At 43.0% G+C, this 63,820-nt stretch overlaps 2 protein-coding genes across 3 annotated transcripts; one reads left to right on the top strand and one right to left on the bottom strand.

Annotated features, from left to right (window-relative positions):
- Nucleotides 1–8,800: 8,800 nt before the first annotated feature.
- On the top strand, nt 8,801–14,837 carry RFXAP (regulatory factor X associated protein). Its single transcript, XM_052671033.1, is given in 4 exon segments — nt 8,801–8,834; nt 8,837–9,432; nt 11,599–11,706; nt 13,333–14,837. Coding segments are annotated over 4 exon segments (849 nt in total). The 3' UTR covers nt 13,444–14,837.
- Nucleotides 14,838–20,214: 5,377 nt separating this feature from the next.
- On the bottom strand, nt 20,215–60,102 carry SMAD9 (SMAD family member 9). Of its 2 annotated transcripts, none has more exons than XM_052671027.1 (8): nt 60,018–60,102; nt 50,312–50,407; nt 44,880–45,502; nt 38,447–38,704; nt 35,621–35,731; nt 33,979–34,200; nt 29,340–29,596; nt 20,215–24,773 (listed from the first exon to the last, which is right to left on the bottom strand). In XM_052671027.1, the coding sequence occupies exons 3-8, from the start codon at nt 45,289–45,291 to the stop codon at nt 24,630–24,632; spliced, it is 1,404 nt and encodes a 467-aa protein (XP_052526987.1). In that variant the 5' UTR covers nt 45,292–45,502; nt 50,312–50,407; nt 60,018–60,102; the 3' UTR covers nt 20,215–24,629. The 2 variants fall into 2 exon arrangements, with proteins under 2 accessions (XP_052526987.1, XP_052526986.1); XM_052671026.1 differs by having other exon boundaries at nt 35,594–35,731.
- Between the last annotated feature and the right edge of the window lie 3,718 nt (nt 60,103–63,820).

Consider the following 63,820-nt stretch of genomic DNA (forward strand, 5'->3'; position numbering starts at 1 on the left):
AGAGAGTGAAGCAAACAATCATGCAGTGCTCTGATTGCTCATTAACAGCTCAATTTTGAGCTGTCCAAGAGCTGATCTTGGATTTTGAGCCAACTTGATCCAGATGGAAGTCTGGGCCCTGATTTAAAAGCAGGTAGACTCAAATGGACTTTCCAATAGTCTGTTAATTCTGGAGGTTTGTAGGCAAGCATTCAGAACCAAATTAGAAATGTTTTTGTCAGGATGAAAGGCAGAAAATAGCTGTATGCACAAAGAGAGCAAATTTGATAAGAAAATGTTATTCCTGTTCCTGAATATGTAAGTCATTTAATCCTAGAATGGCCTGGGTTGAAAAGGACCACAATGATCATCTAGTTTCAACCCCCTGTTATGTGCAGGGTCACCAACCAGCAGACCAGGCTGCCCAGAGCCACATCCAGCCTGGCTTTGAATGCCTCCAGGGATGGGGCATCCACAGCCTCCTGGGCAACCTGTTCAGAAGAAATAATTTCTTAGGCACAGATTACTTATGTTCTGAAGCCATGCTTCAGTTCTGTAGAGTGCTAATTCTTTCTTTCTCCCCTGAAAAAAATGAAATCTTTTAGTTTGAATTTTATCATTTTAAAGTCCCTATCTATGAATTTCTTTTGTACATGTACATTTCACAAGCATTTCAAAGAGAATGGAAGTAAGTTCTTGTGCAACATAAAACTGTTTAAAAGCCAAGAGTATGGCTGTTTTTCTTATCATTGTCTGCAAATCAGAAGAGTGGGCTAGCAAAGCATGTATATCAGGAACATACAAACCTTATGAACTGATTGTTATTAACATGTAATTTTATAAATCAGGGCATTTTGTCTTTCCTGTGTCAAGAACACTCTACACTTTTGTCATTCTCTGTCTTCAAAAGCGGGTACTTTCTCCTACACTGCAGTAAAACAAACAAACAAACAAACAAAAAACCAAAAAACAAGAATTGTTATGCTCTTGCTCTTTGAGAATAGTGACTTAAACAGAATAAATCCAAGCAAAAAAAAAAATTCAACTTCTTATTGAAAAACAAAGCAGCAGAACTTCTGTGACTGTGTAGAAGAATTTGCAAAGTTGCTATTTCACAGCTTCAACAAAGTGACAAAAAGCTGTGTAAAAATAACTCTTGTTCAAGTGAAGAACTTTCTGTGAATGGGTTAGAACCATCCATGAAGGGGACTCTGAAGTGTGAAATAAATCTTTCAGAAAGCAAGAACTTGTATGTGAGAAATGTGTGGCACTAAGCCAAAATTAGAAATTATAAATTTTGCTGCAAAGATAACTTTGCCAGAAGAAATGCATCTTCCAACTATGCGGAATGACATGTAAAATCTTATTAAGAGAACTATTCAGGAAATATTCCATGGCTTGATTAAAGTGTGAAAAGACTCCTCAGAACAAAACTTGAGTGAGTAACTCTAAGGTGAGAATGATTCCAAGATGTGACTCTTTTAGATCATAAAACAATATCAGTATGAATGTAAAAAAAAAATGTTATTAACATCACCAAACGTTATAGAAAGAAAAGATGCTGAAATTCAGATACAGATACGTGTTTCTTACACTTGTCAGTTGCAGATGTTAGCAATGGACAGTGCAGCTGATCAGATGTATCTTCTGCCAGTAGAGGATTGCTTCCCTTATCTAGAGCTTTGCTTCCCTCTAGTTTTAACTTTCTTAATAAGTGAGGCTCTCCCTGTTTGTACTGGAAGATAATGTTTCACACTGTAAAAATGGAGCATATTGTATTTATTTGTTCTTATTTTTGTTCAAGTATCCCATTATTTATGTTTACTGCTTCATTAAGCAGAGTGACTATGCATACATTTACTACTGTAATTTTCTTCTCAGTTATCCACTCTTTCTTGGCTACACAGAGATTTTCCTGCATGTCATTAAACGATTTAGATTGAGAGGGAGGTGTTCAAGAGCTATTCAGATGTTGTACTGAGGGCCATGGTTTGGTGGGGAAGTATTGGTAGCCGGATGATTGGACTGGATGATCTCAGAGGTCTTTTCCAACCTTGGTGATTCTGTGATTCTGTGATTCTAAATAGAATTAGCAGATACTGACTTCTACCAAAATAATACCTGCTTTAAATCCTATGGATATGAAAACATTCAGGGATGCTGATTCTGAAGGGCAGGAAAGTATGCAGAATGAAACTGATTTGCTTGTGTGCTAAAAGCAATAATCTGCCATCCATTCACAGCAAGCGGAACTCATCTAGACTAATAAAATGGCCTCTAAATCAGGTCTGCCTCAGCAACTGAAAACATTATCAGCGAAATACTGCTCTGCAATTTAGAAATGTTACAGTAATTAAAGCTGTTGAGCTCATAGGGTCTAATAGATTTCTGTAAGAGATTCAAGGCATACCCTAAATCATGGCTGTTCAAACTTTTGGCTTGCCTGGGCCTCATTGACCATAGAGGAATTGCCTTGGGCTGCATATAAAATATATATAACATAGTTAATGTATAGAAGCAACAAAACTTATTTGTTAATAAACATTTTTTATTACAGCAGTAAAAAAGAAAGCAACAACAACATAAAACCAGTAGGAAATTTTTTGTGAATCTAATGTACGAGTGCCTGGTTTGATGGAAATGGTTGCAATTCTTAGCAAGTTCTCAAGGTGGTTATCAGAGATTTTTTTGGATGAAATTCTGCTCTTCGTCTACTTCAATCTTGAAAATATTTGTTCACAAATGTATGTACTGCCAAAAATGATGTCACGGATAAGGTGTGATTGTGAAGAGGATGAGAGCCAATGCTCAAAACACGTAAAACTATTTGCTATACCTTGAGTTAGCACTGCACTGTGCCCTTGCCAGCAAATCGAGACAAGTGATCTTTCCCCTCTGCTCAGCACTGGTGAGGCCACACCTGGAGTGCTGTGTCCAGTTCTAGGTTCCCATGTATAAGAGAGACTTGGACACACTGGAGAGAGCCCAGTGGACAGCTACCATGATCAGGTCCTGGAGAGCCTCTCCTGTGAAGAAAGGCTGAGAGAGCTGGGACTGTTCACCTGGAGAAGAGAAGGCCCAGGAGGATCTCATCAATGTCCATAAATGACCAAATGGAGGGTGCCAAGAGGAAGGAGCCAGGCTCTGTTAGTGATGCCCAGTAGCAAGACCAGAGGCCATGGGTACAAACTGGAGAACATGATGGTCTCTCTGAATACCAGGAGCACTTCTGTGCTGAGTGGATGATGGAGCTCTGGCACAGGCTGCCCAAAGGCTGTGGGAGCTCCTTCTTGGGGATCTTCCAAAGCCAACTGGACGTGGCTCTGGGCTCTGGATGTCCCTGCTGGAGCAGGGGTCTAGCCACATGTTCTCCAGAAGTCCCTGACAATATCAACCATCTTGTGATTCTGTGATAGATAAGCTGGTTAATTTACGTTTCATTAAAAGTAAATAAATGAAAGGGGAGACTTGATTTCAGCAGACTTATTTATCTGCTGTCATGAGAGAAAGGTAAAGACAGAAAATGAGAAGGGTGTGGGGAAAGAAATCCATTTCTGATGGCCATTTTATATCAGCCACACATGCATTACAACCACTATATATCTATAATTCAAACCAAATTTCTGTTCACACAGTTGGGGTCATTTATTTATTTCAATCATTTGCAAAGATAAATTAATGTATAATTCAGAAAGACAGATACGCTTCTGGCTTTCTACTATTGTTGGGAAACAAACAGTTGAATAGTGTCAAAAGAAATATTTACAGCATTTGATAAAATTGAAATTAAACTTTTGTAGACTTACTCGAAAACCAAGTTTTAACAAACCGACAATCGCAGCAACATTTATTTTGCTACTGATAGAAAGATTTAGAAGTCATCGCTGCCTCAGAATTAGTATCAGCGAACATATTGATCGCTCTGCACCTTGCCTTCCTTTGAGGGAATATCTGTTTTGAAGTTGCTGAGGCTTTTGTGTCTTTCCATGACTGTACCACTGTGCAATATAACTGGAATCCAAGAGCAGGTGGCAGGAATAAATGGGGGGATTGCTAAGCACTAAGAGGTACAATAAAGAAAGAAGATCTCTGTTACCTATATACTTCCATTTTGATGATCAAATGAAGTGCTTCTAAAGAGATGTGCTTTAAAAATAATTACTTCTCAGATTTCTCCACCAGTCCTCATTCCCCTGTATGTTTCAAGTACCTTTCAAAGCTGTTTTAAAAATCCAAGTGCTCCCCTTGACTTGACCTTTTCATTTTATAACCGAGCAATAAGGTTACAAGATAATTTGCATTTAGATTATATTTTATTTGTAGGGCCATCACACCACTGGATGCATGAATTTCATAGTCCCTCTTCTCACTGAAGTTCTTAATGTAGCCTGTGCTCTTCAAGATAAAGGCAAATGCACTTCAGTGTAAAATATGCAGCAATTGAGTGAACAGTATTCATACCACCACTCACACGAAAATGGAGACATGACTTCCCAAATTTGAAAGTTTTACTGCAGCTAAACTCCTTAGTACTATTTTGGCCTGTAAACGGGACAGCTCAGGCTCTCCAGTCACTGAAAACTTGGTATGTTGACACCTTGTATTTTTTAAATAGGTGGTCAATTGTTGCAATAAATCTTACTTGTTGCCAGTCCGATTGTCATTGGTTTCAGGCAGCACTGGCTTCCTCAAAAACTAGATTTGTTGATTATTCTCCTAAATTTTATGATTTTTTTTTAATTTATTTTTATTTTTAATACATGTAGTTTCCTGAGACAATTAAAGACTGTGTATTTAGAACTGGCAGAGGGAGCTACAGCATTAAAATGAACTATTACACAGATGAAACAGAGACAGCAAAAATTTGGCATCTCCTCTTAACCGTACGTGTGAAGGCAAAAACATGATGCAGCTGCTCCTGGTTGGCCAGCAGTGATGTATAAAACAGTTATAAAATTTGTAAAACATGACCTTCCTTCCTCAAGAGCTAAAGAATACTTTGCTTCATCTGTTTTCCATCACAATGTTTCTCTCACTCAGAAAACCAGGCAGGGAAAAAAAGGAAAAAAAAAAACAAAAAACAACCCACACCACTGCAGTTTTTTAAGAAGGGCTTAATTTGTTAGTGGTTCCAAATTTATTTTCTGTTTATGTTTCTATGCCCTCAAGCAAGCCAAGGACAAGGTCCTGTAGTAATGAGAATTGGTTAATACCTTATATAGTAGTTCAATAACACGCTTCCTAAATATCAAATCAATTCACTAATTAATTAACCCCCTCGGTATTTTTGTAAGGCACTGTTAGTTTTCTGATTTATTTTTTCCCTCAGATGAGGAAAATGAGAACTTGGGAATGGAAACGTGCTTCTAGAAACACTCTCCAATGAGATCCCCAGGTGTTACTGGGGTGTCTGAGGCAGAATCCAGCTCATTCAAAAAGACAGGGCTTTTCTAGAAGAGCATTTGCACGGAAACCTTTGCACTGGAAATGGTTTTCTCCTTTAGCCTCGAGCTGTTTAAATCTGCTGGTCTTACTGGCCTGAGCCAAAATCTAGCTGTCTCAGTGGGGTTTGAAAAAAGCAGTGGCACTTTTTTCTTGAATATCATCGGTATCAGCCTCCAACTTCTCATTTGCATTTTAATTATTGTGTGGATGTGTGAAGTGAGTGTGGGTGGAGAAAAATGCTTTTATTTTGGATTCATTATTACTTTTGAATTTATTTTAATTCATGTCAGGGATACTTAGAATTTTAAGTAGGCATTCTTTCAAGCTGTATTCAAACTCAAAAGAATAAACAAAAACGACTTCAATTGAGCTACAATGCATAAAAAAAAAAAAAAAAGAAATAAACAAACCCTCAAAATATTTACTGATACCCTCTATTCTGAGCTCACCATCTAAAGAGATAAAAGGCAGAATGTTACAGCTGTATGTTATAGTTACATGCTTAACTACTAGTGCAGATATAAGGCTGAGAGTCACAAAGAAGGTGTTGTGAGGAGTGGCTGTGGCAGAAACGAAAGGCGCTGTGAAGCAGGTGTGGGGGAAGTGTCTCCATTGACAAAAAGAAATAGTCTTCAATATTAGTTTAAACAGTAGAGCAGGGAGCCATCTTGCTAATTGTAAAGGTGATTGACAGGTCAAAGGAGATGAGGATAGAGTACTCAGTTCATTGTAATTTGAGTCATTAGCTGTTTTGACAGATGAGGGAGAAGTGTCTTAGGCATGGTCAAGGTTGAAAGTGAATGGCTACAACTGTAAATGGCATAATCATTTGTCTTAATGACAGCTGTGGCAATTACCAAAGAACAAATGGGATCATGGGATAAGCATGATTTCTTTAATATGAGATGAACTTCTGTGTACAATGAGTAAGACTACAAGTCATGGAGAGAAAAAAAAAATGAAGGGGGAGTAAATAGCAGATGATCACTGAGATGAAAGTCAGTGGGACTTGTCTGTGGAAGTTAGGAAAATTCAGCACCTGTAGCACAGAAAGATGGCAGAGAAGGAAAATGAAAGGTTGACAAAATAATTACTTTTTTTTTTTTTTTTTTTTTTGATAGATTTAATTCAATTTCACTCCAGGAAAAAAAAGAAAAAAGAAAAAAAGAAAAAAAGAAGACAGGACTGAGGAGTTAAAAGGTGGCTGAAATAAATGATACACGGTTTATTTACATTCCATAAGTAATGTAAATTCCATAGAATAGGCTTAAGTTGGAAAAGACCTTAAAAATCATTGAGCTCCAACCCCCTGCCATGGGCAGTGCCACCCAGCAGCTCAGAGTGCCCAGGGCCCCATCCAACCTGGCTTTGAATGCCTCCAGGCTTCTCTGGGCAGTTGTGCCTCATGGCCCTCTGAGTAAAGAATTTCTTACTAACATCTAAATTAATTTCTCCCTCTTTTAGTTTAAAGCCGTTCCCCTTTGTCCTGTCACTATCAGATCATGTAAGAGTCAGTACCTGACTGCCTGGAAGCTCCAAGAACTGCAGGGCTGCAATGAGGTCTCCCAGGCACCTTCTCCAAGCTAAACAAATCCAATTCCCTCAGCCTTTCTTCATAGGAGAGGTGCTCCAGCTGTCCAATCATACTAAAGTAGTTTACTTAGAAAATATTTGTAAAGGTACAAATTGGGTGAACATGGTCTCAGCTGCTCAGATGAGTCTTGTAATAGCTAAACGCGTCCACAAGTAATGCTGAAGCGAGCTAAAGTGATAATCCATGCCCAAACCAATGACAGGATAAGAAAGCTGGAAGTTGCAAGTAGTAGAATGGTGGCCATTCTACCCCATTTTCATGATGCCCTGTCATCTGAAATCTGGGAAGAAGACTCTCTAACTCATATGTGGTGTTAGAAAACAGCATTCCTCTATTCCTCATGACATGTACCAGGTGACCTGACAAGCAAGCATGCCTTTCCAGAGTTCAGGTTCTATATTTAAACCGTTAAGATGTACAGATGCAGTACACTGGCATACATATTCATTCTTTTTCATGGTCTCATAGATACATGCTAATGTTCTTTTGGGCATGCTCAGTGATATCTAGGGTGATCAAGCGCCCACCTACTTCTTCTCCCTTTTCACCATCAGCTTCATCACTGAAGCCTTTGACCCACTTCCATCCACTTTTCCCCAGTCTGGAAGATTCCCACTGCTTATTAGGCCATGGTGAGCTACTTTTTAAACACTGTATGCGAAACTGAAGGAAAATGTCCTTGCACGTTTTAAGGAAAAAGATAGAAATACACTATCGTGACACCAGTGCTTCTCATGAGGCAAAATCATTGAGTCAGAAGATAAAAGTATTCTATTATGTCCCTTGTGCAAAATTATTGAGGAAAAACAAGACTGTTCATCCCCTAAAGGTGAAGTGGAAAGTTTTAGACTATCATGGATTCATTTTGCTAATGTACTGGTTCTTAAACTAACACACTAATCCCTATTGCCAAACAAAGCAACCTATATAAGCCCCATCTGGAGTACTGCATCCAGGTCTGGGGCCCAAAACACAGAAAAGATGTGAAGCTGTTGGAGAGGGTCCAGAGGAGAGCTGCAAAGATGATCAGAGGGCTGGAGCATCTCCCCTAAGAAGACAGGCTGAGGGAACTGGGCTTGTTTAGCCTAGAGAAGGCTGTGGGGACTCCACACTGCAGCCTCCCAGTAGGGATTGTAAAAAGGAGGGGAATCAATCTTTCACTTGGGTGATAGGACACAGGGGAATGGTTTTAAGCTCAAGGAGGGAAGGTTTAGATTGGACGTCGAGGAGAAGTTTTTCACAGAGAGAGTGGTGAGGTGCTGGAACGGGCTGCCCAAAGAGGTTGTGGCTGCCCCATCCCTGGAGGTGTTCAAGGCCAGGTTGGATGGGGCCCTGGGCAGCCTGGCGTAGTATTAAATTTGGAAGTTGTTGGCCCTGCCTGTGGCAGGGGGGTTGGAGCTTCACGATCATTGGGGTCCCTTCCAACCTAAGCCACTCCATGATTCTGTGATTCATAAGGAGGCAAAGTGGCAACACAGCAACATCTTTCAGTACCCCTCTCCCGCTGGCAGTGGCCAGCGAGCAGGGCTACAAGCAGTCAAGGGACGGTGCACATGCAGTTCCTCATCAGGACACCCATTTCCACACGCATGCTAGCGAGGCCTGCAGCAAGACAAGGAACTGATAAGCCCAGAGCACACCAACTGCTGCGATAGCGCGGAGAGGCGGTTCTTCACCCTAGAGCAGCAAGATAATACTCCAGGACACTGCCCAGAAGCCCTGCCAGCCAGGAGCCTTTCCACTGGCGAACAAGATGGCGCCACGCAGGCGGCCCCGGCGTGCATGCGCGGAGAGCGCGGGACTGCGGCGCCTGCGCGCCAGGGCAGCTGCGGGCTGAGGCGCCGTCGGGCGCGGCGGGCTCGCTGACCGGCGTCCTGCGGGCCAGCCCCGCCGCCGCTCCCCCGTCCTCCGCCTCCTCGTCCGCCTCCTCCTCCTCCTCGCCGCCGCAGCTGGCGCTGCTCGTGATGCAGCCGTGCGGCGGCGAGGAGGAGGCGGCGGCGGCGGCGGGAGGCGGAGTGCTGCCGGGCGCCGATGCGCCGCTGCCGCCGTCCGCCACGGGCGGCCTGATGCTGTTCTACGAGCTGGGCCCCGGCGACGGCGAGGCCGAAGCGGGGGAGGAGGAGACGGCGGCGGCGGGCGGCGAGAGCACGGCCAGCCCCGAGGAGCTGGAGGAGGAGGAGCAGGCGGCGGCCTCCAGCGGCGAGGCGGCGGCGGCGGGCGGCGGCTGCAAGAGCTGCACGTACCAGGGCTGCAGTGAGACCACCACGCAGGTGGCGAAGCAGCGCAAGCCGTGGATGTGCAAGCGGCACCGCAACAAGATGTACAAGGACAAGTACAAGCGCAAGAAGAGCGACCAGGCCTTGGGCGGCGGCGGGGCCGCGGCGGCCAACGCGGGGGGCGGCCCCAGGGCTGAGGTGAGGCGGGGGGCCTCTGGAAAAGCGGCACAGCCAGCGCTGCCTGCTTTGTGCCTCGTCCGCAGTGTTTGTTTTGCAGCGGGAACTCGTGTGCTTCTGTCTGCTTCCCCTTTGCCGTTCTGTGAAGCGTCTCCAGCTCCCAAGTTGCTACTCAGCCTGCGAGGCAGGAGGTTCCAGGGAGGCATCTTTGCAGCCTTAAGGAGACCTAATGAGCGGGAGGGGAAATTAAGTTTTTACGTGGGTACTTAGCGATAAGACACGGGCAGACAACTTTAAGCTAAAGAGTGGGAGAGTTAAGTTGGATGTCAACCCTTCACTGATAGGGTGGTAAAGTGCTGGCACAGCTGCCCAGAGAGGCTGTGGGTGCCCCATCCCTGGAGGTGTTCACTGCTGGGTTGGGTTGCACATTGGGCAGCCTGATCTAGTGCTCAATTTAGTAGCTGGCAACCCTGCCTACCGCACAGGGGTTGGAACGTGATGAACTTTGAGTTTGCTTCCAACCCAAGCCATTCTGTGATTCTACTTCTTAGTTGAGAAGAAAAAACAACTGTTGCATGCAGTTACCAGGATGCAGGTGAATTCTGGGTTTTCATACTGGTACAACTTTATTACTCCTTTCCTAATGATTCAGCATGATCAGGCCACAAAGTGGCAATACAAATGCTTCCTGTAACTCAGGTGGCAATGTGGGAGAGGTATACAATTTGAGCTTAACCCACATGTAACAGTGGGTTAAGGTTTTTTGGTCTGTGGTATACAGTAGTGATTGCTGCACGTTGGGAAACAGAGGGCCTGTTTCTCCCAAGTTGGTTGGAATGTAACAATTTCAAGGCCTGAACCTGTAGAAGGAAGCAGGATAGCAGAACTTCTTATAAGGACATGTGGTCGAGACAAGGGGAAATGGCTTTAAATTGGGAGAGGGTAGATTTAGACTAGATATTAGGAAGAAATTCTTTGCTGTGAGGATGTTAAGACAGTGGAACAGGTTGCCCAGTGAGGCTGTGGATGCCCCCTCCCTGGAAGCATTCAAGGCCAGGCTGGATGGGACTTTGAGCAACCTGGTCTGGGGGGGGTGTCCATGCTATGGGGTTGGAACTAGATGATCTTAAAGGTCCCTTCCAACTCAAACCATTCTATGATTTTGTGTTAGTGCTAAACTTGGTGCACTGTTTTGTTGCACTGGTAGTATATTTTTTTGGATTTAACAAGCACCTCTGGAATCAGATTCTTAATAGAGGTTTTAATTCTCACCTTTGTGGACAGGATTGAAGTGAAAGACAGTTGGGTTAGATGATTGTTTTGTTCTGAACTTAAGCTTTTCAGGTAGAAAGGAAGTATTGACAGAGATTTGTAAGGATGAGGAGGGTGTTGGACAGGAGGAGAGAAGTAATAGAAAGCCAAAAAAGATATCCTAAGTTGTGAATGTGATCTGCTTAAGGTTAACATGACTGAAATTTTCCAAAGCATGAATATTTTCTCTGTAGAACGTCATAGAATGTCTTCATAGAATGTAGCTCTAATTTGTAAGTGGTGGTTGTAGAAGGAACAGGATAAAATGCAAATGAAAAGTATGTAAATTTTATTGTTTCTTGCATGTGGCTTTGACAGGTCCATGCTAGTATACTGAAGTATGTTTTGTTTTGCTATTAAAAAAACTGTCACTTCCACCCAACTGCAAATGCTAAACGTAATTCACTTACACAAACGACTGAAGTGTTGTGAATAATTTCACTTACAAGAAACACAATCAAATTCAGGACATGAACTAACCATAGTAACTTAGGATCATAGAATCCCCAAGGTTGGAAGGTAGATCTTCAAGATCATCCAGTCCACCTGCCTGCCTATCAACAGTATTTCCCTCTAAACCATGTCCCTCAGTACAACATGAAATGTTTTTAAGTACCTAACTTGGTTTGTTTTGAAGTTTAGAAGACTAACTCATCTGTATTGCTGGAGCATTCTCTGTGGCTGATAGAACAGTGAAGATAATGTGGAAAGGAAAAGAGATCAGATGTTGAATAAATACAGTTGCGTTCTGTTGCTGTTTTCCTCTGCAGATCAATAAGATGAGCAGATTCTTTACTCTTAAGATTCTTCAGCAGTAAAAAGTAAATGTATGATACCAGACTCACTTCTCTATTTTGTTTTGTCTTTAATGCTCAGGATTGTGTTGAAGGTTCAGTTTCTGCCTCAAAACAGAGAACAGGCTCCCTTGGAGATCGCCCAGCAAGACCAACTCTTTTAGAACAAGTACTGAATAAAAAGAGACTGGTAAGTTGTGTTGTCTTAGAGGAACTCAGATACACAAAGGTGGTGTAGCACTGTTTCGCTGTCACCGTTTGGGAAGGATAAAGTCAGTTCAGTGATGCACGTGCATATTTTCAGATTTGAAATATGTTGCAGTTCAGGTGTCTGACTGTGCTGCTGCATGAAATGCAAAGGTTACTGAATTTATTGATTGTTGGTTTGGTAACTGAAGTTGAGGGGTTTTTTGTTGTACTAAGTAGGTTTTAATTGGTTAACCCACCTTTTCTGTAAAGTTTCAGATAAACTTGAAGAGTCCCTACACTGTTCTGCAAACTCTGCTGTTGTGAGTTTGGTAGGCTTAGTGTATCATAAAATTGAATACTGTTTGTTGGTAGAACAAACTGAGCATACTGTATTGCTGTATTACACGTAGAGTGCACGCATGGCATAGGTTATGTTTTGAAACACTTGTGTTGTTTCTGTAAGTCTTCTTAAAGAATTGCCCCTAATGAAGGGGAATAACTCAGTACTTAACTATTGTTTGGGCTTTGTTATTGCAGTTCTTTCTACTTCATTGGTTTTCTTACAGTCTCCTTCCAGAAGCTAGTAGAACGGTCTGCCTGCTCTCTGCTAGCAGTGCAAAGCAGTTTTAGAATTCCTGCAGCCCTTGTTCAGAAACTTTAAAGAAACATCAGAGAAATCTTAAGTATACAGACTAATTTTCTCCATCGGTAGCGGGTGTTTGGTGTCACACACTACTGGTGTTTTGCACCAGAGGCTGCAGCAGTCAGGGTAGTAGAATGGGGAAGAATTCATTGAAATGCTGTAAAACAGCACTACCCTGTGCAGTGAAGTAACTTGAAAAAACTAACAAGCTATGGAGAAGCAGGCTGCACATCTGTTAGGTGAGACAATTGTTGTTAGTAGTCTTACCTATTCGGTGCACTTGGAGGTTTAAGTTGTCTGAAGAATTGTTGTTTTCAGCTGTAGCCTCTGCAGAATCGCTTTGTAATAGCATAAAGTTCTCTGCCCTTACCTGGAAACTTCTGGTCCCTTTAACTGTAAATCTGAGTTGCAGGGTCGCAGTACCTGATGCAGTGAGATGTCCATCACGTTCAATGAACAGCCAGCCTAGGGGATTAATTTGACTGAAAAATAACCCTTTTCCTGCTTTATATTTTGGATCACTTCCAAACTTGATTTGCCATTTGGCCTTACAAACACTTGTGTTGCCACCTTGCAGGAATGAGAATGAACAGTGTTCATTGGTTGGAAGGCAGGCTGTAACTGTTTGGAAAGGGTTGAGCAGTGCTCTTTGCAAGTATCCATCTGCAGCTTTAGGCTTGTTCCTCTCTTTCCACTTGTTTCAGCAAATTTCTGTTCGTTCACTGTAAGCTGGCTTACAGGGAGTTCATTCTTAAAATCTCATGTCCAGTGATAATCGGCATCACGATTAGCAGTGGAATTTCTTCAGTTGTATTCATTTAACCAGCTCCTATTTGCCTTTCCCATTCTAGGTTAGAAGGTAAGATGCAAACAGTTTTAGATACTCTCATCTTCTGACTTTTTTGTGTTTTGTAATTCATCACAAAGGTTGATATTTCAATTCTCTGATTCCTTTAAAGTCAAGTCTGCTTTCTTGCCTTGCAGTCCCTGCTCAGAAGTCCAGAAGTAGTGCAGTTTCTACAGAAACAACAGCAGCTGTTAAGTCAGCAGGCTTTGGAACAACGGCAGCAGCAGTTTCAAGGAGCACCTGGGTAATGAGAACAGATCATCACCTGCAGATGAGTCTGGTACTGAAGGAGAAATAGGATGTATATTTTCTTCAAATATAAAAAATGTAAATGTTTAAAGGAAAAGTAAAGCTGCTGTCATGTATTTTACTTGGTTCTTGTTTGCACTTTGACGTTTTGAGCTGCTTGGGTGTCTGCAAACTTGTGAGCAAATTTGGAGGAGTATTTTTTGATTCTTTTTAAAACTTGGTTTGATTTTTCTTTTTAATGGAAACTTGTTTGTATCAGTAATGTTCAGCTGTACACCCTTTTCCTACCAAAGTCTTCCACTAAATTAACATTTTTCTATATGAAGATTTACTGTTAAACAAGTCACTCTTTGATGACAATCATTGAAGGAAATCAGTTACTTTCTATGGAAGTTGTGAAATAAAGTCCAATTTGAGCCAGTCCTGTGGCATGACTTAACAGCAATTCCTCAGGGATATGAGAAGCTTATATCCAGTATAATCTTGCACTAAAGGCTAAAGACAACATGCCATCAAGAAGTCAACCAGTGGCTCAGAAAAGCGTAAATCAGGTGATCCTCCTGCTTTGTATTCATTATATGCAAGTTGAGTAGGTTTGAAATGCTTCACTGTCTGTGCAAAGCATGTAAAGGAATGTGTGTTCAAAATCTCCAAATAGGAGAAACAGAAAAGTGCTTTGGAGAAGAGTCAGAGATGCAGTGTATGCAGTGGAGAGTTGGACCTTGTTTTGTGAAGTTATTTTGGAGGACCAACTTGTAACACATCCTCATTTGTGAGCAAGTTAAAGCTTTTAACTCAAATGCTTAAGGTTTTTAACAGCAAATGCCTCCAAAATGTCAGATGGGATTGTGCATTTGTTGTCCTTTCTCTTCCAAAAAAGTATAGTTAAATTATGGTAGTAAGACAACCGATAGCTAATCAGCTCAAGTGCTGGACTTCTCAGGTTTTCAGCCAATCTTGCAGTTGATTTGGTAAGAATCCTAACACCTTATTTAAATAGTGAATCCCAAGTTTTGTATTAACCCTTATTTCCTAGTTGAAGCTATCTGAGTGGTGGAGGTGCTTATTGAAGTACATCTTTGATACTGCAGCAGTTTGATCCGCTGAATGATACCTGTTCAGGAGTGTTTGTCAGTCTTATGGGTTTTTATAAGCTGTGCTTTTTGTATGTATAAAAACTGTTCAGTAGGGATTTTTGTATTCAGCATTGTGTAAGTCGTTCTCTAAAAAAAGAGATCCAAAAATTTTGTACTAGCAGTTCTGGACCAATAAGTGTTTGAGTAAATCTATGTGTTTTATTTCTTTTGTTTGTTGTTGTTTGGTTACATTTGTATGTTGCTTTGTGTTTATTTTCTGTATTAAAATGGCTAGCTCTGGCTAGGTGATGTGAAAACTGTTGTGTTCTCACTCTAAGGTTATTTTAGCATGTTTGTGAAAATGTATAATTTCAGCCCATTACAAGGAAGCACTTGTTTTGTTGTTCTAGATGGTCATCTTAGGAAAGCATGTAGGCCAACAGCTCTGTCTGGACGCTTCTGAAAAATGAAGTAGTCCCAGGTACCCAACTTGGCCTCTGCCAGTTTCACTGATAGTTATTTTTCCTCTGCTGCTCTCCCATTTCTGGTTTTATCACATTATTTGCCATTATTAAATTCTCAAGGAATTTGTTTCAATTATTTCTCAAGAAAGATACGATGTAAAAGGTGCTCTAAGAGCATTTGCTTTTACTGGATGAACAAGAGTGATTGTAATGAAATGATTTCAGAAATTTTAGCTGGTGGCGTCCCTCTGTGTCTATTTAAAACCAATTAATTCTTCATTATGTTACATTCATTGTACCATATATATTATATTTTTGGAGGCACCACACTTTCAACTTTAAAAATATTGCTGCATATAGTCTTGTAGTAGTTGGAGTCCTTACTTGTGACTTTTTTTTTTTTCATTGCAATTGTATCTGTATTCTTTTTAATCGTGGATTTTTTTACTTTCTTCTATGCTTTTCTCTGCATTTCTTAGGAACTAATACTTGGAAAAAAGTGCTCAAGTTTCCTCTTCACTAACAGAAGGAGAAAAACACCCTCTGTTTTATGTAATACGCTTGCCTCTGCAGATAGGAAGATGTGCTGTACCACCAGTAGAAGCCTTTTTCTGAAGAAAGGAGCATTCTTCTTGCATCTAAACCAACCCAGTATTAATAATCTAATGAGGAGGGCCATTTAAGATGTAGTTCAGGTTGTGGGTTTTTTCTCATTTTTGCATATTTATAAGTTTGTCAAACATGGGATCTTTTGGAATGAAAGGTATAAGCCACTTTAAAACCTATAGTAGAATTAGGTAGTTGGACCTGGAGTGGCCTCCTCACCCACTTGGGTTTTGAACACTTCCAGGAATTTTTGCAGCTTCTGTCAGTGGTGTTCAAGCACCTTCAGAGCTTTTTAAAACCACACGTGGACATGTCACTCATATCACTACTCAGTTTAGCACCGTTTATCCAGTCCATATATAAGCAGTTTGACTAGGTTATTCCAGGGTGTCATTTCAAAGACCTTGCAGAAGTCAAGATGCACACTGCTTGTTCCCTCTCTTGCTTGCAGAGAGAGGTGTTGCATTGTGGATGGCAGACAGCTGGTCTGCTGTCATTCACCTGTGTATAATTGCTGTTCACTCACAGTGCTGTCACATATGGGCTTGGAAATAGCTTTGAGGAGAATCTGCCCTTTTCAGGAAATGATGTGAGACAGCAGCTTGTAGTTTCCTGGATTCTTCTTTCCCTTCTTGAAGATGAGTGTAATCTTCCTTTGTCTTACGGTAACAAACCTCCCCCGATCACTGTGACCTTTCTGAAATGATAAGAGTGAGGCCATGCAGTGATACTGGCCAGCTCTGCAGCATCCTTGGTGGCATTTCATCTGGTCTCATGGATTTGTGCATGTCCTGAATAGTATAAGCATTCCTAGACTGTTTTCTCTTATGGATTCTGCTTCACGTACACTGCTATGGGGCTTGCAGACCAGGGAGTGTAGAGGACAAGCTTTACCAGGAAAAACCAAGAGACAAAAAGAACCAAGTAAGTATTTCAGCCTCTTCTACATCCTTTGCCTGTAGGTGTACTGCCCACTGAGCAGTGGACCTGTGTTTTCACTGAGAACAGAAGTGTGAAGTGGAAAACAACCACAAAAGGAAAGCTGAATCTATATTACTATAGGGACAAGTAGCTTTCTAGGATGAAATTTGTTTTTAGATGATTGTTTTGTTTTGATAACTGTAGATGAGATATCTGATGTTGATTTCACAGCAATTACTTATGTCAGTTTCTCATGGAAAAAATTTTCACGTGCCTGCCTTAAACTTTGAAGTGCACATGCATCTGAAAATCAGAATGTAATGCAGTGCCTGAATGTCTTAACAATAGTAAGCTACGTAGGCCTATTTTGCAAATGCTTGTAGAGCCCAGCTACCTTTTATCTGGTGTAGTGCAGTTATTTAGTATAGCGTAGATGTGCACTGTTCAATTTGATTTTATTAGGTTTCAGATAGAAGGTAAGTTATAAATGAAGGTGGCAGTAAATCTGGTTGAAACAGCCATGCCTGGACAAGCTTTTGTTAATCATGTACCACTGAAACAAGCAGTTCAAATGTCAGCTTCTCCACTTTCACCCAACTTTGGTATCTTTCTGAAAACCAGCTAAACACATTTTGTTGAGTGCAATGATACCTTATATCTGTTCTTCTCACAGAATCGCAGCCAAATTGGAAGGGACCTAAGAGATCATCGAGTCCAACCCCCTGCCAAAGCAGGTACCCTGCAATAGGTCACACAGGTGGTTGCCCAGGCAGGTCTTGACTCTCTCCATAGGAGAGTCCACAACCTCCCTGAACAACCTGTTCCAGTGCTCTGTCACCTTTAACATAAAGAAGTTCTTCTACATGTTAATGCAGATCTTCCAGTGTTCAAGTCTTAGGCTGTTACTCCTTGTCCTATTGATACACACCATGAAGAACCTGCATCACTTATTTGCCTCCCGCCTCCTTTGAGATATTAATAAGCGTTTATCAGATCCCCTCTCAAGCCAAATGAGGTCTAACAAAGTGCTTACACTTCTGTTTTCCCCCTTAATATTTTGTTTGGGCAGGGGCCATGGACATTTGCAGTTCCTAGTTTTATGGCAGGCTTACGTTACCTACTTGGCAGCTGAATTCAGTATGCCTTGGGGCACGGCCTGTCCTGCTGCAGCCTGGCAGGTAAGAACCTGCTAATAGTTTCTGTCCTCATGTTCAGCCCATAGTTGAGATACAACACTCATAACAGACAGATGGACACACACGCACACACGCTCAAAAAGATAATGCATTTACCAGCTTTCACATAGCACTTACCCGAGTGTGAGCATGGCTATCTTGAAGCTGGTGTGCTTGCTTAAATGGTGGGAGAGGGTAGAAAAGGGGCACAGGATGATATTCAACTCTGAAAGCGTGGGTAATGGCAGAACAAAGCGAAATGGCTTTAAGTTGAGGGAGGAAAGATTTAGTTTGGATGTCAGGGGGAAGTTCTTTACAGAGAGAGTGGTGAGGTGCTGGAACAGGCTGCCCACAGAGGCTGTGGATGCCCCGTCCCTGGAGGTGTTCAAGGTCAGATTGGATGGGGCCTTGTGCAGCCTGGTCTAGCATTAAACGTGGAGGTTGGTGGCCCTGCAGGTGGCTGGAAGGTTGGAGCTTCATGATCTTTGAGGTCCGTTCCAACCCTGGCCATTCTGTATGCTTTAAAACAGTGTTTAATAAGGTAGTTATCTCAAAATAAATGCAACTTGCTGAAGAGAGATGTGCATCTCAGCAATCCTGTATTTCTAATGGTCTGTGATAGCAGTGCCTTGCAAGCTGGTGTAGACATCAAATGTGCTGGTAGCTGGGCTGTCCCGTTTGGGCAGTGTCAGATGGGATTTTCAGGTGTGTGACCCAGCAGTGTCAACACAATTTCGAGACCATTTTCTGTTCATGTTTCTGCTATTGTAGGACATAAATAATGAATTTTAGGAAAATTAAAACCTGACTTGTATAGCAAAGAACATTTGCCTACATTTTTCCTTCAACCTGCACAACTGCAAATCTGTCTGATCAGGTCGCCTCTTCTCAAAATAAGCTGGACCACCCTCCTGAATCTTCAAATCTACCACAGCAGAGCTAACGAGGGATGCATGTACTTTATACCAGGCAGATTTTACGCCATTAGCATTTTCAGTCCATTTATGTATTAGCATCCCATTTTGCTGGGGCATCCCACTGATCCTCAAGATCCATAAGTCTTGTATGAATAAAGGCTTCCTAAAAGCTTCAGTTTCCAAAGTCACTGGTTGTCAGGTGGGGACTACAGGTTTCCAGAGCCAATCGCTTTCAAATAAGAAAATAGGAAGGAACAAGACAGAGTTCTTAAATCAGAAATAACTTTATTAACAGTAAAACACAAGACGTGAATAATCCCTTTTACAATAGAATAGTTCCAGCCAAAGAAAATGGAGTGTGTTGAGAAGTGTGCTGTTCAAACATCAGGCTAAATACGTTGACTTCAGGATGCCTCAAATCAAACGCACCAGGAGGAATGCTGGAGAACATCCACTTGATTAGCAGTGGTGGTATTTGTGTGTCAGGGCATGGGGCTGATAGAGGACACTGAGCTGCCCCAATGCCTTGGGCTCCTGAAACTAAGCACGTCTCTGAGATATTTTGTTCACAAGAGGCAAGAGTCCAAGTAGCTTTATTTACACAGTGATCCACTGTGTTCTTACAGAATCTCACTAACTGTGAATGCTACTTACTTTCTTCTAGGTGGTGAAGTTTTGCCTCAACTGTGATGGAAAAGAGAGGGCAGAATAGAAGTGGTACCATTAAATCTTTATGTATTTCACAGTTCTTTTCTGCACCAGGCTGTGATAGCTAGTACTTCACACAAAAAACCCCACACTTCACTCAAATCCACCATTACAACCCCTTGGCTGCATACATTCCTGCAGGATTATGGCTCTATCAATCCATACCAAGGCCTGTTTTTTCGCTTTCTTGTCTAACTTCTCAGCACAACTTAAATCACAGAGGTGATTCTGAAATGACAGATTAAACTGCTAACACTGAGTTGTCTGAAGAAACATGCTGTGATATGCTTAGCTTGTACTTATAAAGTATTATAAATAATCAAAAATTGAACTCCAATTGCTTGAATAAGTAAAAAAAAATATCTAGAGGTGCCTTCTCTCTGCTTGCCATTATGTTTGTTCTCTTGCTGTCTTGTTTGCAAAGCATCTCTTGGACATAACTGTGAATCAGTAAGATGTAACACACCTCAGCATCAAATGATCACTTTGAAACAGACGATGTGCTTGCTGCAGTGGAAGTGCAATGGGTCAGACTACCAATTTTTCTTCTAGCCTTTCTTTGCTGATGAGGTCTGTATTTAAAATGACTAACTGGTTGGTCTATTTCTTTCTATGCTATTCATATGCAATATTATTTGAAGATTAACACGGACTATAAAATAGCAGCATTCATGGATAATAAAAACACTATGACTGAAGATCTAAAAACTGTTCACAATTAGCTGCAAATGTTCACATTGGCTATACTGGAAGAGTAGTTGACTGGAGGACATAGTGGTTATGTTTGTCTTTCAGAAGAGACATGACCTGCCTCATTACCTGTCATAGAATCATAGAATGGCCTGGGTTGAAAAGGACCTCAAAGATCATCTGGTTTCAATCTGCCACGGGCAAGGTCACCAGCTCTGGTGCAAGTGGAGGTGTGCTCTTGGTTGGACTTACGCCTTACTTCCCTAGCAGGTAAGTGTGGCACCGGCATGGTGATGCAACATGAAGCATACCTGAGCAAGCTGAGGTGAAACAGGCAACAGGATTCTGGTCACTCCTGGCCGCTCTTGGAGCTCCCGTGAGTAGGTGATGGTCACAAACTAAAGGCTGCATCTTATGCTGGTGCATATTATGTGCAATACTAGAGAGACACTGAGCAATTTCTCTCCACTGAGCAAAGACTAAATGCCCACTCAGGCTTTCAGCACCAGAGAAGTCGATAAAGAGCCATGTACTTGAGACCCCTTCAAAGTCTACTAAGGCCTATCAAGTTCCTTGATAGTTTGCATCCAGCCAAGGAGCTGACATGTCTGCCTGAGCAGCCTCTGCATATCCAGTGGTTTGTGCAGTACTGCTGAGACTTTGACTTGCAGCACTTATCAGCCAGGGATGCGTGCCAGAAGCAAGGATGAAGGATTAGACAAAGCTGTAGTCACAAATGCCTGATTTGCTCCATTTTAAGAGCTATGTGATGGGATGATGTTTACAATGAGAGATGTATCCAGTGCTGGTTTTATACTCATGAAACATTAATATCTAACAACTCTGTCCTGCACTGAACTCTTGCAGAAATAGCTGAGGGTAAATAAACATGCTTCATCCTGACACTGTCTCCACTAACAGAGAACTCCTGCCTGTGACAACCAGTTACCACTGAACGTCTGCACAGAGACACAGAACGATGTAAACCAGAAGGGATCTCTGGGACACCCACTCTGACACCCTGCTCAAGGCAGAGACCTCTCCAAGGAGGCTGCTCAGGCTGTGGGAAGGCTTAACACGGTGCTTGCTGGCTGAGTTCTCTGTATGGGGGGACCTGAAGGGAGGCAAAGCCTATGCTGCACTTCTGAGTGCTCCAGCCATCGTATTGATTGTCTGTTGCAGTGCAACTCTTGGGCACAAGGAGAGCAGCAGTGCCATTGGAATGGCAGCATAAGACCTTCAGGCAGCATAAGACCTGCGTCAGTCCCCTCTGGATGTGAACGGCACATTAACATTGGTGCTGCAGATGAACTGGCAGCAATTAGGCAGTCTCTTCTCAACTACTTAATAAGAAAACAAGAGGTCTGAGTACCATGATGGATGTTCTTTATGCCACAGCCTGACCAAACTCCCATCGCTGCCTGCTGATGCATAGTACTTCTCCACAGAAACCTTCAACGGGGTTTGACGTTGATGACTCAAAAGACATTTAAAAAAATCTTCCTTCAGCTAAGCAGTCTCCCTGTAAGTGGTTTTAAATCCCTCAGGAAGTCCATGTGAAAAGCTTGGGTATTAATGAATGCCTTTAAAGGCTATAAATTGAATACACAGGGTGAAGGGTTCATGAGGATCTTGAAGCACAAAAGATCTCCTTCCAAAATGGGGAGGCATTACAGTGAAATACAAAGGTACCTTGCTGTAAATTATGAGAAACCTGAATTTGTAATTCGCATACTAGAGAAGACTCTGAGGGTCTTTCAGCAATAAGTTAAATGATTTGTCTCATCTTACTGTAGGCATTTAAGTAGGTGAGAAGTGCACTCCAGAAATGCCTGCTTCTTTCCTTTAGGAGGAAGGGCACATGAAGGTGACAGCCTTTAATAAGATGCACACATGGACTGCATAGAGTCCAAAGGGCTACCTGTGTGAGGACTGCTGCGAGAACAGAAATACAGGAAAGGAAAAGCTGTTCTGAATTTACCAACTTGCATTTAAAAAACAAAGACACTCACTGAGGAGGCATCATTACCAGGCTGTAAGGCCACCTCCCCACGGGCTCACCTCACCTCCTTCTGGATGCACCCAGTGCAGCAGTCCGTCTCTGACCATGTGTTCCCCTTACACACAGCTGGCAGGCAGAAGAATGCTCAGGGTGCAGTGTATCTGATCCACCTGAAAGACCTCATGATGAGATGAATGATGCCTCAGAAAGAACGCTTCTCTTCACTGTCTGCACTTCTTCCTCTGCAGCATCAGCAGGAAACTGGGTTCTGGAACTGCCCAAGAGCAGTGCACCTTTAGCACAGCCACCTTTGCTCTCTGGGAGAGAAAAGACAATGCTGGTGATGTCCAACGGGCTTCTCTTTGTGTGAGAAGGGGAGCAGGTTTCAGCTTAAGAGGCAAAGAAGAATTTAGGACGAAGAGCAGTGCTAGATCCTGGACAGAGGAGCTGATTTCTCTGTCGTTTGCTGCTAAATAAAGGGATTAGCAATTTGAAAAGCACAACTGGGGAAAGGGCACAATGGACACCCTGAAAACAATGGTACCAACAGCTAAATATAGTGACACTGGAGAGCAAGGGAGCTGAGAACGTCTGGTTCCAAACCCATCTTTCTTCAGTCTGCTAAGCAGTAAATGGCATGTCTGAAATTTGGGTGGGACCTTTGTACTGGAATCACTGCCACAGGTCATGCTTTTCCTACTCCACACTAATGATGTTAATGGCAAATGGTGACAGAATACAGTTCTTCATATGTATGAACTTCCTATAAACCTGCAATTCTGCTTGAACTTAACAACCATCTGTCCTCCTGTGCCCTGCCAATGCTGGAGGCAGCTGATGGTGTGCTTAAAGGAAGTAACTCCTCTGTTTTATGCATTCTTCTGCTCTGTTCAGAACTGCCACCTCGTAGCAGGCATTATATAGCATCTAAAAGACACAGAAAGTACTTCCAGTGAATATTACTTGGTTTGCCTATGTAATGTACCTGAAGATTTCACGCATTCTCTTGTAATTAAGCAGTAACTTGTGTAGCACCAGATACTGTGTGAGAAGAAAAGAAATATTATGTAGAACATATTTTTCTCAGTGTAATTCTAGTGTGTGAGATTTGAGAAGTTACCATTCTTGTTGACCTTCAATGCAAAGCAGTTTTCAGGGGCCTGTTATGCTCGCAGGGAAATAATCCTTTACCCTTTCAGCAAGGTAAAGGGGATCATCAAAATGCAGCACTGTTTCCCATGGCTCACCAGATAAGAACAGCACTTGGAAAGGCTGGCTCTGGGGATGACAGTATGGACCATAATTCCTCCTGCTTACAGGTCCACGGACAAGGAACTGTTAAAGCTTTACACATAGACACACTCTTCTCTTGCTTATGGCTTATGCTGCCTCACCATCCTGTGCAGGCAAGGCCACAACACCACGAATGCTGAAGCCTCTATCCAAGATGAGAAACCATCCATGGTATTAACAAAATGCCAGGAGCCCCTCTGCCAAACCAGGGCACTGCAGTCAGATCGAGGACTGGCACAGAGCAGGGCACAGCCTGGCTGCCTCTCACCTCCTCCTCACTGTATCTTGTGAGCATGGGCCTTCCCGTTCCCAATGCAGACTGTCCTGAGCTCCATGATGATATCATTTCTCAGTTCTTCAATGCACACTTCATTTCCTTTTCCTGAATCACAGTTCAAGTCCCTTTTAGACGTACCCTTGGTATCAGCACAGTAGTCTAACTACAGATAGTCCTAACTTCAAAACAAACAACATCAATACTGTATAATGGATAGGATTCAGTCTACATGCCAGACACATATGTAAGTATGTACGTACTTTGCAAAAAAAGCACTGGAAGTTAATTAGATTTTAAACTTCTAGGCATATACTTCAAATTTTCTTTTTTTTCTTAGGAGCTTGTTGCTTTTCAGTGCAGCAGTACCATAAACTACTGTGTTAAGTGTATTGGGCTGCTCAGATGTGTCCAGAATGCTCTGACAAGGCACCAGAGCCAAAAGCATCCCAAGGGCTCTCTCCTCCTGCCAAACCCAGGGGTCTCAGCTCCTCACAGGATCTGTGGTCCCACAGTGCTTTGCAGTACGGAGACAGACTGGAATTGCTGTTTAATCCTTCAGTTCACTGGAGAAAAGTCTTCTCTATGCTTAAGTCCTGTGCACCACTTAAAGTCCTCTCTCAGATCTGAAGTTAGGATGTAAAATGAATACAAATGGTGCCAATATCTGACTTTTGTTGCCTGCAGAAGGGTGAATTTCACCTACTAGGAACAGCAACAGCCAGGTTTCTGAATCCATGTGAAAGTGCTGAGAATTCTCACCGTTTACTGGCTTGGTTGGGGAATGAAGGTGCTCACAGGAACTGCTTGACACTTTTGCAGGATCTTGGCTTATTTTGAGAACAGATATGCTACACCTGAATTCCTATACTTATTGTACTGGCATCAGAATAACTAGAAACCACAAAACGTAGCATGAAAAAAAAAATAGGAGAGTAGACTATGTATAGATATATTTACATCTGCATACATCTACATATAGAAGCTTCTGTTCACTGGAAATCCTATAAGCCACTGCCTGCAATAGCATCCATCCTAAGGGAATTCTAGAGATGATTCTTAAGAGACGGAAGAGATGGGGTTATGAGGTGAGCCCATCTGTGTCAGAACCTTATCCAGCCATTGCAATGGTCCATGCAGGTGGATCTCAATCCAGCAGGGTGTGCTTGTAACATCTTGGCGATGATACTCTGCTCCCCAGCCCTACAAAAACACCAGAGGACCAAAAAGTGAGTCTTTAAAAAAAGTGCATCAGTAAATCATAAATTCAATGCCACTGGTCTAGGATAGCTACAGGTAGTCCACCACCCAGCCCACCAAGATTTAATGCTTTGTCCCAGGGATAATTTTCTCTAAAAAATTAGCTCCTTTGAAAGTATATTACTATCATAGTTAACAGGAACTCTGTACTATTGAATTAAAAATGCTTCTCCACACTTCCAGCTGGCGAGGAATGGGCTGTTTCTGAGTCTGGCTGCCTGCAAACAGCCCACAGGGAATGGTCCCCGCTGTTTGCATGCTGAAGACGTGCCCGGGAAAGTCTGCCAGGCTGTTTTCTGCACAGACAAAAAGCAGACCAGGCCCTGTCATAACACTTCAGCAGGACTGGTAGTGTTCCTGGGCACTGCTTCATTCATCGTGAGAGAACCCTGCACATCTGAGACTCTAGAAGTTGTATGTATTTCTCAAAGTCTTTGGAAACTTCCAGCAAGGTTCCCTTATCCTCATTACTTTTAACTTAATTAATGCATAGACATTTTCCATAGGTTTTCTATCCTTGAACACCTTCTCTTTTCCTAACAGAATTCTTGCCTGTCTGCCACAGGAAATCCTGCAGTAATTTCTCCAGATTTTTCTGGAAGATAAGGGACATGGAGCTCCTGTCAGAAGATGAGCACGTGGTGTAGGCAAGGAGAAAACAGAAGCAGGAGTGCCTCGATTCAAATGGGCACAGTGTCTGCTTGTTAAGCAGGCAGCCAGTCTGCCAAGGTTTGATACATTGATTTTAGCCACCGATGTGAATTCCTAGAACAGTGTGACGGGGTTAACAATGTGCCATTGGACTTGATCAGGTGCTTTTACGAGCATAGAAATACAGAAAAGAAATGATAACATTCAGCATCCAACCCCAGAGAGTTACCTCTTGCCTCTTTCCAGCCCAAATGTAGAAGCTTTGAATTGTGATGCATATGCACAGTACCATTCTCTATGGTTTCACAGCATTGCAAAGGAGAGCCCAAAGTCTTACAGCCAACTGGCTGCATCATTAATAAATGCTGAATTCTTCAAAGTACTGGGGCTGCTAGAAGCCAGTCCTCTAGAAAACCAACCAGAAAACTAGGACCAACACCAATTAGATGCTGCAAGTGGCCTAGATAAAATCCATTTGTACTTAATGAAGAAGAGGCAGAGAACAGATGAAGATGTGAACCTAATGAAGCCCAAAGAGTGCTTTTAATCGGGAAGCATTTTTCTGGCCTTCAGAACATTTATCAGGCTAGAAGGCGCTTGTGTTCGCAGGCACCTCAGATAAGCATTCTGGAAATGTTCGTATAAAATGCTACTCTTCAAGTGCTGTCATGCTTCTGACTTGATTAAGAGTCTTAATTACTCAGCTGCATTGAAGATACATGACCTAAGGATAAGAGTCAGAGGAGATGTTGCACATCCCCTGATTAGCAGGATGGAAAACCTATATAGGAACAGTAATTACAGGTTGCAAACACAACCTGTCTGATTTTGAGAGTTTGGCAGTCTGTGTAAGTGACTGGGCATCTCCCTCTGCTGGCAGCTCTCAAACACTTCCAGCCTCCTTCCTACTGCCTGTGCTGCCTTCCTTGACTGGGACTGGGGCTGTCAGAGGGTAAAATGCCCTGGGGAAGGACTCCCCTGTCATCCCACAGATCACACAGCCTCCTGGAGTGTAGGACAGCCCCAGGGCCAGAATGAACTCAGAGGTGGAGCTTTTCTAAGGATGGAATAAAATAAGAACCACTCGCAAACCTGTGGTGTTATCTTGCACAGAGGATGGGAAGAGAAGCCCAGGGCTCACATAAGGAGTCCAGAAATGAGCTTTTCACAGGGAAATGAGCTGGGGAATCCTGCTGCTCCTGCTACACCTTCCCAACCTTGTGCAGGTGACAGCTCTCTCCAGCCTGGGTAACTAGTGATAGGACAAATTCCTTTAAGATTGTGCCAGAGCAGTTTAGGTAAGATATTAGGAAAATTTTCTCCTCAGAATGAGTGGTGAGGTATTGGAACAGGCTGCCCATAGATGTGGTGGAGCCACCATCCCTGGACATGTTCAGAACTGTGTAGATGTGGCACTGAGGGACGTTGTTTAGTGGCTATGGTGGTGATGGGTTGATGGTTGGCATAGATGATCTTAGTGTTCTTTTTCAACCTCAATGATTCCATTCTATTCTGTGATTCTGTGGTTTTACCCTCTGGCCAGCTCCAGCTCCAGCCTTATGTGGAGGAGTAGGACCAAGCCTGCTGGGTCATACCCTCAGCTCCAGAACTTGGAACAATGTGGGAGGGAGGACACTGGGTTCAGTTCTCAGTTTAGTGGAGAACTCTGATCCTCTGTTTTGTGCATCAGGTGTCTCCTCAGTGGAGAAGGGACAACAGCTGACCTTGTTTTGTTGGGTTTATCAGCAGCGTTGTGTGGATGGCAATTATTACCTGCTCTCCCTGGTGATCCCTGCACATGTGCCTGAGAGTCGAGCTCCTCTCAGCTGCTATAAGGGCATGCTAGGGGTATCACAGAGGAGAGGAGCTTCACTTCCCTTTTTCTCATGTCCTGCCTCCAGAGAGTGGCTCAGTCCTTGCAAGCTTCTCATGATCTGGTGCATACCCAGCCCTCCCTCCCAGCTCAAGCATTGGTTGTGTAGGAGTTTGAGACCAGCAATCTGACAGACAACGTGCTCCTCTGCCCACTGCATACCCCTGCCCAACAGTATTTATGACCCAGAACTAAATACACCAAGACTCACACACTTGGGATATAAATCATTTGAGAAGAATGAGTACAGGAAAGAGTTTTTGTGGGCCAGGAAGAGTCTAGTTGACATTTGCATAATCATGTTCCAAAGGTCATGGGAAAAGGTTCAAAATAACTCTGTACGCTGGTCTTCTGGTGCCTGAGGCACTATAGTGGCTGCTGTTGTTTCAACAAAGCAAGGTGATAATATAGCAGCAATATTATTTAGTGCATCAATGCCACCACTTTTTGCTGCCATGCTGGGCTTGGAGGCAGATAACACATCAAAGAGACTGCCCCTGAGTTGCTGAGATAATGAAAATATTGCATAACTGGCTATACTGCCTTAATAAACAACATGCCCATTCATGTCTTCCATTAAAGAAAAGGCTGCTTGTTGGGTTTCTTGCTTTCTTTTTTCCCGTAATGCTTGCGTGTGAACAAGATACCAGTTCCTTCCCAAGAACAAAGCAACACCATGGTCACAGGTATGGAGATCATGGTTTGGACTCTAGGGAAAAGTTACAGGGCATTCTTAATGCTCTCACAGTTATGCAGATGGGTCCCTAGGGACGGCTGGAAAGAATCAGAACCAGAAAGCTGTGTGGGACTCAACTCATGTGCTTTTCAGAATATGGAGGAACTGAACTGAACTATGGAAGAACAGAACTGGGCTAGAGCCTCAAGTAATTTTGTTATATCTTAGATGTGAATTCAATTGGCTTGACTCACTCATTTGTTTGGAACCAAATCTGCATGATGAAAGGACACACTCAAGCCATTTCTTTTGGTGTCTAATAGGACCAACTTGCTTCTAATGGTGCACCTTTCCTAGTTTGCAGGCTGAACATTGATGTCAGCTCTTCCCAGCAGCACTATAGGAAGTCACAGTCTAGTATGTCTGTAGTCTTGAAGCATTCACTATTCTCTGAAGTTTAAGTGCTACAACAGACACCGAAGTAAATCCTGAATACTAAAAAGGGTCAATAAATATTCTAGTAAGAAGGCCATTTGGAAGATTCAAGAAACTTCCACAAAGACCAATATATTGCACACAGAGCAATCACATTGCAAAGTTCAGATTTCAAAGACATGGAAACTGCAAAGGCTTTGGTTGCCTACTATCTCTTCTAATCAGGGGAAGATCAGTTGTTCTTTTGGGCATTGTATTCTGCTCACAAGAAGATCTTCTGTTTGTGTGACTGCCAGTGTGAATGCCATCAGGAATTAAGATAATCTCGAGGCAGGGATCAGACAGGTGGCAAACAATGACTATTCCCAACAAGCTCAGTGGGAAGACCTAGTATTTCTTGACTGACCATGTATATACGAGTTTATAGTAATGGTGACTGTAAATTTGACTAGAGACATAAAGACCTTTTTTTTTTTTCAGATGTGTGGCTCGATCAAACTCTATTGCAAAACAGTAACAGTAAGAGAGGTCACAACTGCCTAAGTGCTTTGTTTACACACTGCTAAGCTCACTGCTAAGCTGAACTCCTTATGCAGTCAGTGGGGCTTCAGTCTCTGCTTGGTTTTTGTATGAATCTGTAAGATACTTTATTTCTAGAGTCCATGAAGTTCTTAGGTTGATCACAGAATCTACTGATTTTTAGTACCTATAAGTTTAAGGCAATACTGGAGAACAAGAATTCTGGATTGCGATTTGCAGTTTGGGTGCATATCTCTACTTGGGAAGGATTTGATATGGTCTAGTTTTGCACTAAAGCTAGCAAGTGCTGGCATTCTCCTTTTCATAAAGGCAAGAGAAAACAAAGAATCCTTACTTTAACAAAGCTCATTCGAATCGTACACATCTTCGTCAGCTCATACACTACTTCAAAACCATGATTGACTGATTGGGCAAGCAACTGGGCAAAGAGCTGGTTGTTGAAGATCTTGAGGCTGCAGCCACTGGGGATCTTGCAGACAGTGGCTGGGTGGAAACCATGCTGATAGTTACAATTGCGGCTCTGCACGAAAATACTGCTGTCACTGACACATTCAGCATACACTTCTCCACCAACATAATAAAGATGAACACCTAGAAAAAGAAAACAAGACAGGTATTATTTCTCCATTGTTTACAACATGTTTTATTTCAGTAACTTGGTTTGGTACTCTGAATTCTTTAACTATTTAATTGGTGTGGGCATATAAACCCACATCACTCCAGGAACTTAGTGCCATATAAAAGACAGAAAACTTTGTCTACATCCCTATATCTGTACAAGGGACCCATCAGCATTAAAAGGAAATTATCAAAAACAATATCTCAAGGTATGAGTACAGGAATAAAATTCTTTATCTCCCTATTAGGACTGGATTACTTCTTTAATTCAGTAGCATGGTACTTTATGACACACACATGCACATACACACACACACACAAATGTCAAACATATGCCAGCCATGTTAAAGTGTGGATCAAATCTGTTAAAGAACTGACAAATCTGTTACACATTACACATCCAAATCTATTGTGCTCTATCACCATTGAGCACACACACGCTGACCAAGACCCATTTCATTGCATGCTACGCTCTACTACAAGGTCTTGCCACATGCTGTTCAAACACACATGGTGTGTACTTCAAGTCATACAGAACCACGTGTTTACATTTGCACGACCCTGACTTACTCACCAAATCCTTCTTGTTAAATGCAAACTTTATCAGGAAAACAATTGATCTGGTGAACTTCTTAGTGTCCAAGTGACTTACAAACATTAACTTTCAAACTTTCACCACATCTTGGAAAAAGGAAGATGGAAGCACTTCCATCCATTCAAGGACTCTTATCCACCCAGATGTCTGCTTGTGTGAATATATATGTGAACTGGTGTAAGCATTTTTTTCTTATCTGGTAGATGAGAGGCAGTGTGACCAGTCGATTCACTCCGTCCACCGCAGGCTGCAGGCTCACAGCCAACTCAAAATGATGGAAGTCTGAGCTGGTGCAGTAAAGGCTCGCTCTTCCCCTGCTCTTACTATTTCTTCCCACACCTGCCTTCAAGCTGCAGCAGTGTCTGGGGACCAGGCAGTCACCCAGATCAGGGAACTGAACCCAGTGAAAACTAATAAACTTAAAAACAAAGAGAACAAAACAACAACAAAGATCTATTTGCAATGAGATCTTCTTCAGTGCCAGCATGGCAATAGGGAACTAGACTGCTTAAATGTGAGCAAGAAACCACACCCTGAAAGGGACCGAGTCACCCTGTGAAGATACCTAGACGTTCAACCTTCCCATGGCTAGATTAGGGAAGATTAACCTCTCCCATGAGCAAGAGAGGTGGAAGAACCCTGTTCTTTCTTCTCATAAAAACCACCACTAAATAAAAATAAAATTCTCCTTTCTGTTCCCAGAGATGGCATTCACACCTTTACATACAAATGCACATGTTCACAGAGTCTAAGTGTAATGTCTGCAAAGCCAGTGATAACTATGCTTTATTAATTCAGTTGTAATTCGTTTTATTCCTGTTGTCTTTTGTACAAAAATGACTGGTTACATATTCCCAGTCTCTGTTCCTGATTCTGTGGTCATGACAGCAAGGGACAGCAGCACATCCTTAAAAGAAAAACAGCCTCTGAACAGGAGTGGGAAAGACTGGGGGAAAAGCAGGTTGAGTGGGAAAAGGATCTGGGAAAAATATGCTCTCCCAGACACTTCCAGTGTGACTCAGACAAGAACCTCAGTCTGTCTTCAAGCCATCACTTGAATTCTACCTCTATGTACCCATGAGATCTCATATTAAATGTGAGGGGGTGTGGCTCACAGCACAAGCTGGTACTTCACTGAGAACACAGGTGAGACCACAGCTCCATTAGACCGACCAGTCAGCAGCTTCAGATGCACACAGAGATGCATCTGCTATGATTTGACCAATGTTTTCTTTCCATCCCGTGGAAGGGGAATGAAAAGGAAGGACACTGATAGTAAAATCACAAAGGTTTTGGCTAACACTGATGGAGACCAGGTAAATTCCTGAAATAGACTGAGAAGGAAGACAGGAAAGGAAGGGAAGAATGAGGACACATGTTCACCTCCTTCTGAATCTTCAGGTGTGATGACTGCTTTAGAGTGACTGCACTTCTGGGTGCTAAAGTGCGAAGCTTTAAGGGCTACATTTTCACACTGAATAACTAACTTTCAAAAAACAAAAACAAAACAAAACAAAAAAAACCAAACCCAATGCTTTCAAAGGCATTACCAAAACTGCATACTACAATAACAAAAACACCAAAGTCATTCTGAAAGTGGCTCTGATTTTCTTTTTCCTTGTGGATTCTTAAAAAAGCAATAAATACAGCAGTAATGAAATGTTAGTGAACATTTCCATTCTTCTGCTATTCACTCACTGGAGACAAGCACCTTGAAGAAGCCAACCAGCTGAATGCATATTTGTAAAAGACCAAATCCAAGGCCTATATGTTTTAGCAGGATTTCACTGCCCTCTGCAGAAACTGGAGACTCAGCAGGTTCCAAGCATCCAATTCTTTTTGACTCTCTGATCAGTAGTCTCCTTTTTGTCCTTGAAGTCTTACTGCTGAAACAGATCCAATTGCTAGTAGATGTTGCATTGTGTTCTGGATTGTTTTTAGCTTTGATGTGGTATTTCCAGGAAACCGTTTCACGCTGATACACTAGATGACAATTCAATCGCATATCCTTATCCTACTGAGCTAATCTTGTTTACTCACTCCTTTTTCTCCCTTGTTAACATGTGACAATTGTATCAATTTCAGCAGCTTTCATCTGTCCAGTGTGCCTTTGAACTACACACTCTTGGAGTTGCTCTGTGCTCTTCTGCAGGCCCATACTGGTGCTACTTCTATTCCACTTAAACATGTTTTCTTGAGATTTGCATAAACAGAGAAGAGTATTAACATTGAGGATCTCAGGTATACTAAGCTCCTCTCTAGGCAACCTGCTCCCTTCCCTTGGGCAGATTCCTAGTGTAAGACTTAAAAGAACTTTTAATCAATGAAGACGCATCTTCAGATTTGAAAGGATGAAGACTAGCATAAGCATTTACCTCATATTCTTCCTGTTCTGTCTCTTTGTATTTTGGGGCAGAAATTCACAGGATGTAAGATCCTCAAATAACAGCTTTGACTGGGATTTTTTGTTGTTCTTCTTTTAGGGCCGGGCTCAGCTTTGATCTATACCCCTTTGGCAGCTTATGCTGATTATGCTGATTGAGAAGCTTTGCCTTGTTTTCTGAGTAAGTTAAATCTAGATGTACAACTCATTTCCACTGCTCACATCAATTTACTGGAGTAGCATCACACCACCTTCACACTTTTGTAACACAGGTACTTTTTTTCCTTCTGGGGAAAAGTGTGAGAGCTGAGTACATCTCTCAGCCTTCAGATTCACTGTTGTTTGTAAAAACTATGTCACATTTGTCTCAGACCTTCCTCATACTCAGTCATTTAACACTAAGCTATCAAGAGTCAATTAAAGTATTGCTCTAGGCCCAGGAAATGAGGTGAGATTGACAAGATAATAGGAGTGAAACAATTAAGAGTTAATTAGCCCAGTAGGGAATCCATTCCCAGGATGCTACTGGTAAGAGGCTGGTCTGGCAAGATAATGAGTCTAGACTGGATATAATAGAGGAGGCAAAGCTTCAACTGCACAGCGAAGTGACCAGTGCAGGGCTTCTGTCTCACTGCCACAAACACTAATAAATTCTGGGAGAATATCAAGCCCTATCCTACTCTCGCAAGCTGGGATGGAGTGAGTGTGGCCATGTGTATCCAGGTATGGTCTCATCCTACTTGTCACCAATAGCAGACGATCTTGTGTGCACAGGACATGCACGCACCAGAAGTGAAGCATACAAGGAGAACTGCTGGAGGCAGAACCCAAGACTTCGAGTTACCAGTGAGAAGTTGACATGGCAGGGAATCAGATTGGACTGATTTCCTTACGTTGCTAGGGGAAAAAAATCTATAAAGGCAACTCTTGTACAGTTTTTCAACTAAATAACTCAACTGCTAAGTGTTTCATCCATCTCCCTTTGTTATTTGGTGGTAGAAGAACCAGCCCTGAGGCACCAGCAATTATCCTTTTAGTGGCATTTCAATGGCAATATTCCCAGTTGCTAGAAGCTCTAATAAATAAAATGAAAATACATACTGCTAAATTAGAACTTACAACTATAAACAACATTTTTCTCTTTGCCGGCCAAGTAAATAGCTTTTGTAAGTAGATACTCTGCTGATTGTTATTCAGTCAGAAAAGAATCAACTCCCTCTGCTTCAGAAATAATCTCAGCTTTGGTTTTAAGAAAAGTATATCAGACAAATCAGCCAGAATTGTTAACGGCTTGAATTGTTAACGGCCAGAATTGTTAACCATTGTACGGTTCTCCTGAGCTCTGAATATTCCCAAGGAGAAGGAATTTGCTCTTACCTTTTCCTATGTGTCTCCTGGTGTTTTCAATGGTAGAATTGCGGTTTACATTTGAGAGCAGTCCCAGGCAGAACCTGTTTTTGTTATTTGAGGGATCTGTAAATCCATCTATAAGGATACTTCGAGAGGAAGCCTGGAAAGTCTCTCCTACCCTGTTGTTGAGTTCATAGTAGGCAACAGAGCACCAGTGTTGTGGTTCCTCATAGCAAACAGGCCGAAAATCTGTAGGAAACAAAATTAATTAGCTGCTGGGGTCTTAGTAGTATTCTTTCAGACAATCATTCTCTGTCTCTTTTCCTCCCTTCTGTCCCTCCCACGCCCCAGCTCTTCATCTAAACAGTCGTTAATGTCAGACAATCTCAAAAGCAGCTTCCGCTTCTTAATGTTATGACCAAAATGTGCAAAAGCTGGTACACCAGTTTAACTATGAGTCTTTGAGAAGTCCCACTTGTTCTCAAAAAAGCGGTAACCCTAACGCATTAAATTAAGCACATGCTAACATTCCTTGCTGAACTGAGGCCCAATCTCTACACTGAGAGTAGTAGGGGATACATCCGCTCTGCACACCAGCAGGAGCTAGGGATGACAGGTGGGCTCAAAGTAAATCAAAACTGAGACAAGTCTTAAGTCTAGTATCAAATGCTGGAGTTCAGAAGTAACCCATCTATTTCTCCCCTCCACCTTTCTTTCTTTGCACGCTTTGAGGCTTTCCACTTCCGTGTGGGTCTGTAAGTAGAAATCTCATCTCATTTCTTTCGGATCTACCTCTACCCAGGTTTTCTAACACAGAGACAGCAAAGGACTTAAAAACATGAAAGAATCTCTGAACACTCACTTGTTCTACAGGAATTATTGGGAAACTTTATTCTGCTTGCCTACCACAGGCATATGAGACCTCCTGCCTCAGAGCACCTTTGCCCATAACCTCTAGTAAACTTCTAACCAAGATTCACAACGGCTGTGATCAGGGAAGGTAAATTATGCTAAGGAGATTAAAGTCTCAACAATTTATTTAAAAATATTGGTGTCTGATGGCTAGTAATTACCTAGCCATTCTGTGCACTCATCTGTTGTTAACACTACCTCAACTTCCTTCTCCTCTAGTTCTGATACAGACATGTTCCTCAGTGTTTCAGAAAGTTGTACTTCACTAGAATGTCTTTTTATATTCCAGCCAGCCGGTAATGTAACATTAATACAATGAAGGTAATAAGAAAGTTTCCAAACATAAGACTTTAAAGTACATGAAACTTAGAACCGATGGTGATAAAGAAATCAGTTTTGATTTAGATAGTGTTCTTTTGTGTTGTATTACTCCCCATCCTTGATTTTATATCTTTATCTTTTCAAAGTAGATAACAGTGTTTGCTTTCAGTAACAACTTTCTAACTGCAGTAGTTCATGGTTTCAAGAAGAATCTAATCTCTTTCACTTCACATGTAAGTCACTGGATTCTTAGATCTTCCTATTCTCCTAGCTAATGGATGGATTTAATACACAGCCTAACCCTCAAAGCTGTCTGAAACCTACTATAACAGATCACTGAACATTGTTGTTTGAATAATGCTTTACTACTTAGCAATTTTTCTTGGAAAAAGAGTAGAAAGTTATTTACTTTCGGTTTCTCCATCGGCAGATTTACCTCCATTGGGCAAAGACAGTACTAGTTGGCTTTCAGCTATTGCATCCATTGACCGCCCATTGTGGCTTCCTGGAGTTTCTCTTGCGTGGTAGGGTGGGGGTGGAGTTTCCACTATTAGAGAGAAGGAAAGAAAAAAAAAAGAATATAGGACATCTAAATCAATACCTTGGTAAATTCTGCCCAGCCTTTCCTACTGAATACATACCACTTCTTCAGATTTGTTTAGCTACAGAAGGGTTTGAAACAAAGCACAAATCTGAATCTCATCTCTTCCCAGCCTCCAGAGGAAGACCATCACATGTTCAGGAAGAACGGTAAGGAAGGGCAGTCACGTTGGATTCTGTACACGTGATGGAAGGAGGGACAGACAGAGGATGGCCTCAGGCTCAGACCACCATCATGCCAAGTTTTCTGATAATAAGAGCTGTTATACTAAGAAAGCAAAGCTGTTTGATCCTTCAATTCCAGGCTTCTCTCCTAAATGTTAAAATCCTTGCAGAAGATGATTTAACAGCAGCAAATAACTTTAATTTCCTCTCAAGGAGAAAGTTCTCTTTCTTCACAGACTATAAAGAAAGCGTATGGAAAGTCTTTGATTTTAAAGTGAGACTTGGCAAAACTTCCTTCAGATTTGTCCTTTTAACTTCTGTCCTAGCTATATGACATCCTATCATATAGCAATGAATGAAGAAGTACCAACCCACAATGTGCCTAGCTCCTGGTTTGTTTCCTTCATGGCATAGTAAGATAGAAATGGAAGGTGGTTCTCTGCAGTGAAGATTCTCAAGAACAGGAGGCTTTACAAAGCCAAAGAAAAAGTGACTTTGGTTTTACATTAGAAAATGTCAGTGTTAAACATTCAGTGTTAAACACTGAAAGTATGTAGTGACCAGAAACTCATGTGTAAGTTACAGTGATAACTGAACCTGTAAAGCTATGGGTGTCTTTAAAGAGTTTATCCCAGTTTCAGGCTGAAGTTTCCACTTGTGTATGGGCTGTTGGCTGACCCTCGAGACAACACAGATTCACCCAGAGTGGATGAAGGTGGCCTGTCTCATAACATAACCACTGAACCTTCCAAGTACACATTGCACAGGAATGTTATTAATTTAACTTAATTTACTATTAATTTACTATTTAAGTAGTATCCATGATATAGGAATCTCATACACTACACAATATCCCTAACATATATAGGGCATAACCCTCCCACAGAAATGCAGCATGTTAAAGTAATAAAAAATAAAGAAACAATGGAAGATGATAATATTAAGTTACAGGAAGGAAATAATGAGGTTGTACAAGTATTTCTGCTGTCTATTATAAGCATTCCATATGCTCGCTTTATACACAATGCATCTTAGCAGTTTTAGACAAATACTTTAAGATGAAATGAATCTTGTTCTAGGAGTGCTTATTTTTCTCTACTGACTACAGAGCAGAGAACAAATAAACAATTGCATCAGATGTAGAAATTTGCATTGCTGACATCTGTTTGGTCTTATCAATCCCACTCAAGGTTCTTGATACAATCCTAGTTTGCTTTAGATAGTTGTTCAACCCTGATTGTTACACAGGCAAATTATGTTTATCAGCATTCCCTCTGCTGTGATATAATGAAGTTCCAGCTCAGCCACTTACATTTTAAGTAGCTTTGCAAGGTCCCAAGTTCAGTTAAGTTACACGAGTCAGAGTCATTATATACTTTGCAATGGTCTTGATTTACCTGTCAGGACCAGCTCCACTAAATCAAGCTTGGTTACAGAGAGGTGAAATAAAGAAATGGGAGAAGACAAACAAGTCCTACTGCTTGTGAATTTGGATGTTGCTAAGTATGATCTGAACTACAGATCTAGAGAAGAAATGAACAATTAATTGAATGTACAAGGAAGGGAAAATGTGTTGAAAGTATCCGGCTTAAAAGGAAGTTCAAATACTATAAATACCTTGTAAAACTAAACATCTTTCTTGTACTTAAAATCACAATACCATATCATTAAATGTATGAATTCAAATACTTTGTAATTCATATATTAAAACATTAATCTACAAGATTCTGACCTGAATTCATCCTTCTGAACAAGCTGAGTTCACTGAAACTATTTCAGAACGACAACAAAGTGCAGAAGTGAAACTGAACCATGCTTTGATATTAAAGCTAGCTCTCAGCTGTGTTGTATGATACCTTTTTGGTACATTCAAATTTTCAGTAATTAGAGCAGTACCAGGTAAGGAGTTCAAAACAAATGATCTGAATGACTTAACCCTGCTGAGTTTAGAACTGTGGAACAGATGAAACATGTTCCAAATTCATGGGAATTTGCCTATTGGCTTAACCAAGTTTTGGACCAAATTATTAAACATCTTAACATCCTGAAGTTTATAGTCTATGGGATCATCGTGTATTAAAAAATATTTCTGTGTACCAATTTCCCCATTTTATTCTGTCTCTCCCATGGAGTTTATAAAGGTCCCATCCTCACCACCTCTGTTAAAGCTGCCTAACTTATGTGGGCAGCCCTGGGCAGAAGGTGTCTTGGCAAACCTAATTCTTTCCTGAACTTATCCATTGTAGTAATCATGAAAATGAATTCACGCATTCTAGGAGTGGAATGGTTACAGATCTTAGCTCCTTGATTTGCCATCAGAAGAACTGAGAGACAATACTAAGAGACAGTCCCAAGAAATGCCATTCCAAATCCATTCTGTCCAACATTTCAATTTATAGCTACAGCCTGGGGGGGAGCACAGAAAATTGGCTCATGATCCCAGGCCCTAGCAAGAATTTGACTGCCTCATTCAGAATTTCTGAAAGCTCATTCTTACCCGTGAGCTGATAAGGACTTCCTGGTCCAGAAGAGCTTCCTGGTGAGTTGGGGTAGCTGATGCTGTTAGGTGACTGGGAGAACATGTGGCTGGGTGATGGTGGAAAAGGGGTACATGGAGGATGCTGGAAAGAATCAGGATAGGTGGCATTGTGAGGCATCAGTGGCTCACTGTGCAGAGAAGTATTTCGAAACTTGGCAAGAAGGCTGAGGTGAGGGTTAAACTCGCTGTGTCTTGGAACAAGTACAGGAGGTAGGACTGAAAATAAAAACAAGAACAGAAAAAATCTGTTCAGAATTATACTCTTGAAAGTGTATCTCTTTGTCAGTAAAAAAGAGATATATTCCTTGCTACCTGTATCATTCTGTATATACAAGCCATTTAATAGCAACAAATCTGTCCAAAAACAAGAATCAAAACCTGGTATTCGACCATTTTCCAAGATTTGCAAACAGTTTCCACATTTGCATGTGCAAAATAAGGTGTCATTCCTAACGTAAGCAAGGTACCATAAAATTCACATGTACAGCATGTGCACAGTCTCCTTACAGAAATACAAATGGCATATTTCTCCTTCTCAAAATTCTCTCTCTCTTCCTTCCTGAAATAATTACTATATCAGGGGTTTGCTAAATATTATCATCAGATTTTTCCAAAATCAAAGCCAAGTTTAATAACAATTAACAGTGCTCAGCAATGCAATGCATTATTTTACCACCAGATTGGCAAACAGAAGCACAGACCAGAAGCTAAACACTATATTTAAAAGGTTTTCAGGTACTTGAAAATGCTGCCAGCCAGACAGTGGGATCTTTAAAAGGAAATATAAATGGCAATTGAAATATCGCAGCAATATTAATCTAGTTCTTGCAATATAGTTGTTAGAAAAGATCTAGCATGAAGAGACAAATGTAAATGGTTGATAGTTAACACAAGAAAAATGCAAGAAAACTGAAATTCAAATTCATCCATGCAAAAACTGGTCTAATAGAAGAAATAATCTCTCCTCATCCAGCTTCTTCACTTACCTCTTTTACTGTCAGTGTTGTAACAGTATGACTGCTCTGAGAAACCCAAAGTTGACCCAAGTGGTTTTGAATTTTGAATTCTGACTTACCAAGAACAAGAGCACAAGTGGAGTCAAGGAACTTCAGCAAACAGGACTATCTGAGTTACCTATAAAGCTGTTGCCCTGAGACTGGAACACAAAGAGGTTTGCTAAATATTTCTGCATATGGGAGTTCAATTTTAGGCTTTGACTGGGTCCCCCTGTAGTTGATGAAGGGGAATAGCACCTACAAGGTCCAATTCATGTACTCCAAGAGTTCCCTTAGTCACTAGCTCACTTAGCACCTAATTGTCTTTGCTAAGTCCTTAAACACAGGCATGGGAAATGAGCCCCCAAGATTCATTCGGGGGATTGCTAAGCCACAAAGGAAGATAAGGAGGCAATCTGCTTTATTGTGACAAGGATGAATTTTCCGAACAACTGGAACAATACAGTGGGCTTGTATTGATTGACCTGGTGTCTAGAGTTCCTTGGCCTAAAACCTAGCAGCAAGTAATCCTTCAGTCTCTCCTTACTAGCTTACAGAAACAAATAGCGACGTGCACTTTTAGCTATAAATGCTGACACAAATATATTGTTTGAACGTGTTTTAACAGATTGTTTAGGCCCAAAAGCTCTGTCAAGGTAAGGCTAATTCTTTTTAGGTAGGTTAGCTAGCACCTTTTAATTACAGTGAGCTCTCATTTATACAGTGTAATGAAAGAGTGGAATAATTGTTACAAAGCAAATAATACAGAAATAATGCAAAGCGTGTGCATGAGAAGGAACGTGTTCCTTAGAGATCAGTGTACCACACTATTGGCTGAGCTGGGGCACAGGAAACAGAAAGGCCCATGCTAGTACCACCAACACCTGTCCAGCTCCTTGTGGCACCATGCTGCTGCAGGGCTAAGCCATGCTCCTGCCCCACCACTGGCACACACCATTTGGGAATCTGCCAGTCACCAATGAACTGCCACTATCTGCACGATGATGCTTTTTTGCCACCCTGTAATGCCCTTTGGTGAGAAAGCTATTTCTGCTTCTTTACTAATCCCTAGTGTTCTGGAGGACTCATTCAGAAAATACAGGCATTGACATCTCAGCCTGTTACCCCTTCATAGACATTGGAGAGAAAAAGACTCCTTCAGCATTCGGTTTTGTTGCTCTATACAGGAACAAGGCACCACCACCACTGCAGATGCGGTTTTGGTCAGCTAAATCCCTCCCAACACATGATCCTGAAAGCAGCTCCAGGCTGTGAGCTGCTGTTTCTGGAGTTTCCCCTTGCTGCTCCATGGAACTGGGGTGATGCTTGCCAGGTTCACTGCTGCCTGGCCAGCTCTGACCAGTAGCTGTGGATAACTCTGGAGATCCCTTTGCACCCAGCAGTGGTGCTGAGTAATGCTGTGCAGGGCCGGGGGACAGGTACCTCACTGCAGGCCCCACTACTGGGAAAGCAATTTAGTCCAGCCCTGTGAGAACTCAGCATGACTCCTTTTCTAAATGAAAGCTGAGAACTGAGATGTGTCAACAGCACTTGCCAGGGAAAGCCTCTGACTTGCCCTGCGTGAGTCAGCAAGAGGAATTTTCTAGCCTTGCAAGGCCTTGAACTCATTCCCAGTTCTGACCAGGCTATTCTTTTAATTTCTACTCTGCTGCACAGTTTTTGCCACCTCGGTCTATCTTTCCACTGGCTGCCTAGAGAGCTAAAGCCTCTGTGGTGGTGACGAATACAGAGATTTCTTTCTTTGTGGCTGAAAAAATCCCCTAAGGGCTTGGTTCTTTTTCTTTTGGTAGCAGATGCTGTTCTCCAAGGCTCAACAATCTTGAAGGAACTGTGACCAGAGGCATGAAACTGACTGACTGAGTACACCCGGTCTTCACAATTGACCTGCACTGTCACTGCTCTGTGCGATCTTTTCCTTTTACCTTCCATTCTCATCAAGGGCCAGGAGGGATCCCTTCTGTGTAACCCTAAATGCTGATCTTTGTTCAATTGAAGCCAAATACAGTCAGTGATGTACCAAATCCTGCCGCTGCCTTTCCTGTTCTGTTCTCTCCTGTTCTCTTTAGCTGTAATTCTTGCTAGAAACTTCGTTGTCCCCATGGGCACTGAGCCTGTGACTTCAGATGCTAGCAAGTAAACTACCTGCTTCATCCTTTAATTCCAGGTGCAACATCTGCACTGCTGTTTGTGACACATCAGCTCATTTTCGCAGAGTCTCCTGTCTTTGGAAGCCTACTCTCTGGTAAGATCCACCTGTTCTCCATGCCCATTCACAGCCGTCAAACACGTGGCCAACAGTAAGATAATCAGATGGTCTTCCAGTTGGGAAGATACCAGATCACGGTCCTACTCAGGCTTGTAAAGCAATTAGTCAAAATTTAATGTTCACTTAGGCTTCTGCTCCCTGCAGCAACACTGCATATTATAACATCCATATGTGAATGAAGTCATATAAAGTAATGAGATAAATGTTTAGGCAGTTTTTTCTAGAACTGCGGATTCCCCTGAAAATCAAACATTTAGACTTCTGACAAGCTCTTCAATGGGGAAGCAGAGCCTATCCATTTTATCTATCTTCTTTATGCTAGATGACCTAACTCCTAGCTGTGCTGTGAAGTTGCAGAAATAGAGGAAATAATTGTGGTTTGTTGTTTTACTGGGTTTTTTTGTTTGTTTGTTTCTTGTTTTGTTTTATTTTTCTAAATGGCACTAGTTGCTCAGCAGACCTGCAAAGAGGAGCTCCACTGGGGACACTTGCAGTAACAAGGAATGCTACACACAATCCAGGCTGTGCTGGTTAGCACAGACTATGATGTGCCTGGCAAGCATGAAGACACAGGCTGCACTCTGATAACAGAGGCCTAGGAATCTGCTAAGTCACTACAGAAAGGGCAAGTCCCTTCCATCTTTGACATACTCATGCTGAATAAAAGTTAATGGATATGGCCACAGAGTGGTTGATTCAGTGAGACAGATTAGAATAATGAAAGTTAGCCCCAAAAGGATGGACACATGTATGAAAAGCACACTGGCTTCTGGAGAGTAAAGAAATGCACTGCTGAATCACTTAACAGGTGGTTTCTGTAACTCATGAGGATGAGGTTCAGAGAATCCTACATAACCCTAAGACTTCTGACAGCCTAGATATAGAAGATCTCCTGTAGCCAAAAGAAGACTTTTATTTGAACAGACTGGCAGCTGGATCAATTGCTCCCAACCTACTTTGTGGTGACCTCACTGCTACTATTTCCCCATCAAGCTCATACCTTCTCTTCCTTCATCCCTGTCTCTTCACAGCACTGCTTTCTGACTGCAGCTCATAGCTGCACTTCTGCCACTTTCAGTGTTGCGAGTTATTTCTCCTACTGCTGCCCCAGCACATTTGAGTAGGTTGTGCTCCTTGCTGCTCCTCATCTTTAGCGGAGAAATAACTCTCTTGGGAGGCTCAGAGTCTCATCTGTCCCTGAGAAAAGCGTGATAGGAGTGGAATACAAGAACAGCTCCCCGATCCTGTAACAAACTGGAACAGCACAGCATGCATCTTTGCAGCTGTGCTCTTTGCCCTCCAAAACAAGGTGGTCATGTCCAAGTTGCCCAAAAGTGCCTTATGTGGATTGAGCCCTGCACCCTGGGAATTGCTAATATGTGATAGTCTGCACAAAACACCGCTGTGCTACGGAGCAAACAAGTATTTCAGCAATTCTCAGGCTGTAGCCTAGCCATGTTTCATTTACTAGTACAGACATAGCTAGCCTGCATTTAGCCTGTCAGGCTATATGATAGGGCCATATTCACAGCTGAAGTCAGAGCTTCATGATTGGAGGAAGTTCTGGAAGCCATTTAGCAGCTGCTGGTTAATGCAGTACTAGCGTTTGTAGAAGAGATCAAGAGACCAGAGTTTAAAACAGCCCTGTGCAGAGCTGTCAGCACTGAGAAGACTCCATTAGCTACACTACAGGTACAACAAAAGAAATGAGAAAGCACCAGGGACTACAGCCTTAACAGAGAAAGATACACAAAATGGGATATTTTATGAGCATCTTTTCTTAGATTCTTGGAGTTTATTTTAGAAAGTCAGAAGATCAGCTCTTTCCATTAAATACTGTTGACAACATGCACCACTCCCTGCAGCTGCAAAATTTTTAGCTCTGACACTGTTTACAGCAGTTCAGATGCAACTTCAAAATGACAGCTCTGCTGCTGTGGAAGGACTATCAGGAAGGGGAACAGCCCCATTTAACAAATGTTAACAAATGTCTTTCCCTTATTTCATCTGTGTGAAAAGAAACATCCCACAGTTCACTTATCTGATGCTAATGTCACCTCATAGTAAAGTTCATGCCAGACAAAGAGTAATCACAGAATAATAAGTATACACTTACCAGCCATATCCATTAGTAAATTAAATTACCATGATTTTTGGCAGCAAAGAGAGAAAGGTTAGACATTAGAAATCACTTTGAACTGTAAAGATAGCAAAGCAATAGATTCACTTGCCTGGGGAGGTTGTGGAGCCTCTATCACATGGGATTTTTAGTGCTAATTAGGAAAACATCTGTCAGGAATGTACCTGGCAATTTGTTCTGTTTTGAGAGTAGGAGGAGAGAGGAACAAGATGACCACTTGAGATCACTGCCAGTCCTATAGAAGTCGACACTGCATACTACAACTCTCCAATAGCTGATTCATTGACAAAAAGCCCAACTAAATGACCTTTCAGTAAGGTCATAAGTTTTCAATGCTGAGCAAGTCTAGTCTACAGAGAATCATCAACTGAAAAATTCAAAGTTTTATGAGAAGTTGGGGGATTTATTTCATATAAACCACCCACTGAGATAATTAAATCCCACTGAATGCAGACCATCGAGCATTTTAACAAGAATCAGCTAACCCGGATTCACATCCATAGCAACAGAAACCATCTTATTGCAACTGTGATCTTTACAGAGAAAGCTAGAGATACATTTTTCCTGTGAATCAATGAGTTATTTTTGGCTTTCAGACTGTGGCATAAATCCAGCCAAGGTGATAAGACTAAGCCAGTGCCTAGCCTTCAAGCTCACAGACATACCCTTGACAGCAGCCTACGGGGGTAGGATTAGGAGGTGGCCAACAGCCATGTCCACAGAGAGGAGCCTTGCTTTCAGCACCCTGGACAAGATTCTTGGGGGTGCAATGGAGCAAGGGCCCCAGCCAGGATCCTTCTCTTCACAGCTGGTATCTGTGATGCTAGACAGGGAAAAAGCCAAGGTCCTTCACCATCAAACAGAGCCTACTTTTTCAGGTCTCAAAGAACTCATTAGAATGCATTAGGTACAGACCTGCCAGCACAAGAGCTAACAGAGATGTGAATCATTCAGAGATGATATAATTACCTGGAGTTTCCACCCGCCGGTAATGGTAGGGGTTAATGCACACTTCTTTCTGTTTTGAGCCAAATGGGAACTCACAACATTCCAGTGGCTTCAATTCATGGTGAGACTGTAAATCAGGCCAGCGCCACACTCTGCAGTATATGACATGGGGGAGCCCCTTGCGGTGAGACACCTGCAGCCGCCCATCCAAGGAACGTGGGATTGTGACACATTTACTGGGCTGACCTGGGCAGCTTAGAGCCCTTTCCAGTTCTTCCATGGCACCTTTTTTCTTCTTTAGTTTCTTCACCAAGGAATCAACAGCTTTTTCTGCCCACTTTTCCTCTTCATCTCCTTGTTTCCAGCCCAGCAGCCTTTTCACTGCAGGGCTGGTGAAGGAGAACAAGGAACTGATAGGGGTGCTGGAGTGCATAAGAAGCAGAGATTACACACCAGTGTCAGCAGAAGCACAAATCACTCTCCTGCCTTGTAAGGCCTGGACAGAGTTTTCGCAATATTGAGATGGATGTTTCCTTCAGAAAGAGGTTCTTCCAGACATAAGTTTCTGTAGCCTTAGGTGCTGGTTACAAGTAGTCCAAAAGGCTGGTCTCAGAACTCTCCAAACATCAAGAAGCTGCTGAAGCCTGGAATAACAACACAATGCATAGTTAAACTTCACACGCTCCTTTCATTGTTGCTTCAGTAAAATATGTTGAAAGATAAATGATTCAAAATGTGTATTCAGTTTTCAGCGTTTTTCTGTTTGTTTCTTCTGCTGTTAATTTTGGGTCCAAGTCTCTCCTCCTTACTAGCCTCCATGCTTGTTTTAGACTTGAGCCTCAGCAACCATTAAGTATCCAGTCACTTTCATTTGCACTTGGACTTAAGTGCAGTAGGCAAATTACTGCAGGGTTGGGATTACATTTAACGCAAAAGCTTTAAGCTTCAGCTCAAGCATCTTCTAAAAAAATTAATTTGTAGTAACAAATTGTATGGAAGTAATGAGTAGAATATTTTTCTGAATTCAACTTTCCCTCTGCCCCTCCAATCTCATTTTACTTGTCAAGAGTTGTGCAATATTAACTGCAAAATTCTTTTTCAATTCAACAATTCCCATTTAGTGCCTTTGAAAGATCTATCACTATTCTCTAAGCTTATTTACATTGTCTCACATGCAAGAGAAAATCTTGTTTGCCCAGCCAGTTCATTTGGCTGCCTCCAACAACTCGAAGTTTTTTGGATGAAAATCACAGGCTTTTGGACACAGTTTGTGCTGGATGGATCCTGGGCTATTTCTGCTAGGAGTTGCTACATCTGACAGAGTCCAACAGAAAGAGTTTAATTCTTGAGGGTTTTTCTTTGTTTTTATTTTACTTTTTTCTTTCTTTCTTTCTTTTCTATTCTTTTTTTCCTTAATGTAGCTGGAGCCAGTCTAATTTTAGATGAAAATGATATATTTCCACTGACTAGAACTTTGAGGGAAAGAGTCCCTCTATGTCAAGCTATTTACTGCTTTAAATATACTTCATGGACCCCCTGCACATATCAAGTCCAAAGGGCTGTACAAAGCACTTAAAGCAGGAGATGAGGGCAGCTAAACTGGATGCCTCCACAGAAGCAGCGCCACAACTGCCTTTGTGGGAGGACTTGAGTCCTTCCCAGCCACTGAATAGACAGATATTGCTGGTGCTGAGAGCAGCAGAGCTTCACAATGTTATTCTGCAGTTTTTTTTAAATGCACAGCTATTGGAAAAGTTCAAAGGGCACATGGGGACACGGAGTGCAAACACAGGCAGAACATGTTGAGACAGGATGCCAATCCCAAAGCCTGGTTCTTTGGCAGAGTCTGACACCCTCAGCACTGCACAACTCCGCAGCACACTCCACAGCTCAAGAAGCACTTGGACAACGCTCTCAGACATATGGTTTAATTTTTAGGTAGTTCTATGTGGAGCCAGGAGTTGGACTCAAAGATCTTTGTGGATCCTTTCCAACTTGGGATGTTCTGAGATTCTGTACTGCAGGATATGCACACACGGCCTGAGGTACCAGGGCTGCCCAGGCAACCTGTTATATTTGCTGTAGAGTAATGACTACCTACCACAAAGGTGACTCTCTGGCATGTCACAAGCCCAAGTAGCAGCTGCTATTCCATCTGGAGATTTATGCTCTATGCATCAGGGGACATGAGCTAACATGAAAACATGGACAGAGGGACTACAAAACTTGCAGGAAAAGCAGGCCCACCTTGCTTCATGCAGCCACCACATCAAGGATGTGGTTTATGCAATTTCTATACTATTGTTCTACGTGTAAGTCTGGCTGTCCTCAACTGTCAAGAGACACCCACAGCAACAATCACCATGCTTGCACCACTGAATAATCAATAATCGATTCCATGAATTGATTCCATTCCCAAACTCATCCCAGCAAAGAGAAACTTCAGATTCTGGATTTCTTTTCCCCTCTGTGTTTGTAAACACACAATGACCTGGAGTATTTAACTGGAGAGTTGCTTATGCCTCTTAATCAAACTGAAGTTTATTCCAAACATTTAGAGGGTACAAGTGAAAAATAAAAAAGTTCAGAATCATTTACTACAGGGAGATACCATTGATCTGCTAGTACTAGGGCTGCTTGAAAGTAATGCTTCCTATTTTATGATGTTGGCCCAGGACATCAGAGGTAAATGTTGGTGGTATGGCAGTAGAGGTTGAACCTTCCCATCAATATCTCGTTACATTTTGTTGACGTGTGACAGATGGCAACTTAGGGGCAGTGTGAGAAAATGGTGTCTGATATGGGAGTGTGTATGAAGCAAAGGCGTCTCACAGAATTCCCCGATGTGGAAAAAATGGCACCCACTAACACTAGCTGAAGGTTTATAGAGCCCAAACAGTGGATGTAAGCACAATGAGGCAGTGGGTGGTGTGTTTCAGCAGTGGTTACAGTGACAGTGGGTCCCTCTGCTGGTGCTGATTTTTACATGTATGGCATGCTGGCTCTTGTTCATGGCTGGCAAAAATACATAACTAATGGTGGTGACTGTTGAAAAATAGTGTTTTGTCATTGAGAATTTGCTCTATCAAATAGCGTTACTGTGCTCTTTGAATCTATTGTAATTTCCATGGAAATACATAAAAGGCATTACTTTTGGAGCAACCCATGTAAAACATAGTAAGTCTAATGCCTTAGAGGGAGGAGGCTCGGCCCACAGAGCCCAGCACCTTCTATGTAGTCTGTGCAGTTGCAGTGTCTGTCCCCTGCTGCCCCATCACAACCTGCTGGCTTCCACATGCCACTGCGCTGCTGTCATTACTTGGCTGCACCAAACCACATCCTCACGCGAGAAAATAAAACAATGCTGGGATGGCTGTGGATCGGCCCTGGAGGCAGCAGCAAGAGAAGACAGCCTGGGATGAAAGCCCACAGCACCAGCAGTGGTGTGGAAGTCTCTGCTCCAGGCTGACAGGGAAAATGGCTTCCAGCTCTTATCTGAGGGGGTCTCCGGGGCGTTAGTGTGTGTCAACAGCTGCCCCTGATAAGTTAATGCGACACTGCAATCATCAGATATGAAAACATGCACGTCCACGTAAAAGTATTGTCCCAAGATTTTCTTTTCCATTTTGACCAAGGTTTTAAATAAACACATTAATCTCTTTCGGTCAAATTAAATAACTCAACAGTGACATCAGTACGAGTCTAAGCACTATTGTTGCTAGTGGGAGAGTCGCCAAGGGTATGTGTATAAAAGCAAAAGCAGTGCTTTGCAGACCATGTGATGTAGTCTCAGATAAGTATATTGCACAATTTCCTATCGTTCTCCCCCTAGTTTCTTCTGAAATCTTTTTTCTCCCCAAATCGAACTGACATTCAAAACATAAGTGGCATTAAAGATACTGAAATTTTCAAATAACATCATTATCAGAACAACCTAGTTTAACATTATTTCATTACATAATACTGTATATTATTCAGCAGACTAAGCCATGTGCTGCTAGGTTTAGGTACTCCATTATGAAATACCTAGGCAGCCACTCTGCTCCAGGGCTGTAAAGATAGAGATGTTAATCCACAATTTAATTTTAATGATCTCTTAGGAGAGCGGTTGTTTAAACTGTATGCCTCTTGTACCAGGCAACTTGCCCATCAGACTGGAAACTTCCAATGCTGAAATGTTTTAAAACTGTTTGACATATTTGCTGGACTGATGACCAATCTTGTTTCTTGATGCTCTGGACTTGAAAACAGAGGGAAGCCTTACAGTTTTGACCTATATCCCCAGCATTCACATAAAGCCCTGGGCCATACCATGATGGTTGCTTGTATTTCCTTTGGTGACTAAACAAGGCACGATTGTGAGGATGAGTTACACATCCTTTAGGGAACCTCATTAACACAATTCCTTCTTCTGGGGCAACATGGAAAGCTTTGTCTATCTGTCTGGTAAGTGACAGTGAAGACCAAACATGGTCAATTTTCCATGCTTTCTTTATTCCATTATCAAGCTCAGCCTAAGTTATGAAACTTATATAACTTAAGTTATGAAACTGTGCTTTATGGAAGAGACAGAAGACATACATCATGCAAACATGGACCCACCCTTCTGTTTCTGTGGTCTAAAGGAACAGGAAAAGATGGGATTGGAAATATCTTAGCCTAGTTCATGTATTCTGTTCTCCCCGCACAGGTGCCTACCTTTACCATGTCTATGCTAGTAGATTAAACAGTGCTGGGGAACATTTCTAAGCATGAAAAATTGATTATGAATAGTGTAAACTGTTACCACAGTAACGGAAATGGCTTTGATTGTGCCAATACCAATCTCTCTAATGTTTCTTGTGCATGATTAAGGAGTTAGAAGGGTCCAGCAATCACTCCAAGTATGAAGTCTGCAGAGAGTGACCTGGTTTAGGAGGGTGACTCAACTACTGCATGGAAGCAAGCATCTCCAGCCCAGTTGGGCTCAAGGCCAAGAACAGTATTAGGCATGTTTGATTTACTAGTTTGGAGGCAGCCCTGGGGTAGAATTCACTTGGCCACATATACATGTCCAAATTGTTGACACTCATATCTGACCTACTCACCCCGAAATACCTAAATAAGAAGCAGAAAAAGGTGTGTGTACATGGCGTGATGCATTCCACCTCACTGTCACCTTAGAAATAATCAGCAAAATCAGACAATTCAAACAATGGGTGTTGAGTGAGATGAGTCTCACTGCAGATTTGAATGACTTCTATGGACAGAGAGCAGAAGGGACTGGAATTCTTCCTCCTATTCCTAAGCCTGTTTTTCACCTGCAAGAGTTGAACTTGCTTTTAGGCCCTCAGGTCAATAGGAGAAACGTGTTCCTCTACAGTAGCTTCCACTGTACTGCTGAAAAGCCTGATATATCATAGTCAGAGAAAAGCAGAAGAAACACTGTTATCATGTGCTTGCTGTTCGCTGACCTGAGTGAAGGCCTGCTGAAGTCAGTAGGAAGGGTTCCAGAGCTCATGGAAATTGAACATGTCCTCCTCTGTATCTCACACGGCAATATGCTGACACTGTGGAAAGATTTGGAGAAATTTAGGTTTGGCTTAATCTGTAAAGGACTTGCTGTGTTGGAGAAGCTTTGCATCATCCCCCAGCAAAACATCTGTGCAGGCCACTGTGTTGCTGAAGTTTCCCGCTAATCCAATTTCAGTGGAATTCTATCAGTCCTCATTAAATTCCAACTCTAAGCTGCATGCAGAAGCCTAAAAGAAAAACTGCTGAAATGCTGGTGAAAACAGGCTTATAACACTACCACATAAAAGCACGGTGCCTAATCATCCTCAGAAGACTAGCTGTGCATGGGTATGTATGCAGATGTGTGTATGCATCTGGTCTCAGCATAAAACTCCAAGAGTCTGCCCAGCCTCCACTAACTAAGCCATGAAAGGCACGGCTATCAGTCTCGAAAATGGCTGACATCATCAGTCTCGGTGTCATTGCAGCAGCTAAGTAAGGCCACAGAGAGAGATTTCTCAGAGGGTCGTCTAGACATAAGCTGTGCAGTTCTTAGAGATTGCACGCAGCTGGAAAATGGAAGAGTGGGACAATTATAACTGGAAGTCTACAGCTCAGTGACTAAACCACAACAGAATTGGAAGGGAGAAAATTATTTTAGTCAAACTACGTTAAAAGGGAATGTTACAAACACACATGATTAGTTATTTTTACCTAGCACTGATTTAGTTATTGCTTCCTACTACAAAAGAGAAAAGCCTGTGGGTTTTCTCAGAGCTGATACTGCTGTAATAGAGACCTGATAGCAGTCAGCATACATTGAGGGCTCAGGGTGGCAAAGATCTTCCTTTGTCACATCACCATTGTTGTTTGCTGCATGGATCTCCCACACCTCGGCAGGGGGAAGGGTTTTTTAAATAAATAAATAAAAGATTGTTTACAAATTCTTCAGGTCCCAAATGAGCGAAGAACTTCCCTGACCTTACCCTGGGTGTGCTCCCACACCCTGAAGCACAAATCCTGCACTAGCACAGGCTTTTGCAAGCACAGATGTTCAGTGCAGGGCAGAGAGGTTTTTACCCATGTGTTTACTTCTGAAGAGTGTCATGGGAATGCATATATGAGCTACACACACACACACATTTTCTGCTGCTCCTGTAAGCAGCTCACAGTTCAGTAACAGCTGCCCCATGTTACTCTTTATGCATGCAAATCACCTTCAGAAGACTCCTGCTCATTTGTGACACCCATGGTTCAGTTTGGGATCCTCCAGGGTTCTTCTTGTGATGGGGACCAGCAAGACAAGGTTGTTGTTATGAACCCATCCAAAACCACTGTCTTTTGCACCCAACAAAAAATAGTGAATGAATTATTCATCACATTGTTACCAAGCTCTTCCACAACCACAGAACCTGACACCCAGGGTTTTAATTAAATGGGATGTAAAGGAGGTGGGTTTTTTTTGTTTTTTTAATTAAGAAACTAAATTTCTTCCTGGTTTGACCCTGAAGTGCTCCACTGAAAACAGCTGTGATGATATGAGGTAAAGTACTTGAGACTCAAATTTGTCCATGTTTCACACAGCCCTGGCAATATCTCATTGTTTATTCCTATAAGCTTAAATGAATAATGCAAACTTCTGAAACTTATTTTCTTGTTTATTTCAATTTGTTCTGAAGGTTTTTCTACACTGAATTTTAAGTGAAGCCATTGATACTAAAGAGCAAATCCCACAGCACTTTGTGCCTCTCTGTCCACTCCTCTGCCTTGTGGAGACTTCAATGCATTTGCTGCTTCCAGGTTAAAATGAAGACAAAATCTGATGCCAGTGTCTAAACATCTGTGACTTCCAAATAATCTCACTGAGCTTGTGGAACCTCTCAAATATTACCTCAGCTACTAGGCATAGTCCAGCTTCTCTGGTCAGGAATAACACATTCATTTGCTATAAGGAGGGACACATTCTGGCATGTAAACCATGCAACTTAACACAGTTACATAAATTTCCATAAGCCAAGCACTTGAGGCTGTGTTTAAGAGGCACAGATTCAGTCACAACAGAAAAGTGAATACCCTGCTCACTTCTGGTATGTCCGTGATGCCCTGGGAAGGGATGAGCTAATTCCTGCAGTGGGACCACTCTGAACATGCACATCTACAAGACACAGTACAGCTGCACACTGAATACTGAATGACTTCATCTTTTGAGTACCAGAAGCAGCAAAACTGTGTTAGACAGGAAGAAGGGAGGGTCACGGACATGGCAGGAGTACGCAAATGTGCAAAATGTGCAAGCAGGATAGCAGCAATCTATCTTTCATGTGAAGAGACGAGGAAAGTAGCTAACAGTAAAGAACTAAGTGTTGGGATCTGCTGTTGGAGGTCTGAGAGAGCAACTACAGTATCAGAGCACATTAGAGGAAAGCAACGCTGGGGACACCTGGCCCAACCCCAGCTCCAGGAGGGACATCCAGAGCACAGTGCTCAGGACCATGTCCAGGTTGCTTTTGAAGCAAGGAGGGGACTCCAGAGCCTCCCAGACTTACACAGTTTTCTTGAAGAATAACTGTGCTGGCCTTAAGAAGGAAGAATTGACTAGAAAGCCTCCTGAAAATACTTCTGGCCCTACGGCCCTCTATTGCGATCAAGCCAAAGAGCTTCTCTTTTCAGGTGCAGCACTATGCTAACATGGTTGCACTGTTTCAAGCCCTGGGCAAACTTGGGCAGTGCTCCTGCATCCCACTGCTCAGGATAAACATGCTCACCAAAAACACAGGGCTAGAAATTCACACTAATTTGTGCCTTTGAAAACCTCCCACAATATTTGAAAGCACCACACAAAATTACCATAACCAAGATCTGTGCAAAAATATGAAACTGGACCAATTTATCACTACGATCTCTCTTTGACCGGGTTTCCTTCCTCGCTATTAAATTTTAAAGGAAACCAGCGGCTGCCATGTTTATATAGAGTTAACCAAAGTATATTCTCTGGCTGGGCCACAGTGAAGTCTCTGAGATGTAACCCCAGAGGATACACCCTCTCCTCTACCTCACGCTCTGCTCCCCCAATGAAGGAAGAAGATCAATTCCCCTTATCCCTTCCCGTGGCCTGGCTTCCTCCAACCGGTAGCCCTGACAAAGTGCTCATCTCTCAACTGCCTTCCACCTTCCTGAGATAAGAGGCTAAGGAGTATGAATGCCATGGGGAAGTTTTGATGATGTATTCTTGGGGAGAAGGCAGGAGACAGTGGGGTATGACGGTGAGGTGCATCAACCTGCCTTGGAGAGCTAACATGCCTTCTTGTGGCTCTGGTTCTCCCCATTTCATAGACAGTCTGTCCTGCATTCTTCACATACTCACCATTCCCAGAGAAACTGTAGCAAAGCCCATCGGTGTTTCTAAAAATGGAACAGTTGGAAATACGCAAAAAATAGAGTTCCTGCTTTTAAAATAAACGCTGACTCGTCTCTAATACAAAGCATGCAGCCAAGTGCCTCCAGAACAAACACTTCACAAAGGAAGAAGGGGACTAGAAAAGAATTTCAGCTTCATCGCTGGCCTGAAGTTTATATCCACACTAATCAGATACTGTAATCTTGTTATCAATCACTGGTGTTCTTGGAGCAATTCCCAAATACCCATTTTAGGAAAAGGATTTGCTTAGTTAGATATTAAGAATGTTTTGAATAAGGATACTTCTAAAGAACAGTTGCTCCACCTAGGATCTGATGCTCAAGGCTGGTGAGGAGGCTACCCTGGAACTAACTTAAGTTGGTGGAAAGGAATATGCTTTTTGAGTTTAAGATGTACATTTACAGCACATACATGCAAAATGCATAAGGCAAATCATGTAGCACGTCCCATCTGCCTAGCAGGAGATGTGGGCCCAGCTCTGCAGCACTCAGCACAGTCCCCGATAGCTTCATTCCCTGCTGGGATGCACAGAAATGAAGGGAGGTTGGCTCCCTTAGGCAGATCTGCAAGGTTTAATTCTGACACCAGGATCCATATCTTGTGCACTGAGATCTGCTGCCTAGTTGCATCGTGTGTCTCAAGTCATAGAACCAAAGGCAACCTGTGATGCTGAGAGTTAGCTGGGTACAAGAACAAGCTAGCCTGGCCAACAAGAACCCCATGTGACAAAGTAGCTCCAGCCACAGGCCTGGCTGCAGCTCAGCACGTAGGCTTCACACCTGACACCTAAGGCCCCAGACAGACATCAGGGAGGCCTGCCTGAAGGGCTACTTACTCCATTACAAAGTTAATGCAGCAGACATCTTTGGCAGATTTAGTATCACTGAATGCAATACACAGCTTGGCAAGTGAAATATAGATCAATAGGTCACACAGACTGTCAATAAAACACTGAAAAGGGAAAACTTCCAGAAGTGTTTCCCACTTGGACTGACAGCAGGCCTAGAGACAGACTCTTCCTCCCTATGGGCAAATCCCTATAGGAGGATAAGTTTCACACACAAAACTTTCTATATATCTCCTGTTAGCAGTTTTCCGTGGAATCTCATTAGCATTTCATTGTGTTCAAGTCTTGCATTCAAAACTGTGTTTCCTAAAAGGCTTTCATTGCACATCGCTGTGGGAAATTGTTAGTAAAATAAGATTGACATAAAGGCTCTCCTGCACCAAGAGCCTCAGCCATCTGTGCTAACCGAGCCCTCAGTGACTTGTGAAACCCTGTGAGGAGTAGGGAAGGGAGCATTCACAGGGTTTACATTCTGGAAATCTGCAAAAAAGGACTGTGGAGGACAGGTAGGACTGATATCACGGGTTTTTTCTATGTAGAGATCTGATTGAGCAGAGGGATTTGCCTTGGACAAGCAGCCAAAGGTCCCAAGCATTTCCATGAAGAATATCTGGGTACGCTTGGGCTCTACGGAAGCTATTTCACAACAATATGACTAAGAGCAAAAGGAGCAAGAACTTGTTTATCTAGTTCCCTCCTGTGGGGTGTAAAGGAGGAGACAGCTGGCTGTTCCCAGTGACTTCAGCTGAAGATGTGGGTGCTCTGCAAACCAGAACACTTGCTTATGAGATTAAACAGCCTTCATAAGTCTACATTTGAACCCGGGAGCATAAAATGAGGGCTGAATTCTCTTTAACATTCAAGATGGCAAGCCATGGTTACAGCCATCTTCAGAAAATGCAGGATACCAAACAAAAGGCAGAAAGAGGTCACTGAGTCTTTAAAAGGAAACACATCTCTCCTGCACATCTTCAGGTGCAGGGAACATCTCATCTCTCCAGCTCCATTTCTCCCTTTCCTCTCCCCTCCTACAGCTCAGTTCTGCCTTCATACAGGTTCCCACCAAGAAGCCAATGACCCAGCAGAAATCTTGCAGGACATACAGCAAAGCAGCCAAAGGAGCTGCAGGTCATGCCTCACACCAGAATGAATTTCAGTTCTCTACTCTAGATGTCCCCGTGGAAGCCTTGTGCCCTCCATGAAGTAATCCAAGATCTCTTGATTAAAGAGATAAATTAGCTACCCTGGGTAGTATGGGTAATATGCTGCAGGGTAAGAAACTGCATGCTGGCAACTGGGCACATCCACAGCAATTGGATGAAGACAAGTAGGTTTGGATAGGCCAGGCCAGCAAGCAACCACAAGGGAATCTTAAAATCTGTGTGAAATCCTCGTGCCTTTGGTCCCTTCTGAGCCTACCAGGCAGTTGTGTTGGATCACGCCCTGCCACAAGCCTCTGGGTAAGTGATTTTCCCTCAGGTTTCTGCATCTATCACATAGGTATCCTGACAATGACTGCTTTGTAAAAGCTCTTCCATATCTCCTGATGAGAAACGCTACACAAGAATGCTTAAAAAATGATTTTTCATTACGGAAAGGCATAGCAAGAGAACGTTAAGTGATTAAGCATTGTTTAAATGTACTGACCTCAGTAACACAGTTATTTGCATTATAAAGTATTCTTAATTACACGGAGCTTTGCTGTTAGCAAACATCACTTCATGGAAAGGTCCCACCACCAACAGCTCGCTGCCTCGTGTTCTCACAGCACAGCTGCCTGACCAAGTACAATACAAGGCAGAACAAACACAGAGAAACAGTTATCAAGCAGTGACAAATCTTGCTCCTTTTGTAGCCAGGTAATGAGGGTGAAAGGAAGCCTGAAGCAGAACAAACTGGAATGACCCAAGGGTCTGCTGATTTTCTTCCCTTCTCCTCTCTGTCTTTCAGTGAAGCACAAGGCTGAGGCCAATGGATCTGGAAAACACTGGAAGCAGGGAAAATTTTCATGGTCTAAACAAAGACCAGGAGTATATAAAGACTCAGTAAGATAGGTCAGCACAGAGACGTTCCAGAATGGAAAGCAGAAGATAGAGGATTTTGGCAGGATTTTTCACTGACTGTGAACGTAGGTGGAAGGAGAGAGCTTGTTGGGAAACGGGAGGTTGCAGTATCAAGCTGGATGGTTGCCAAAGTGTGGACTAATGCTTTGGCAGCTGCAAACAAAAGGAGGAAGGAATGTAAGAAGCCATGCAAAGAAAAAAATGTCAAAAGACATCTGGGAGTACCAGCTTGTAAGGAAACAGAGAAGTCAAAAGATGATGCTGAGTTTGTCAGAGGGGAGAACGGTGGTGCTCTTGACAATGAAGAAGAGAGGGAGGAAAACAAGTATTGGAGAGCAGGATGCAGGAAAGATAAGGCATTTCTCCTCCCAGTGAGAAACTCACCTGCATCCTCATGCTGTCACAATTAAAAAAAAAAAATAATAATAAAAAAATTATAATTTTGTTTTTCTTTCTGTTTTGTTTTGTCTATTTACATAGAGGCAACCATGTCAACTGGGAAACTGTCTCCATTTCCACTGTGTCCTTGTCATGTCCGTGTCCAGAGGAGCTGAACTTCAAAGAAAAACTGCTCAACTTGCTTAAGATGCTGCAATAGCTCTTTCAGAAACCTGCTGTTAGTCCTGTGGAACAACCCATCTAAAAATCACAGGTATCTTCACTAAAACCTGAGAAAGTTTCACCTGTTTTGTTTTACATGCATACATCTGTTTGTCAGGATCTCGGACTGGGCTCTGATCCCACAGTCTATTAGATCTAACTCATCTGCAAAAGCACAGCGTGGTTTTCAGCTACTATAATAAATACACAGAGCCCTAGACTCTTTAATTCAACTCTTCATCTGTAAAATTCCCATGCTATTATCATTCAAATATTATAAAAGAATGTAAGATGGGAAATAATTGGGGATATTTTTGAAAAATTAATTTTATTACACTGTATTCAGTCTAATGTTTCTTAGAACAAATGTTCTCAAAGACAGTAATAGGAAAGCAATGATTCTCTCAAATTGTCACTGCTATTACTATCTTTTGCTGTTAATGTTCAATAACACTAATGATTCCTTATACCAGCCTGCAGCAGGAAACCAGGCAGCCTACCATAACAACCTTCTGTACGTTTTTGCTGTGCTGTTTTCAGTTAAAATATTTATGATATTTTTAATTATTTCTTCCTCATCCATGTCATTATTATTTGCAACAGGCATACTGCAGAGCAAATGGAATCTACGTACACTTTCACTATATTTTCACCACAAATGACCCAGAGTGTATGTATTTTCTTCCCTTTTGGCTCCTCTTATTCTGTCAAGTTTCTCTGAGGCAGGGTGCCCCATAGAGCTGATGCTGGAATTACTGTTAGCAAGTGAGCACCAGCGATAAACACTAACTGGTGTTTTGGTTAGAGGTCACTTGTAATTAGTAGTCATTGTCCTTTGAATTTAACAATGGAAAAATAAAACTTTATCGAGACAGATTAGTCAGGCCATCAGAATTACAGCACTTGAGCATTCAGCAGAGAGGATTACATGACACCCTATCTGCCGAGCCGATAACAGGAGATAGCTGAGGATTCAAGCTCGAGATGCACAAAGTCAGTAAAAGAATAAAAGGGGAAAAAGGAGGATTAACTGTCCAGATGTTACGTGATACGCTATGCCAACATTTCTGTGGTCCTGTTTTAGTGGGCTGGGCCTTGCCTTGTCCCCAGTGAAGGCAGATAGGGAACCACCACCAGTTTGTGTGCAGAAGCTCTGAGTGCCTCGCCTCCACCTTCCGTAGGTATGCAGCATACGTGTATGTGCTCTCAGCCTGGGACAAGTGCATTGATAAAATACTAATGCTTAACAGCTCTTCAAAGTTGGGCAGTTGAGAGCTTAGAGTAAACCTTTGTCTGTGTTCAGTTTAGTTCTGTATGTAAATAAAAGCATGCATCCCCAACTCCTATGAAAACACAAATTCTGATCGAATTGGGGTGCATGATAAAATACAAGTGACCCTTATTTGTTTTTGCAGTTTTTGCTTATCGCTTGTATGCCTGTAACAGAGTGAAGAAGAAAACATCTGTAACTCCATCACAAAGGGCAGACAGGAATAGAAATCACTGCAGGACTCAGAATGTAGAACAGTGTGCTTCTTGAAACGAGTCATTTCAAGAATACTTTGTGGCACACTTCTTCTAGCTACTATGTCAAAGTAACTCAGCATGAAAAAGAAATGAAATAAAAATTACACTCGAAGCCTCCGCTCTAAAGTACAGCAGGAAGCAAACGCAAACCAGGCAGACGTGGGCACACAGCAAATCTGGACAACAGGAGCTGTCTGGCTCGATGACGTTTGGGTGAGCGATGACATTCATCCTCCCATGGCCGAGGGGAAGAGTTTTGTGGTGTTTTCTTATGCTTACGCTCTGGGAGCCGAGGAGAGCATTGCCACCCATACAGACGCACATCTCTGCACACGGGAGATGCAAAGCACCAAAACTCGTGCTCTCCGCAGTGTCCTTCCCCAGCAGCCACAAACTTGAACCCGTTCCAGAGACGTGCACATCACTTCCTACTGCTGCCAAGGCAGAGCTCATTCACCAAAGAGTTGGCCATTCTGAGCTGCGCTTTTTCTTTTCTTTTCTTTTTTCACTAATCTGTAAAATGCCAGCAATTAACAGCGCGCGTGTTTGTGCGCACGCATGTGTGTGTCATTTATTTTTGTTCCCACTGACGTGCCTTCGCGAGCGACCCCAGCCATGCTCAAATTAATTCACCCATAAAATCCAAGTGGGCAAACACGAAGTTACCACCACACGATATCGGAATTGATACAAACGGGCCCAACCGTGGACCCCCTCGGCTCGGGCTGTGCCGTTACGGGGTTTGGTTCTGAAAGATCCCGCGCCTGCAGCTGGAGCACAAACCCAAATCCCCGAATTTCTGCTCCGTTCTATTCGGGAGCGCGTCAGGCGGCGGGATTTCTCGAACAGAAAATAACCTCTGCAAGTGAAAAACCATCTCCGAACGTGTCATGTGGGTTTTGTTTTCCTTAAGGAAAGCAGCCCTCTCAGCGGGAATGCATGTCAGCCTCCAGCCATCCACAACAACGCTCTCTTTCCCCGCGCTCCTCCTTTTCGCTCGCAGCCCTGGCGTCGCCGCGTCTCCCGCGCCTCGGCCCCCTCCCGCCGAGGGGCACCATCCCGGGGGATGCCGCCCGCCCGCGGGATGCCGCCCGCACCGCCTGCCCCAGGTGCGCCGCCCGCCCCCGGCGCGAACTTTCGGAACCGTCCTCCTCGCGCCCCCCGCCGCACGGCGCTCCGTCCCGGGACGCGGCCGGGAGCCCGGCTCTTACCTGCCACCGGCGCGGGCTGGGGTCTCGGCGCGCCGCGGGCGAGAGCGGGGCTGCAGCTGCGCGGCGGCGGCGGCGGTGGGGCCAGGGCGCAGCGCGGCAGCGGCAGCAGCAGCCCCGGCCGGCGTCAGTCAGGCGGGAGCCGCCAGCCTGTATTAGTGCGCCGGGCTGGAGCGCGGCCAGCAGCGCCGCTGCCGCCGGCCCGCCCCTGCGCTCCCCCCGCCGCCCGCCCCGCGCACACTCTCTCTCTCTCTCTCACACACACACACACACACACACACACACGCACGCACCGCACGCAGTTACGCGCTCGCACACACAGTGACACGCTCGCAGAGTTCACCCTCCGCACCCCCGCTGCTCACGGCTCGCCCCGCGCTCGCTCTCCGTCGCCCCGCGCCGCTCGCACCCATCCCGGTCCCCGGGCGCCGCCATTTCCCGCCCCGCCGCTCTGGGGGCAGAGGCCGGGCCCGGGCTCCCCGAGAGGGCGAGGGGAACCGCAGAGCCCTCCCTTCCCGCCTGTCCCTCCGGGCTGTGCCTCCGCAGCCAGGGGCCCCGCACAAATGTCTCGGAGCATCGCAGTGTGGCTGTGGGGGGACGCTGGGACAGTGCCCTGTGAGAGAGCTGCGCGCCAGCGGCGGGCTGGGGTCCAGCTGCACCTCCCCGGGCCGTGCTGCAAGGGGCCACCAGCTCTCTCAGGCTCCTCTGACTGGACACCACAACAGGGACCGTGTCCTACAGTCTTTGTCCCACTGTCACACCAGTGCTTGTGGTCGTGGGATTCAGATGCTTGGGTCTCACCAGCCAAGCAGGCAGTGCCTGGAATTTGCTGCCCGATGGTTTTGTGAGCCTGTCTCGTAGAACTTCCATTTACCTCCTAACAGTAACATAAATTATGTTATAAACTGGGTTGTAATACTTGCATAGGGTTGTGAATGGTCCCATTGGTTCGTGGGACTGCCCAGAGAACAGCGAACTGTTGTTAGGTGTTCTGCCTTAGATATTACCTATTAAACCCTCAAATTACGTATGAGAAACCATTTCTAGCCAAATTCTAGTATACTGTATTAGCTGTAATAAGGACAGGTTGAAAGGGAAATATCAGGGAATCCTGATACCCTGAAACCCTGGTACCAGAGGACACTAGAAGTAAGAGGTATCTGGGAATGTAGGGCTCGAGGCAATGTGAGGAATAGGTACTGGCTGAGCCCGGCTGATTGCATAGACGGTTCCAGTTAAATTGCACCAAGCTTTTGAAATCAATCAATAAGTATGATTAAAGATACCATCCTGCTGACATTTTCGCCAAAATTCTTTTCCTTGTAAAACATGACAGAAAAGCTAATGTTGTTTGTGTAGACATCAGAAAGCCACAATGGAATTACAGCTCCGCAGTACAAATTCATCAAGGCATGTGTGTGAGGGCTGTGAGGGAGAAGGGGGATGTAACGTAACTCCCTGAATTCCTCTCTTTACCACTTTGGTCCAAAACATCTTAAAATATCGCTGCTTCCCCACTGCCGTCTCCTTTCTCCTTGAGGAGGCTTCTTGACAGATGAGTGGCAGAGGAGATACTGTTATTTATAAATCATTGTAAACATTTATGAAGTGCCAATCACACATCCAAACTCAGCACGCCTGGAGATTTTACATCCACAATGATGTTTATTTTGTTTATTAGCCACTTAAAGCATCAATCTGTATAAAGATGATGAGGAAAGTAGCATAATTACATGAAATACATCACAGTGATAGCACAGTTGCATATTTAGGTCTAAAAGCTATTGGTGAAGCCCGCACCTTAGCCCACTCCATTGAATCCTGCACTTTCACCCCTGCAAGCAGCTGCTGTCCCATGCTGCCTCATACGGATGAGGATCGCCTCCCTCAGCCTGCACATCACACAGACCCTTTTTCGAAGTAAGTAAATAAAATAAAATATCCTTCAGTTTCCACTCCTCTGCCCTGCTTGTCTTAAATATTGCTAAGATGCATTAGCTCATGTTGGCCATTGAGTAAAGCCAGATACATGGCTAGTTATGATGGCTTGGCTGTGGTGTGGGGTAGAACTCTCCGAGACATGATTTCTTCCTTGATCGTGAATCTGAGGGCTTTCATACTTGAGTTCCAATTGGTGGTGCCAATTTTAACCGCACCATTTGGAGAACAGTCTAATTAAATTGTCAAGTGAGTATACAGATTTCTAGACTTTGATATGCTACAGGTAATACTATGGGGAACAGAATCGTTTTTCAGGTTATGCTGTCTTATTACAACGGCTGAATACGTGCATGCATTACCTGTCATCTGCAAACCTACTTATAAGGTGAGGGGCTCACATATCACACCTCTTTCCCCTTTCTCCGCACACTCATTAAGACCCTTCCCTAAAGTCCAAATCTTTGTCAGTATGGCTTTCAAATCCTGTGCTCTTGTGTTCAGGATTCATTTCTGCTGGTGTGACCACCTGTCAGTCCCTGCACCACTTAGGATCTGCTAATTCCTAATGCTGTTATTGCTGATGACAGCCTGGTTTCCTATCTTACCCCTTGTAAGAGAAAATGCTCTATTCCGGCCTACACACAATACAACTTTCCTTCTCAAATCCCATCCTGTAAAACATAGACCAGCTTTCTTTACTCATGAACCAAAACCTGATCTGAGAATGTTCCCCTTTCTTTGGTCTGCATTTTGTCTTTCTATGCTGGATAGCTCTGTAAACAAAATTGTGAGTAAAAGGATATGTAGAAAATAGTAGACTGGATGTAGCTGTGAAAAAAAGGATAGGATCTAATTTTTATTTTCATTTTTTCTTCAGCAGAGACACTCTATAAAATGCATAGAATAACATGAATTTTCCACTTGGAAGGGACTGCAAGTTCCTAAGAGCTGTAAATATATCTGTTCTGTGTATGCGCTGTTGCAGGGCTCCAGTGAAGTACTGGCACTGTCCACTACCCACCAAGAAATAACTACTATAACAGCAGTGTCATGAACTGTGCGAGGGAGATACCTCAACCCTCCCAATGTGTTCTGGCATGGGCAGCATCGTGGCTTTACTGTGTGAGTTACATTTTCCTCGTGGGCTCTCTCTAGGCAAAGACAAAGCAGACACTTGCCTCTGGCAGCAGATTCTTGGGAACAGCAAAATAGCTGTGGTTGTGCTGCCTGCTTCTTCTGTGCCAGAGCCCTGGAAAGCAAGGGCTGTTCTGTAACTGGGAATGTAGCCTGGTGTGCACTGCTGTGAAAAGGAAGGATGCTACTTTATGTAGCAGCAATCACTATTCCTAACTGGGTACATGAACAAAACCAAACCCTGCCAGGATGTTCACTCCACAACTTTTGTTCCCCTTCCCCACATGAGACTGGATCAACCCCATCCTTGCATGCTTGGATTTAGTTTAATGTTGCTTGCGATGTCTAGGAGCTTGGAGTTTGCTCAGTTTACCCTCTTATTTACAGGTTGTTTGGGTATCTTGCTATCCAGACATAGCTCTGAGCAGCTTGATCACATCTGCACCAGCTTTTACAATAGACAACTTGAACAATCAGTGAGTCCTCTGCTACTCATCTTTTTCAGCACAGGCAGAATAAAGCATTTGTTCCATACAGGCATGTTTCATGCTGCTCACATCAATTTTCTGCATGTTTGTAGCATAAGATACAAGTTCTCAGAAGAAAAACGGTTGGAAAAAACAGCTGCTATCTTATGCAACACGTTGGTCAATACAGAATCACAGAGACTGTGCTGGGCAGCTGGTTTCTTTGTCCACTCACAGCAAATTAGAGTTTCTCTTGTCTCACGA

Source organism: Tympanuchus pallidicinctus, unplaced genomic scaffold (genome assembly GCF_026119805.1).
Source record: "Tympanuchus pallidicinctus isolate F22 unplaced genomic scaffold, pur_lepc_1.0 scaffold11, whole genome shotgun sequence".
NCBI lineage: Eukaryota > Metazoa > Chordata > Aves > Galliformes > Phasianidae > Tympanuchus > Tympanuchus pallidicinctus.

Coding starts and splice junctions, on each gene's coding strand:
- SMAD9 (XM_052671026.1), bottom strand. CDS start 45,291: ATGCACTCCAGCACCCCTATCAGTTCCTTGTTCTCCTTCACCAGCCCT. Junction 34,201..35,593: donor TGCCGATGGAGAAACCGAAA/GTAAATAACTTT, acceptor TGTTTCCTACAG/ATTTTCGGCCTGTTTGCTAT. Junction 24,774..29,339: donor TTCGAATGAGCTTTGTTAAA/GTAAGGATTCTT, acceptor GTGTTTTTGTAG/GGCTGGGGAGCAGAGTATCA.